Source organism: Mixophyes fleayi, chromosome 1 (assembly GCF_038048845.1).
Source record: "Mixophyes fleayi isolate aMixFle1 chromosome 1, aMixFle1.hap1, whole genome shotgun sequence".
Classification (NCBI taxonomy): domain Eukaryota; kingdom Metazoa; phylum Chordata; class Amphibia; order Anura; family Limnodynastidae; genus Mixophyes; species Mixophyes fleayi.
The window spans coordinates 441,619,308-441,691,396 of NC_134402.1; the positions used below are offsets into that span (position 1 = coordinate 441,619,308).

General features: G+C 41.8%; 1 protein-coding gene across 1 annotated transcript; it reads left to right on the forward strand.

Moving 5' to 3' along the window:
* The first annotated feature begins 3,069 nt into the window (after positions 1–3,069).
* On the forward strand, positions 3,070–40,109 carry MBD2 (methyl-CpG binding domain protein 2). Its single transcript, XM_075185477.1, has 6 exons — positions 3,070–3,445; positions 16,000–16,159; positions 24,977–25,114; positions 29,340–29,430; positions 33,604–33,781; positions 39,669–40,109. The coding sequence occupies exons 1-6, from the start codon at positions 3,336–3,338 to the stop codon at positions 39,784–39,786; spliced, it is 795 nt and encodes a 264-aa protein (XP_075041578.1). The 5' UTR covers positions 3,070–3,335; the 3' UTR covers positions 39,787–40,109.
* The last annotated feature ends 31,980 nt before the right edge of the window (positions 40,110–72,089 follow it).

The following is a 72,089-nucleotide window of genomic DNA, read 5'->3' on the forward strand; positions in this document are numbered from 1 at the left end:
GGATCTGAAGATGCGTCTGTTGATGAATACGGCTCTAGGTCCACTCTATTCTAACGGACAGGACACTGCAGGATACGTCCAATACATATGTTGAATATAAAGTCACAAAAGAACGCACAGAAAAAAATAATAAAAACTATTCTATTCAATTAATGTCACCTGTTAATATTATAGTCATTAAAGACAAAACATAAAAAAGTGGGTCTTTTTATTTTTTTTCCCATAAAATATATTTATTATTTTGTAATTAATGTCTGCAGTATATAAAATATATTTTTAAAGTTGCTCCTGATTACAAACATGTCCTAGCATGCATACTCAGCCGTCATCACTAGTAATCGGCGCTTAGATTAGACCTGGAGCAAGTGATACGACTGAAAATCACGTACCATAGAGATGCCCAAAGCTTGAATCGGACGCTTCTGCATGCACTAAAGCTAGGCACGCTCTACATTAATTACATGCATCCAGCCATACCACACCACATGCTCAGAAAAATTAAACAATCTGGGGTTGGGTTCACAAGCAAATGATCAGAATCAGGAACAAACTCAGTATCAGGTAAGCAAGACTGATACTTAAACACAAGGAACATAAGATAAACACACCTAGGGGTATATTTACTAAACTGCGGGTTTGAAAAAGTGGAGATGTTTCCTATAGCAACCAATCAGAATCTAGCTATCATTTTGTAGAATGCACTAAATAAATGACAGCTAGAATCTGATTGGTCGCTATAGGCAACATCCCACTTTTTCAAACACGCAGTTTAGTAAATATACCATACTTACCTACTTTCTTCAGCTCCCTTCCGGGAGCCAGCCAGTGGAGGGGGGCGTGAAGGGGCAGGGTGGCCGAAATCGCGTCATTTCGGCCCCGCCCCCTGTGACGTCATGACGCAAATTGCGTCATTTGACAGCGGGGGCGGGGCCAAACGCCGCGATTCACCGGGAATCGCGGCGTTTGGGATCTAATTCTGCCCACTTCACTAGGAAGTGGGGCACTTCCTAGTGAAGTGGGCAGAATTCGGGAGATTGCCACACTCGCCCGGGAGTCCGGGAGACTCTCACAAAATGCGGGAGTCTCCCGGACATTCCGGGAGAGTTGGCAAGTATGAAATATACCCCTAGTTTCTAAAGTACCAGACCCTAATCTGAGTGGGTTCAAAAAGAAAGTGCTTGTACTCACAGGCATGCCCCTGAACGCATTCTCTCCAGTCAGTGGGAGCACCTAGTCGGGTGAGACTTTATAAAATACCGGGCACATGTGCTTGTGAAAGAAAATGACGACTGTACCTGAGCTGTTTGGAATTCAAGATTTGTTTTACCAAAAAGTTTTGTGCAGCGAGTGGTTTGTGCAATGTGTTATGTGGCTGCTTGCAGCTGAGCTGTGAAATGTAGCTGTCAATAAAGCCTGTGAAATTACACTGCTGTTAGTCTAGCATTCACCGTGGAGGGGGATCAACAATATTTTCTGCCCAGGGCCAATTTTATTGAAAAGCTGTCCTGGTTCAGAATGTTTCTTTTCCCAGAATCCCTTGTTCCTGATACTTTTGTATTGACAGTATTGGTGGGAATAAATACCCATAAACCTGTATACACATGGACTCTCACATGACCGAAGTCCATTCTGCCTAAAGGTGAATGCCACATGAACATCATTTGTAACATAGTGTTTACAGTGATCGCTTGAAAGGACAATGATCACAATGATCACGTCTTGCTCTGTTTTTGAGACCATTCCTGCATTCACTAAAAACACTGCCTATACTATGGATGTGTTACCCATAAAGATCAATGATCCCCATTCAAAAATATGTTATGCTGTGTTCTCTACATGGCTGAATGCAGCTCAGGTATAACAGACAATAAACACATGGCAGTGCTCCAATCCTCCAAAATATATTTTTTTTCTAACGATTTTAGAAAATCTATTGATAGCTAGTATTTTACTGACACGTCATTATTCTTATCTCTAAAATACACAGTTGAAGCAGCAGATTTCGTGTGTATATAGCCTCTTCTATGTCTGCCATCCATTTTATTTCTGTCATATTCTGCTCTCTCCTTTCCCCCGTATATTCCTATAACAATTTTAAGGCTTTTTACCATTCCTTCCTGACTCCTGACATGCACGAGTCACCATAATTGATTTATTTATTTATTTATATAGCGCCACTAATTCCGCAGTGCTGTACAGAGAACACACTCATATTAATCTCTGCCCCAATAGAGCTTACAGTCTAAATTCCCTAACACACACACACAGACAGACTAGGGTCAATTTGATAGCAGCCAGTTAACCTACCAGTATGTTTTTGGATTGTGGGAGGAAACCGGAGCACCCGGAGGAAACCCACGCAAAAACGGGGAGGACATACAAACTCCACACAATAAGGCCATGGTCGGGAATTTAACTCATGACCCCACACGGTATGTGTCAGGGACGCCTGGGGAGCTGTGCTTTTCTATGGCAGGAAACACATGGGGCACTGCGCCACTTGCAGGGGAGACCATAGGGCACATTGCTACTCTGTGGCAGTTGAGAGCTGGGGAGCCGTGTCTGCGGTAAAATTATATATATATATATATATATATATATATATATAAAAACAATGAATATTATTTTATCTTGTGATAAAATTCATACGTTTGCGATTTTTATTAAATATGCCAAGTGCATTGGAGCACTGTTTATGATGCATGCTACAATGTGCCATTTGACTCAACTCAGCAGCCTATTGGGAACATTTTAAAGGGAAAAAAATGCAGGTAGCCCAGTGACCCAGCCCACGGTAGCCCACTATGGAACCAGCCAGGGGGGGGGCAATGCCCTCCTGCCCCTGTAAAGATATAATAGCAGACACATTTTCTCAACACAGTGTATGATATCTAATATCTACCACCCACTACACCACTATACAGCGGAGGGAGCCAGCAGCGTGTCAGCTGTTGCCACTAGCAGAACTTCCATAAGTATCACACAGTTCAGCGAACAGCAAAGGCTCATGGGAGTTGTAGTTCAGCCACGACTAGAACGTTGACAGTTGCTTGATGATTCCATTGCATTGTGACACAGAGTCCTGTGTACTCACCACACAACTGTCCGCTCTCCAGTGATTCCTGGAGCCGGCACCAGTGTGCGTCTCTGAGCCTCAGCGGGGACCTCACGTACCCGCTGCTCACTGGATACCTGAGAGATTTTTGGTTTAGTGTATCCCTCCGCCAGTCACGCCGGGACTAGTTTGCGGAAGGGTTTTGTGTTGCTAGGGGGCGCTGGGGCGCTCAGTGCGGGGTGGGAGGCAGAGGGCTATGGTGTAGGACACCAGCCGGTGTATGGAGAAGCGGAGGATGGACTGTCCGGCGCTGCCACCGGGCTGGAAGAAGGAGGAGGTCATTAGGAAGTCCGGGCTGAGCGCAGGGAAGAGCGATGTCTACTACTTCAGGTAATGAGGGGTCACTGACTGGGAGTCGCTGGCTGGGGACTGAGCTGTCAGGGAAGTTGTGCTGCTGTGTCTTGCTGGAGTTTTTGGGACTTTGTTTTTCTTGCAGTGAGGTTGCTTGTGCTTCTGTCTGGTAGTGGTAGATATTAGGTGATATAGGTGTCCATAGAGGGCAGGGTGCCTGTGGTTGGTAGGAGGAGGCTCTGGGTGCTGTGCCTGTGGGTGGCAGGGGGGCTGGGTGACTGTGCTGCTGGGTGACTGTGCTGCTGGGTGACTGTGCTGCTGGGTGGCAGAGGGGGGCTTTTCTGCTGTGGTGTGTTTTGGGTTAGCTGTGGGGGGTGTTGTCCACCTGTGGCGGGGGAGGGCTGGGGAGGCGTTGTCGCCCTGTGGCGGGGGAGGGCTGGGGAGGCGTTGTCGCCCTGTGGCGGGGGAGGGCTGGGGAGGCGTTGTCGCCCTGTGGCGGGGGAGGGCTGGGGAGGCGTTGTCGCCCTGTGGCGAGGGAGGGCTGGGGAGGCGTTGTCGCCCTGTGGCGAGGGAGGGCTGGGGAGGCGTTGTCGCCCTGTGGCGAGGGAGGGCTGGGGAGGCGTTGTCGCCCTGTGGCGAGGGAGGGCTGGGGAGGCGTTGTCGCCCTGTGGAGGGGGGTGCTGGGTGGGTCATTGTTGCCCTGGGTTGGGGCCTGGGGGACATTGTTGCCCCATGTTGAGGTGGGGGGGGCATTGCTGCCCTGTGACGGGGGCTGGGAGCCATCGTTGCCCTGTGTCGGGGGAGGGTGTGTGGGGGGGAGATCATTGCCCTGTGTCGGGGGAGGGCTGGGGGGTTATTGTCATGCTGTGTTGGGGGTGGCTGTTGGGCATTGTTGCCTTGTAATGGGGGAGGGCATTGTTGCCCTGTGGTGGTGGGGGCATCACCACCATGTGATGGGGGGCATTGTCGCCCTTAGATTGGGGAGGGCATTGCTGCTGTGTGAGGTGGGAGCTTTGGTGGACATTGCCGCCCCGTGTCCAGGGAGAACGCCACTTTACACAAGGGAGGGCTGAATAGCTGGTCTACTTCACTGTATGGCAGGGGGGGGGGGGTGGGGGGTACAGGTGGCCTGGCTGGGGGCCTGTGCTGCTGTATGGAAGGGGGGAGTGCTGGGGGCCTGTGCTGCTGTATGGCAGGGGGAGTGCAGGGGGCCTGTGCTGCTGTATGGCAGGGGGAGGGCTCGGGCAGAGTGTCACAACGTGTATAATACGGTAAACCACAGAGTATAAAGACTTAAGAATAAAATGGTGCATTAGTAAGTTGACTGACTACAGCAAGCGTCGTCACATTTATATAGAAGGTATACTGTCAAGCACAAAAGCAAGCTAACTGATAAACGGATGCGTTTCCTGATTTTGTTTGGCTAGAGCATGGTAGCCTATGTTTGTAGCCAAAGAATGTTCAAAGGGTACGGTTGGGGCATTCAGTGTATGCTAGAGGAGTTACGTGTTGTATGAGGGGAGCATAGTAGAGCTGCCCACACACTGGTTGAACCGGCTGCTCCGCCCGAATATTGGAGGACTGGTTCTCTTATCTGTCATACTTAGTCATGTAGGTACATAGCCGTGTATGGCTGAATCTTAAGCCTTGGATCTGATTGAGCTACATTAGTGCGATCAGACAATTGCCTCAGACACGGTCAGATGCAGCAATTGACCAACTATAGCTACCATCTTGGATATCTGAGGGGTCCACATTAGATGTAAATCTGTATTGGCTGCCTTTGTCCTCATACCAGCGTCTGTTTTCATCTTATTAGGTCTAAAGTGGCTTTATTGGCCGTTCAAATCGCCACATTTTGAGAAGTGACAGCTTTACATTAACATTGTGCACTTTCCTGGTAGACATAACACAAAGCTGTGGGTGCGTAACTATGCAGGGGAGTGTCCTGTGTTTATTATAGTGGAACGACCGTGTATATTAAACAGAGTTGTGCTGATCTAGATATTTTAAAAAGCATTAATGATGTGGGACAATGTGTAACATGTAGTTGACAGAAATCAATGGGCTCAACAAAGGCATCAATTGTTTAGCTGAACCAATATTCATGCCACTGGTGCTTATCAATTCACAAATAAGATATAATTGAGGCACAAATTGGCACTGGCGCCTATTGTGTTATTATGGAGACTTGTTCAGCCTACAAAGCGGCTGCTTGCTCCCACTGCAGACAGTAGACGCACTATTAGAAATGTAATATATTTGCGCAGAGAGGAATGAGATGACAGGACTGGAACAGCCACAATACACAGTTCAAAACAAGTGGTTTGGAACTGATATCTAACTTTCTACTTAATTTGAAATGAATGCATTGACTAGGTGGGCATACCCCATCAGATGATGCCCAATTTGGTAAATAACGCAGTATTGTAGCACGTATGACCAGTCTGTCGATCGCGTCCAATCTGATTTGAATCCACTAGACAGAGAATCTGGTCAGATGTTGAATCCCAACTGTAAGTGTATTGTTGTGGGCCAGTCAGGCAGTCCTGTGCGACTGTGTTGCATATATTTTTTGTTGTGCCTTCACCCTTGAATGCTGTGTCTGTGTTTAGACCAGGGGAAGCATTTTTTTAAACTTTAATATATATATATATATATATATATATATATATATATATATATATATATAAATTTGACCATTAAGTACTGTGCCAGGCCTGTGGCTCACCAGGTGTTGTGGAACTACAAGCATGCCCTGGCAGCTATCGGCTGGCTAATATACTGTCAAAGCATGCTGGCGCTTGTGGTTCCACAACACCTGGAGAGCCACAGGTTGACCAGAGCTGCATTACGCTCTCTGCAAGCAGAAAGTGTACTGTGGCGTGAAAACGATAATGCTTGTCAACATGGATAACACGGTTTCTTAATCATCTAGAGGTGGTTTTACTATGTTTGTGACTTAACAGCTGCTATTAGGTGAGTATTGGTAATGATGTTATCCCCCAGACACTTGTGCAACAAAGACTGTACATTGCAGCATGTGCTAGGATAATTGTATGCTAAAATCATAGTCCCATCATGGGGTGAGGGGTGTATGTCTCATCCGCACCTGCTACTCCATGCTATAGAAAATAAACCTCCAGGCAATGTATATTATATGTGTTTTGGGTCAAAAGAAATCTCAGTGGTTTTGGTAACCGCTGTAAAATGATGGCTATAGTGGAAATGTGTAGCGACACTTGGCAAACACTTAGTTTAACATGTATTAAACCAGTGATGGGCAACAGGCGGCCCATTGAGCCTTCAGCTTCGGCCCCCAGCTCCTTCCTGCTTCGTTGACCGATTTGTTTGTTATAGCTTGTAACACTTGTTTAAACTGCTGATATGTTATTACAGACAGGTGCCTCGTTCTTTGTATATAGGTATTTGTTTTAATTTATTACTGAGTTTAAGGATATTTTGTGATCCTTTTGGAGATTAAAGGGCTGCTCATGTGGCCCGTGAGGTGTATTGGGTTGCCTGTCGCTGATCTAAGCTTCTTTGTAAATGGATGCTATGAGTTTCTGGTCATTTGTGAATGGTTGCTATGGGTTCTGGTCATTTGTGAATGGTTGCTATGGGTTCTGATCATTTGTGAATGGTTGCTATGGGTTTTGGTCATTTGTGAATGGTTGCTATGGGTTCTGGTCATTTGTGAATGGTTGCTATGGGTTCTGGTCATTTGTGAATGGTTGCTATGGGTTTTGGTCATTTGTGAATGGTTGCTATGGGTTTTGGTCATCTGTGAATGGTTGCTATGGGTTCTGGTCATTTGTGAATGGTTGCTATGGGTTTTGGTCATCTGTGAATGGTTGCTATGGGTTCTGGTCATTTGTGAATGGTTGCTATGGGTTTTGGTCATTTGTGAATGGTTGCTATGGGTTCTGGTCATTTGTGAATGGTTGCTATGGGTTCTGGTCATTTGTGAATGGTTGCTATGGGTTTTGGTCATTTGTGAATGGTTGCTATGGGTTTTGGTCATCTGTGAATGGTTGCTATGGGTTCTGGTCATTTGTGAATGGTTGCTATGGGTTCTGGTCATTTGTGAATGGTTGCTATGGGTTCTGGTCATTTGTGAATGGTTGCTATGGGTTTTGGTCATTTGTGAATGGTTGCTATGGGTTTTGGTCATCTGTGAATGGTTGCTATGGGTTCTGGTCATTTGTGAATGGTTGCTATGGGTTCTGGTCATTTGTGAATGGTTGCTATGGGTTCTGATCATTTGTGAATGGTTGCTATGGGTTTTGGTCATTTGTGAATGGTTGCTATGGGTTCTGGTCATTTGTGAATGGTTGCTATGGGTTCTGGTCATTTGTGAATGGTTGCTATGGGTTTTGGTCATTTGTGAATGGTTGCTATGGGTTTTGGTCATCTGTGAATGGTTGCTATGGGTTCTGGTCATTTGTGAATGGTTGCTATGGGTCCTGGTCATTTGTGAATGGTTGCTATGGGTTCTGGTCATTTGTGAATGGTTGCTATGGCTTTTGGTCATTTGTGAATGGTTGCTATGGGTTCTGGTCATTTGTGAATGGTTGCCATGGGTTCTGGTCATTTGTGAATGGTTGCCATGGGTTCTGGTCATTTGTGAATGGTTGCCATGGGTTCTGGTCATTTGTGAATGGTTGCTATGGGTTCTGGTCATTTGTGAATGGTTGCTATGGATTTTGGTCATTTGTGAATGGTTGCTATGGGTTTTGGTCATTTGTGAATGGTTGCTATGGGTTCTGGTCATTTGTGAATGGTTGCCATGGGTTCTGGTCATTTGTGAATGGTTGCCATGGGTTCTGGTCATTTGTGAATGGTTGCTATGGATTTTGGTCATTTGTGAATGGTTGCTATGGGTTTTGGTCATTTGTGAATGGTTGCTATGGGTTCTGGTCATTTGTGAATGGTTGCTATGGGTTCTGGTCATTTGTGAATGGTTGCTATGGGTTCTGGTCATTTGTGAATGGTTGCTATGGGTTCTGGTCATTTGTGAATGGTTGCTATGGGTTCTGGTCATTTGTGAATGGTTGCTATGGGTTCTGGTCATTTGTGAATGGTTGCTATGGGTTCTGGTCATTTGTGAATGGTTGCTATGGATTTTGGTCATTTGTGAATGATTGCTATGGATTTTGGTCATTTGTGAATGGTTGCTATGGGTTTTGGTCATTTGTGAATTGTTGCCATGGGTTTTGGTCATTTGTGAATGGTTGCCATGGGTTTTGGTCATTTGTGAATGGTTGCCATGGGTTCTGGTCATTTGTGAATGGTTGCCATGGGTTCTGGTCATTTGTGAATGGTTGCCATGGGTTCTGGTCATTTGTGAATGGTTGCCATGGGTTTTGGTCATTTGTGAATGGTTGCCATGGGTTCTGGTCATTTGTGAATGGTTGCCATGGGTTCTGGTCATTTGTGAATGGTTGCCATGGGTTCTGGTCATTTGTGAATGGTTGCTATGGATTTTGGTCATTTGTGAATGGTTGCTATGGGTTCTGGTCATTTGTGAATGGTTGCTATGGGTTTTGGTCATTTGTGAATGGTTGCCATGGGTTTTGGTCATTTGTGAATGGTTGCCATGGGTTCTGGTCATTTGTGAATGGTTGCCATGGGTTTTGGTCATTTGTGAATGGTTGCCATGGGTTCTGGTCATTTGTGAATGGTTGCTATGGGTTCTGGTCATTTGTGAATGGTTGCTATGGGTTCTGGTCATTTGTGAATGGTTGCTATGGGTTCTGGTCATTTGTGAATGGTTGCTATGGGTTTTGGTCATTTGTGAATGGTTGCTATGGGTTTTGGTCATCTGTGAATGGTTGCTATGGGTTCTGGTCATTTGTGAATGGTTGCTATGGGTCCTGGTCATTTGTGAATGGTTGCTATGGGTTCTGGTCATTTGTGAATGGTTGCTATGGCTTTTGGTCATTTGTGAATGGTTGCTATGGGTTCTGGTCATTTGTGAATGGTTGCCATGGGTTCTGGTCATTTGTGAATGGTTGCCATGGGTTCTGGTCATTTGTGAATGGTTGCCATGGGTTCTGGTCATTTGTGAATGGTTGCTATGGGTTCTGGTCATTTGTGAATGGTTGCTATGGATTTTGGTCATTTGTGAATGGTTGCTATGGGTTTTGGTCATTTGTGAATGGTTGCTATGGGTTCTGGTCATTTGTGAATGGTTGCCATGGGTTCTGGTCATTTGTGAATGGTTGCCATGGGTTCTGGTCATTTGTGAATGGTTGCTATGGATTTTGGTCATTTGTGAATGGTTGCTATGGGTTTTGGTCATTTGTGAATGGTTGCTATGGGTTCTGGTCATTTGTGAATGGTTGCTATGGGTTCTGGTCATTTGTGAATGGTTGCTATGGGTTCTGGTCATTTGTGAATGGTTGCTATGGGTTCTGGTCATTTGTGAATGGTTGCTATGGGTTCTGGTCATTTGTGAATGGTTGCTATGGATTTTGGTCATTTGTGAATGATTGCTATGGATTTTGGTCATTTGTGAATGGTTGCTATGGGTTTTGGTCATTTGTGAATTGTTGCCATGGGTTTTGGTCATTTGTGAATGGTTGCCATGGGTTTTGGTCATTTGTGAATGGTTGCCATGGGTTCTGGTCATTTGTGAATGGTTGCCATGGGTTCTGGTCATTTGTGAATGGTTGCCATGGGTTCTGGTCATTTGTGAATGGTTGCCATGGGTTTTGGTCATTTGTGAATGGTTGCCATGGGTTCTGGTCATTTGTGAATGGTTGCCATGGGTTCTGGTCATTTGTGAATGGTTGCCATGGGTTCTGGTCATTTGTGAATGGTTGCTATGGATTTTGGTCATTTGTGAATGGTTGCTATGGGTTCTGGTCATTTGTGAATGGTTGCTATGGGTTTTGGTCATTTGTGAATGGTTGCTATGGGTTTTGGTCATTTGTGAATGGTTGCTATGGGTTCTGGTCATTTGTGAATGGTTGCTATGGGTTCTGGTCATTTGTGAATGGTTGCTATGGGTTCTGGTCATTTGTGAATGGTTGCCATGGGTTTTGGTCATTTGTGAATGGTTGCTATGGATTTTGGTCATTTGTGAATGGTTGCTATGGATTTTGGTCATTTGTGAATGGTTGCTATGGGTTTTGGTCATTTGTGAATGGTTGCCATGGGTTTTGGTCATTTGTGAATGGTTGCCATGGGTTCTGGTCATTTGTGAATGGTTGCCATGGGTTCTGGTCATTTGTGAATGGTTGCCATGGGTTCTGGTCATTTGTGAATGGTTGCCATGGGTTCTGGTCATTTGTGAATGGTTGCCATGGGTTCTGGTCATTTGTGAATGGTTGCCATGGGTTCTGGTCATTTGTGAATGGTTGCCATGGGTTCTGGTCATTTGTGAATGGTTGCCATGGGTTCTGGTCATTTGTGAATGGTTGCCATGGGTTCTGGTCATTTGTGAATGGTTGCCATGGGTTTTGGTCATTTGTGAATGGTTGCCATGGGTTTTGGTCATTTGTGAATGGTTGCCATGGGTTTTGGTCATTTGTGAATGGTTGCCATGGGTTCTGGTCATTTGTGAATGGTTGCCATGGGTTCTGGTCATTTGTGAATGGTTGCCATGGGTTCTGGTCATTTGTGAATGGTTGATATGGGTTCTGGTCATTTGTGAATGGTTGCCATGGGTTCTGGTCACTTGTGAATGGTTGATATAGGCTACTGCACATTTGTGCATTGTGATCCAGGTAATGTTTTCTCTCCCTCCCTTAAATGAGACATTAATATAGATAATAAAGCAAAATTCAGTTTTTTTACACATGAGTATCTTTGGGTGTGGGGGGCATATTTTGTTTTTTCCCCTTCTCTCTCCTCATTGTTTGTCCAGGAGAGGGTCCAGTAAGGTGTGCCCAGTATGCTAATCTGCGCTCTATCCAGCAGAACCCCCCACGCAAACACACTGGCAGTTCTGGCACCAGAATAGTGAGCTGCTGGCTAGTGAAGAGGCCGGTGCCAGAGTGGCTGAGCTCTACCCAACGCAACATTCATATGATAATTGCACAACAGTTGGACTGAGGGGAGCAGTATCTTTACAGCATCCGTCTCCCCGCCCCACATCATTGCTCTTTGGCGTTTTTTATTTTAAGCTTTGCTTGCTGCAAAGTTTTCAGTTTGGTTTGGGGCTTAGTGTGTCAGTGTTGCTCTGCCAGGTATTGTGAGAAAATGCAGCTAAAGTTTAACGTCGTTCCCCTTTTTGGCAGCTGCACACTTAAACATTAAGCAAGAGCTTGCAGCTTCCTATTGGTCCGTTGGGTTACACCCCCTTTCTTGCAGACATTTTTAGCTGGTTAATACTTTTTTACCAGCCAAAGTTAGCCAGGACCTTTTTTTGCAAAATCTGAGAAGCCCAAGGAAGAACTGAATGCTGTTCACAGGGCTTCACGAAGGGGAAGGAGCAGCTCGGTTAATCTTAACTTTGAGGGCTGCATGAAATATCAAAACCACTGTAGACTTTATCCTCGGGTTTCAAAACATATTTTTCTTTTATTGCTTTGTTAGTAATGCAATAGCCCCAGTCCGTTCCCAGCCAGCGGTCATATCCTCGCGGGCTCTGCACTTTTAACCCTTTCAGTCCTTCGTCTGGCTGTAGTTTTAGTTTGGTGGCCACCATCTAACTGAAGAACAAGGTTGTTTGATGGTGTGGCATCATACGACGATGTTATTCAATAAGGGATGAAGTGACGAGAGCCCATTAATGGCTGGAAAACAGGATGATCTGATCCATCCAGATGAAGGAGTTAGCCAGCATTCCAGTGCGTTATACTTTACAGGATGACTATTATAATGATATTGTGTAGAAACAAATAGAATCGAACGCTCTTGTTTTATTCCTTTAGAAAAATGATCACAGGCTTCATTTTAAATAAAGTTTGCCCTAAAGTCTATGGATTAATGGAATCTTAATATGGCGGTACACTAGGAAATTTAATTGCAGAGATGTTGCCAGATATTGTGTTTATCGAGGCCTTTGTTGGTGATCGGTGTGTTGTATCGTTTCATTAGCTGTACACTTTGAAACAAAGTGTGTCACTTCCTATCTTTCATAAACAACCTATTGTCTTCCATGGCAGGCCGTGCGGTTGCATAGACATACATTCAAATTAGTGGCTAGCTAGATTCCATATTGGATTTTTGTTTGTGGGTACTACACAGTTCTATGCAAGTATGGAAGGTTTGTCAAGCCATGTGTTTGCATCTTAGAAACAAATACATTGATTTTATGTTCCTCTGGAAACCTCTTGTTGCATCCTCGCAAAACACGTGACTGCAGCCATTTTGTTTGACCTCATGTAAAGTCTTACACAAACTGGAAGAAGTTAATGTATAATCAATCATAAAACGGTAACGTGTTGCATGCAATGTTCTAATAAAGTACACCTGTCACCTACATAGGTCGTAAAGTTGAAGAAACATTGTTCTATACAGTTCAACGTTTTTTTAAATTCTAACTGCGTCGATTCACAGCGGAGGCAGCTGTTTTATGGGCTTAACCAATCTTCAGGAGAATGCAGCCTATCCATTCACTAGGATTTGTTGACATCACGGAGGCAGTTTGTGGTAGTATTATATATGACTAGCTCCCAACATCTTCCCGGATAAAATCGGATCAAAGTAAGCCTGATCCGTGCAAGACCCTCCCCATTTCTCACAAAACACGCCCCAGTGCGCCCAAGCACTTCCATTTTCACTGGCCCTCTCAGGGTTTGCATATCAGGACTGTTCTGCTTAAATTGGCTGCAGTGGTAATAATCAAATGCCATTCACAGATGCCACTAGAGCAGCACCACCTAGTGGTCACAAAACGGTAAGTGGCGAATAATGGCCGCTTCTCACCATGGATTAGTCGTCCCCCCATTGTGCTGATGGTTCCTTGTGTGGTCTGTCCTGTACGCCTGATCTTTAAGGCCCTAAATTATATTTTAAAGTAAGCAAAACTTGTGTACGGGGGAAGAGTTGCTGTAATGTTTGGCACTTGCAGGAGATGTTACCATGAGCTGTCAGTACTGTGCTTTAGGTATCTGCCAGACCACAGTGTCAGTACTGTGTGTGACGCGCCTCTGAGTAATACTGTGGTTTGGCTAATGCAAGTGTTTGCCTGAAAAAGATGAGAAAATGCAGTAGTGCAAATGTGGCACTTTGCAAATCGATTGTGAAACCCTCTTCCTTGTAACAGAGCTACGTCCTGTCTCTGGGAAACACCTCACTGACAGCTGAACACTAATGAGTCATCCTCGTAGAAGCACAATGAGTACCGGAAACGTCAGCTATATGTGGCAGCTCCGTCTGAGGGAACTGAATAAAATGTAGAGCGTAGGATTGCAGTGTGCTAAGTGGAAGTATGCTTTATAGATCTACTGTCCCTCAGAGGTGAAGGCACGACATTGTGAAATCCATACAGATCTTTTGCCAGCTACATAATTGTAGTAATGCTGGGAGGGGTGTTCTTTAGAGGGTGGCACTGTGCCCTCTGGTAGACAGCAGAATGTCTGAGATGCCAGTCTCTGCTGGGATCCTTATTCCTGCGTCATTGCAGAGGCCAGTGTAGTGGCTCAAGTAGCAGCATGGGGTGTGTGCAGGAATGAGCTCTATTGGGGCCAGTAAACTAGTGAGAGACAGAACCACTGCACAACCAGATCAGTGAGCAACTGTGGTATCGGGTTGTACTGAAGAGCCAGATTACAGTGGGGGATGTCTACCTGCTCGTGCCTCCAATATTGGGTCCGTTTAGGGTGGGCGGTGGGCGTCTTTCTTGCTTTCCATCATAATGTGTTAAATACAATTAAATAGGATTGAGTTTTCATCCAGTCTGAGGGACCAATTGGTGTGTATTGGTTGGGTCGGTTTGGTTCTCTCCAAGTTCTTAGTGGATTTATAGATATTCACAAGAATATCGGGTAGGCCCATAAGGAAAAACAATGCAGATTAGAACTGTTATTAAAAATAATTGATACAGGTCTACAGAGCTGCACAGTATACTCAGCTATCCAACTTCTGCCCCCACCCCAGACCAGCACTAAAGCCATCTACAGTATCGCGGTGCCCCAAACACACCCACGCTGTATAATATCTTCTACAGTACATTATTATTATTTTATTATTATTACCATTTATTTATATAGCACCACTAATTCCGCAGCGCTGTACAGAGAACTCGCTCACATCAGTCCCTGCCCCATTGGGGCTTACAGTCTAAACACACACACACACACACACACACACACACACACACACACGTCAATTTGATAGCAGCCAATTAACCTACCAGTATGTTTTTGGAGTGTGGGAGGAAACCGGAGCACCCAGAGGAAACCCACGCAAACACGGGGAGAACATACAAACTCCACACAGATAAGGCCATGGACAGGAATTGAACTCCTTTACGCAAGTGGTCATACAGCAATGGGGTCTAGGACAATCGTGTACATTTCAATGTCTAAATGTCACAGACAGATACAAAGTGTTTTTGTGCGTAAAAACAGGGCACAATTAAGTGCCGTTTTAAATGTTCTGGAAACTAGACATTAACTAAGCTGGAAGACAATTGTTAAATTGTGGGCAGCACGGTGGCTAAGTGGTTAGCACTTCTGCCTTACAGCACTGGGGTCATGAGTTCAATTCCCGACCATGGCCTTATCTGTGTGGAGTTTGTATGTTCTCCCCGTGTTTGAATTGAACTCAAGACCCCAGCGCTGTGAGGCAGAAGTGCTAACCACTGAGCCACAATGCTACCCCAATTAGCCATTCCCTTCCCCCAGCACAGTATAGCAGCCAATATCCCTCCTCCCCGAAACAGTATGACAGCTGGTATACCTGCTCATTACTGGTGCAGCGATACCATCTTTAATCTAATCAGCCGCCACTTGTAGATGCTGCTGGCACTGAACAGCACCGATGGATCACCGGTAGCGTCAGATCGTTGCACAACACTATTAACTTTATCCGTTTGTCCCACCGATTCCTGACTTTTACTAGGGCTTCGGCTCCAGTGTGTCTGTTTGCCTCCACGCCCCCAGCGGTGGTTGCCAGGATGCACCGTCCTGGTGATCAATATTATATCCATTATTTTCAGCACCCAAGTGTCTGCTTGGTGGTCTTACTGGCTCATTAAGGACTGGTTGGGTGGGCAAGACCGTAGACCCTGGTATAAATCTAGTTCTGACCTTACTGGCTGCAGTTTTAATATAACTAGTAAATATGGAGCCTTTGGCAGACGTTCATATTACATAAAGTTTCTTTGTGCTTCGCTGTCTGTTCCCAGTGTATCTAATAGAATGCGACTTGATAAATTATATAGCCAAGTAAATAAAAACTTTGTAAGCGGTGTAGATTATTAAACAGTAATGTCAGGATGCGTGGCCTTAAATTTGAGGATTGAAGGTCCTGGGCTGCTTCCAGTAGAGAACAAGCAGACGCATCATAAAGAATATTATGTTTGTGGCTGTAAATTTTAACGTATACGTAAAGATGGTTACAGTTGCAGGACTCGTCCTGAAGATAAGTCCCCCCTATCTTTAAAGTACTATACTAAAGTATTTTCTTCCTTCTAGTCCAAGCGGTAAGAAGTTCAGAAGCAAGCCTCAGTTGGCCAGGTACCTGGGGAACTCTGTTGACCTCAGCAGTTTTGACTTCAGAACGGGAAAGATGATGCCCAGTAAATTGCAGAAGAACAAACAGAGACTAAGAAATGACCCTCTCAATCAATCAAAGGTTTGTTAGAAGAACTTCAGTGACCTTTTAGTTCTACAAAGCACTTTCTAGCCTGAAAAAAAATGATCTCCAATGTTCTCAGTAAATGAAGGACCCTCTTGGTGGTACCTATGTAACCACATGGGTTTATAATAAATAATAAGACTAATACTCAGTAAATGATCAAATTAATGGGTTGATTTTCCAGGAAATACTGATATCTCCTTCCAAGCCACTTTGGAGTTGGCCCCCAGCTCTGTTGAAGGCTGTCCATCGTAGCTGACCGTTGTATGTTGCTGGTGAAACTTTCATCGGAAAACAAGTCCACTCTGTTTTAGATTAAAGGTGATGTCAACCTGATATGTTTCTTTAATGTTCCTCAATCCAAAGAGTAGAGCATTGAGGTTCCCACATAGGAGCGTTCAGATGTGAGTGGAAGGCGGCAGCAGTGTCTATGGGTTCCTCTGACTTGGGTTATAACTCTGAACCAGTTCTTGGGGAAGGGGCCAGTCTGGACAGCTGGTCAATGATGATGAGAGAAGGGTGGGGGATAGGTGGATATTCTCTTTAATATCAAATAGTTTTTATAGATTTTTTTAATTATTTTTTTATAGTGCTTTTAGTCACTAAAACCGGAATCTAGAACAATAAGTAGTGGTAGGGACTCGGGATACTTTTATGCAAAGCTCCCTGGGGGAAAAAAAACATTCAAAGGAGCCTCAGTAGACAGCTGCTCATGCTGCTGTGCAGGGCGAGATACTCTGCGTGATGAGGCCGAAGCAGATCTGTCTAGGGGTGGATGTTCTGCGTCGGCATAAGCCTGCGTTTTAGAAGTAACATTTCATTTTGGAGAGGCGTATTTAAAGTGGGAATGAATTTGTCAGTGATTTTTCCAGTAAGAACACAGTGTCTAAGTTATAGATTCAATATTTACAATTTGATTCGTAAAAGGATCCATAAATAACCGCATTCATTTACTAGTGCCTGACCTTGGGCAGTGTTCTGCTGACCTTGTAAGCTGTGCCTTTAGAGACTGTCATTTAATAGCATGGGTGACATAATCTGTCTCTTCCTACTGGTGTGCTGTTGTTTTCTCCTTCTGAGTGGTGGTGTCTAATTATGTGGCTTTTATACCAAGCAGATTAGACTAAAGTGTGCTGGACTTGTGAAGCCTGTTCCTCAGACTGGTTATGGTGCTAGTTCTGTAGATGGCTTCTACATTAAGGGCTAGATGCGGGTTTGAAAAAGTGGGGATGTTGCCTATAGCAACCAATCAGATTCTAGCTGTCATTTTGTAGAAGGTACTAAATAAATGAAAGCTAGAATCTGGTTGGTTACTATAGGCAACATCCCCACTTTTTCAAACCCGCAGCTTAGTAAATCTAGTCCTAAGTCCTTTCCAAGTAAACCGTTTTTTAATATCTCCTCTAACACAATCTGTGGTCTTTCCAGCAAATTTAGTACCATCCATGAAGATTGGTTACTTCTGGAGAAATTGTCTGTAAACCTTCGCCCCATAGTGTAGCACCCAAGATATATCTGTTTGTGAATATTCCTTCACTCTTTTGTTTGGTGTTAAGTCAGAAGTGTTTCCAGAATTAATAAGCGGTTGTCTTACTGCAGTACCATATCGCATCTGGCAGGTGGCGATATGTGTTGTGGTGTCAACGCATTTGTCTAGATTGTAGTTGGCACAAAAAATATGAACTTCTACCAATTTGAATAACCCCTGTACGAAATCTCCTCCATTCCCAACAATAGTATTGAGATCTGACGTAACGGCTATAATCGGAAGCTTTGGAGCCGATGTGTCTGGTCTCTTTAAATAAATTGGAAACCCAAACTCTTTATTATAAAGTGTGGGGAAGGGGTAAGTCGAGGGATCGTTGCACTTGCCCCACTTCTTTTTCCGACTCTTTCCGAGCCTACTTGGTAACACTGGAAGGTTGCCTGTGGCATGTTCCAGTCTGTTAGCAGGTTGTAGCAGTCTGACGCTGCTAATAGACTACCAGGACGTGTCACAGGTGAGCGATTGTCAGGTTATTATGCTGACTTACCTGCAAAGTCACCAGGGCACCAGTCAACTACGGCCGGCTAGGAATCTTCCGTAGTCTGTTCCTTGGCTTTTATGGTTGATTATCCCCCCCCCCCCCCCCCCCCGTCACCCTGCTTGTCCGCCCTGCCCCTCTAGTTTGTAATCTCTTACAAGCAGGGTTCTCCTCCTTTGTATTATCATTTCATTACCTATGCCTAATCGGCTGTTCGTGTGTTGTGTTTTGCACTGTTTAGTATATATTTTATTGTCCTTTTATTGTACTGCTTTCAAGTATGCATTCTGTACAGCACTTCAGACTCTCTTTGTGGTGCCTTGTTAATAATATATAATGTATGTTACATATTATTAGTATAGGTAGTTCCTTTTGATGAAGGCACTTTCATTTTAGGTATAGAGGTTCTTTATTTAATTTTCACAGCTCCTTACACCACTGCCTACAGATTAGATTTGGGGATTTAGGAGCTGACCATACTGTCTCCAGGTTACAATCATGGGGGCACTTTTAATAAGTTTGCATTTTCAATGGACTCCTCTGCTTTCCCTGCTTGACTGAAGAATATATGTCATGGCACATTATAGTGTAGTCAGGCACCACAGTGTTATAAACTATAGCAGCTTATTACAAAAAGCCAGGATATGTCAGTGAAGAGGCCCGCAGACCCGTCAAACTGTATCCATGTTGCTGGAAGCTGGGCTTGCTGATAATCCACTGCCTTTATTTGTTGTCCCTCTCTGCTTATTCTGAGATGTCTGCAAATGATACAGAAGTGGAAGTTGCTCAATCAATTTATAGGCTCATAGCAGGTGCTTGAAAGGACGGGGTTCTCCTGAAGGGAACAAACACAGAGAAAATCCCCCAGAACACTGCTATAACCAGCAAAGGAGCTGCCATTTCTACTTGCACATAAAAATGCCATTTGGCATTTTTATGTAGCAATACAGCCACGCTGTATTGTCATTTGGAGGCTTCTGGGGTACCTCTTGGTAAGTTAGCTCTCAATTAAAAAACACATATATGTATGGCCCACATATATGGGACTCTCACGGTTTAGAGTTAGGACCAGAATCGCCGTGAGGTGGCGGGTGGCTTAACATACATTTGCAAATGTGTGCAGCTGAGACTCCTGCATCTTTATGTACAAGTAGAAATGGCAGCTTCTTTGCTGATTATAGCAATGTCTATAATTGAGCCAGACTTTCTGTGAAAGCCCAAAGGACAGCGAGTAGGCGGCATCTATTTGCTTTTGCCCTCCCGATCGCTCAACTCTTAATGCGATTGCTGTGCCCCAAACGCGGGGCCCGCCCAGCACCTCCACAGTAGGATTCCTTCAGATGTGAAGATCCTTTAGGTTGTGTTGGGGGATGTCTAGATGGTTTTTATACAGTTGCTGGACTGATACATATAATATCTGGTTAAACGTGTAGGTGCACCTACCTCGCTACCAATTGTTTTGGCACAGATTATAGTCCTCATTGGTTGTACCTATTATGGTTTTTTATATGTTAGAATAAACATTTTATAAATATATACTTTGTGCATGAGTGTTTTTGTGGCAGACTCGGACACACCACCGCATACCTTGGTTGTTGGATGTCTAGATGGACCTTGTATAAAGTGCACATATTTAGTATTTATTTACTTGGAAGAACTAGTTGATAATATTTTGAGATACGTATTTCTTGTAGCACAGGAAATATATCGTTATGATTCAAACGAGACTTACTAAGTTGTATATGCGGATTAGGGTAATAGAGGCAATTATGCTTCCAGGTAACAATATAATTCATACTTGCCAACTCTCCCGGACATTCCGGGAGACTCCTGAAATTCGGGTGCGGCTCCCGGGAGAGCAGGCAAATATCCCGCATATGGCGTCTTCATCCTCAAAATGATGCGATTCGTGGTGAATCGCGTCACTTTGGCCCTGCGACAAAACGGCATTTTGTCGTGGGGGGTGGAGCCAAAATGACGAGAATTACCACGCCCCGATAACCTCCCGCCCTCCAACCACGCCCCTCTGCCTGGGATCTCCCTGTATTAACTTACCAAAGGTTGGCAAGTATGATATAATTATACATTGAGCCAATGAGCTGATAGATTTGCGATATTAATGTATTTCATTTAGTTATATGTACAAATTAGGGGTATACAGGGTATGTATGTTAACATGATACAATGAAAAAAAGAAATGATAGAGCTCCTTACTACATTGTAATATATAGGTTTGCTGACAACTATCCAGACCATTGAGTACGCCTTAGACTCAATTGTAGTATTAATAATTTATTCCTATCACAAAGATTGTGAATGTAGTAGTCTCAGTTTTTACTTCATAATCAGGATCACAACATTATACCAGCTTAATAGAATTCTTCCCGCAGTTGTCCCTAATTAAGAGACTTATGATAACTCCTCTCAAGTCTAAGAATTGAATGCCAGAGAGAGACCTAATTACAGGATAGCCTTTTTAACTGACATTTTGAATTTTCAGTCATTTTTCATTTCTCTTTTTTTAATATTTCTCAAATATTTTTTTTAAAAATATTGATAATAAAGATTTACTATTTATAATGAAACAACTGAATCTTGGGTTATTAGAGTGCCCCAGAAACACAATTTCTTCTTTTTCTTTTTCATTGTTCAATGTGTGATACTAGACCAGTGTTGGCTAACCTGTGACACTCCAGCTGTTGTGAAACTACAAGTCCCAGCATCCTTTGCCAAAATATAGCAGCTTGTTGCTTGAAGGGTATGCTGGGACTTGTAGTTTCACAACACCTGGAGTGTCACAGGTTAGCCAACACTGTACCAGACCCTTAGTTGTGTGGGAGCACCTTCCCCTTCTCTAATGCATGTTTAGCATATTGATACTTTTATTTACATATGAGGGGTTTAACCTCAACTCTGTGCGGTATTTTCTGTTGACAAATTCACTCAGCTATTGTAATCTCTGTTAGCGGGTCGTTCCCTTTCCCTCTGCTTCTACCAGCGCCTGATTCCGTGCCCCTTACCGGTGTGTTGAAATGTTTTTTGTTGCTGTTATTCCCAAGCAGATTATCAAACTTCCAACTGGCTGGTTACGAACATCAGTTTCTATGTTAAATCTACTTTTTCGTCTTGTGAAGGTACCGGTGCCAGTATGTGGTCAGGACATCTGTAGTTGGCTGCATTCCTTCCGTGTTGTTGCAGACTTGGTTTAATTTATGTACCATCGTATTGTGTCTATGTTCCAGGCCACTGGGAAAGGATAGCTGAACGTAGGGGTTGTATCACGGCTGTGCATGTAGGATTCGTTGAAGCAAAATAAATAAAACTTATTCATGCGCCTCCCTGCATATCTGGGGAGGTTTAACACGTGGTGTTCAGAATATACCAGGCTGTATACACAAAATATTCATCTCCCACCTTTTTTTCATAGAATCTCACAGCCTTTTGTATGAGTCACACACTCATTTTCACAAGGCAATTAAAAATGTGAAAATTTATATTAATCACTCTTGGTCAATACTTGGTTGGTTGAATGACCTCTGACCGACTTGGTTGCTGGTGGATTTTACAGGGCGATAGTCGTTTTGACTCCAAGACTCTGACTCCTGTAGCTCGTTCGCCTCCACAGTTGTCCTTACTGGATCATCTTTGATAAGTGTCCCTCTTGTCCAGCAGCTAAGTGTGTGTGATGGACTGTTGGAGCGTTCAATGCCATTCCAGTGGTCTTTTATACTTTACAAGATTTGGTCCGCTCTATAATTTACTTCTTGTTTTGAAATGCTTCACTCGTTTTTTTTTTCCTTTTCTTTTTTATATATATATATATATATATAAGTTAACCCGTGCATGATACTCATGCATTCTAGTCAAATCAAGCTATTTTAAGGTGTTAAAAAGGTTCTTGTAATGCATTTGGGCCTAGCCCAGGCCTCCTCAGGGGAAGAGCATTACTTCCCGACGCAAGCAGCCTTTTTAATGTGTGTTCATGAGGTAAAATTACCTAACGAAAATGAGTTTGAGCCCTACCAAATTTCAGCCCTTTTTGAATTTTTTTCCTCACACACACTAAGAATTTAGTAGGTCAGTGTATAACTCCGCCCAGCAGGTGGCGCTGCAACTTGTTTTTTTTTTCCACACACACACAGACAGACAGACGCCACTAAGCATTTATATATTAGATATACAAGTTAACCTGTGCATGATACTCATGCATTGTAGTCAAATCAAGCTATTTTAAGGTGTTAAAAAGGTTCTTGTCATGCATTTGGGCCTAGCCCAGGCCTCCTCAGGGGAAGAGCGTTACTTCCCGACGCAAGCGCCCTTTTTTAACGTGGTTTTGTCCACATGTCACCACCTCATCATTTTTCTCCATCGCCTCATCCTTCATCTTCATCGCCACATCCTTCATCAAGCTACTTAAGGTGTTAAAAACTCCCCACTGTCACCCCCGGCAACCACCAACCACTCCCAACTGTCACTTCTCCTTCAAGAAATATATAGGTCAGTGTATAACTCTGCCCAGCAGGTGGTGCTGCAGCTTGCTTTTTTTCCCCCCACACACGCCACTAGGCATTTATATAGTATATATAAACAGTTGACCCACTACATTTTTTACACAAGTGGATTCAGTGAGCAAAGTGTGAGGCTTTTGAGCTCCTGTACCTGTGAGCTCACACCGGGCACAAGTCCACTATAAGTTGTATGAGTTGCTTTAGAAAGCAGTTTCTGCAGTTAAATTTTTGTCATTTGTGTAAAGGTTTCAGAATGGTTTTTACTTTGATTCTACCCGTCAATCTGTACTTTGTGCATCGATTGCCGAAAAAATTCTTCTTACGTCGCTTTCAAATTCAGAATCTACGGCGGCTAAATGCAAAAAAAAATGTGCTGGGGGCCTCATCCGATTCTCCAGCCGCTGTATTGTTAATATCGTGTGAGAAGTAGCTTACACAATGACAGATATTAGGTAAATTAGTGGGAGCTGAGCTGTACAATGTCACCATTTAAAGAGAATGTATTAACCGCTCGCAGGCGGATTACTCATTAGATTGCAACCTATTCACTTTTTTGGAACTAGTGATATTAATGAGGCATGAGGCTCACATGTTTTGTTCGTGCCTCGGTGATGGAACTATTAGTGATGGACTCACTGTACAGGTCATAGAATAGTTGCCTCCACTTTAATGTAAGGGACCGGTGTGTGTATATGTATATAATAGACGTTCATCCATAAGATATGAATGGGTCGCTCCCATGATATACCATTTGCCAGCTCTCCTCTGAACACGAATGTCCTCACCGCGCTAATGTTGGCAATGTACTCGGATAGCCTGAGATACGATGGTCACACGGGTGTAGGTTCTGGTTCCAGGGTGTGCGCCCACATTCATAGGGATCGCCGGTCGCTGGGATTACTGCAGCCGTCGCAGCTGCTACTGAGCAGAATCACTTTCGTTTCATGTTTTAGTGATCTGGGGACTTGCTTCATGCCGAACTGTTGTTGTATCACTTCCTCATTCTGAAAACGGCAAACAGCTTGAAGTCTATGAAGTGTGGAATAGAAACATCCACTTATGGTTACAAATGAATGTCTGCCAGTTATGTTGATTAGTTTTCAGTAACTTAGCGGTAGAAAACAAATAAGTGAAAGATATATGTGGAAATAGAAGTTATATACAGACTATGATGGGAGCTGGGTGATCAGCTGACTAGAATGAGTGGACCATTTGCGATGGGACCTTTTGCCAAATGACTCTGGGCCTGATTCATTAAGAATCTTAACTTGAGAAGCTTCTAATTTCAGTCTCCTGGACAAAACAATGTTACAATGCAAGGTGTGCAAATTAGTTTTCTGTTTTGCACATAAGTTAAATACTGACTGTTTTTTCATGTAGCACACACATACTTGATAGCTTATTTGTACACTGAAATTTAAAGTTGATATTTGTGTGCTACATGAAAAAACAGTCAGTATTTAACTTATGTGCAAAACAGAATACTAATTTGCACCCCTTGTATTGTAACATGGTTTTGTCCAGGAGACTGAAGTAAGACGTTTCTTAAGTTAAGATCCTTAATGAATCAGGGCCAAGATCCTTAATGAATCGGGCCCCCTGTCTGTGCAGGCGTGAGATTGACGACAGTTCCGGTTGTCTCACCACTGCTTGCTGTCATGATCCGATGCTTTAAGATGTGATCATGCAAAATGATGCTTGGTTCATATATATATATAATTATAATTTTATAGGCTTTATTGCAATACTTATCTTGCTCTTTTAGTTACGGTTTAAAGATGATGGGAGAGTTATCTGGGCAGTGTATTTTAATTTATTGGGGGGGGTTTTGGCTTCTTGTATAATGGGCCTTTACAATGCAGTAAAGAAACAGAAATCCATGCAGGCCCTAGTTGGTTGCCATGGTTATAACTGTTGCCGAACAATGTTAGTTCATCACAACCTATCTGTTAAATGGCAGCAACAGTGTTTTTCAGTTTTCAACAAGGTGATTTCAGTTAGAAGTTCTATTTCAAATATCAGGAGTTATTTCAGTAAATTGTACTATACCGCATCATGATTTTAATTAGATAAAATAATTTTTCTGTGGCGTTTTTAAGGCTATTCACTCCAGCAATGGACAACCGAGATATAGATATAGATAGATATAATTTATTTTCTGTAATATAGGAGTAAAGCAAGTAAGAAGTATGGTATTTGGTTTCATCAAAACAGTATATATATTATCCAGCATAATCATTTCTAACCTTGTCAACGTTTTTGTTTTTTCTTGTAATTATTAGAGTAAACCAGACTTGTATACGTCCTTGCCAATCCGTCAGACCGCTTCCATCTTCAAGCAACCCGTTACCAAAATAACCAACCATCCGAGTAATAAAGTGAAATCCGATCCCCAACGTGTCATAGAACAGCCGCGCCAGGTAAGGGGATTTTATAAAGTACCTGTTCGATTTAAAAAAAACCCAAAAACAAAAAAACAGCTCTGATTGGTTCTCCCACTGTTGGATACATTATAATTGTAATCTAACAGATATATAGGATCTCCTGTGTATGGAGAGAAAGATCTTTTCTAACTTCCATCTTCCTGCCTGAATATTGGGCTTCCCTAGAGGACGACCCAAAGATCTCGGTTTCCCGTCATCCCCAGTGTGGAAGTAGGAACTGTTGTATTGTTGGGTTTCTGGCCTATTGCATGTCGGTGCCAGCGCCTGGGTCTTCTGGCTCGTTGCAGGAAGCAGAGACTGGCATCGGAGTGTGCCGCTGCCATGTCCAAGGACGTGGATGTGTCGTCACTTGTCAGCAAATGTTTAAAGGAAAGCACTTCTCAAACGTGGTGCTGTATGTTAGTTTATATATATTCTCAGCCAGTAGGTGTCACTGTAGATGGCAATAACCACGAATTCTATAGCCAGTGACTTAATGCTTAATACAGCGTCCATGTTTTCCATTCTCCAATAACCCCACCCCCCACCTTTCCCTCAAAAAAATGTATGTAAGTATCTCAACAGCAAATATTTTAATTAAATAAATAATAGTTCATTTTATTTTTTATTTTACACAACTTTAAAAAACTATTGTGGTGGGGTTGAGTTTTTTTCTGTGACTTTTTTTTTTATTTTTAATAACTTTTGTTTTAGGCCATTTTCTTTTATTAGTTGTGCCTGACAGTGCAAATCCTGAGTATACAGTCCTTGTTTTTATCAGCATTCAAGAAAATCCTGTTTGTTTTTGTGTTTTTTTGGTAACCTATTTTGAATATCCTTGGGGCCTCAAGGTCTAACAAGGTGTAAGTCCAGGGAGTATATACATGGGCTTCACTGTACTCTTTCATCACTGTCCTCCATTGGGAAACATTCAGGGCCTGATTCATTAAGGATCTTAAATGAAGAGGTATCATTTTTCAGTCTCCTGGACAAAACCATGTTACAATGCAAGGGGTGCAAACTAGTATTCTGTTTTGCACATAAGTTAAATACTGACTGTTTTTTCATGTAGCACACAAATATCAACTTTAAATGTCAGTGTACAAATAAGCTATCAAGTATTTGTGTGCTACATGAAAAAACAGTCAGTATTTAACTTATGTGCAAAACAGAAGACTAGTTTGCACCCCTTGCATTGTAACATGGTTTTGTCCAGGAGACTGAAATAAGAAGTTTCTCAAGTTAAGATCCTTAATGAATCAGGGCCAAGATCCTTAATGAATCAGGCCCTCAGTTCTTAAATAGTCTTGGACCAATGATCTGTAGCCCATAGCAAACAATCATATCGTCTTTCGAATCATGTCTACTTTTCTCAGCCACCTGTAGTCCGGCTTCTAGTGGGTACTATCTGTTGTGATAGATATGGAAGCTGAATACAACAAACGATGTTGCCTAATTAAAATCATTATGTACTGAAAAACAGTTTTGTTTCTAAGAACCCAAAATTTCGCTTGCCATAAAAAAAAAAATTAAAACTAAAGTCCGTTGTCCTAAGGAGACTGCAAGGCTTGTTAACATAGAATTCCAGAAACAATTTAGGACTTTTTCTTTATTAAAAATTACCACATGTCTGTGATGAGTTCATAAACTCTAGATTTATTTATAAAACACACACACACATATATATATATAACTGCTTTGTAAGGAGTTGAGGTCTTGGTAGGAAACACTGTTGTCATCAATTGTCTGACGTGTTTCTTTGCACTTAGCGGCTTTATTAAAGGGTTCAATTAAGCAAAAAAAAAAAAAAAAAGTCTTGCTTCTATTTGACAGACTGTAAAGAGGTGACCATACTCATACTTGGCAGCATCTCTAAATATAGAAAGTTGGTTATCCACAGCCTAGCTGGCGTAGGACAGCAACAGTGTAGCTGAGTTTTCAACAATAAGCAGTTTCAGGCAACTGTACTATTTTGATCATCCGTAGTAATTCCAGGAAGCCGTAATACCCAGCATGCTGATTTCAATCTAGTGGAGTAACCTTCTTAGATGTCTTATCTGCTAGTTGAGCTCTAAGAGGAAGTCCAGAGCCAGTTATGTGTTAATGACATTGACTTGTGAATCTTGCGGCTTACCATAAAGACATGCAGGATGTAACGGAACTATAAACATGTTCTCTGATCTCTTCTTTTGTGGTCTGGAGATGAAATATCCGCCTCTGCCAAGAGGCTGTCCATTAGTTCTTTCACATTTAATCATTTGCCCTCCCAAAAAAGCCACTTAATTCAGACTAATGTTCCAATTTGGCAGCCCTTACACGCTACACTTTTAACAGACCATTTTAGATTGTGTTGTCCTGCAAATTACTTTTGTGTATGGGTCCGAAGAGACTACAGATCTGATCCAGGTCTATTACATATTGGTTGGGATGGATGGCGAATGCGGTCAGACGATGAAAACATCTGTCTGTATGCACCAGCCGACCGTTCTAGATGTATATTACACTCAGTCCCAGCGTTGAACACCTGGATTTTCCAGATTTGCGTGTGTGTGTCTGGAGAATTCTGACCGAGATCCAGCTGCTCAACGCTTGGATCGAGTGGCCTGATCTACCGGCATAAGGGCGTCAGAGCGGCACCAGAGCATAGTCATACCGTACGGCTTGCTTAGCGGTGGCCACTACCTTCAGCTTTGCTGTTTATCCGCTGATTACAATATAATATGGTCCCAGCATGTCGGATTAAGCAGCCATTCATTTCTAATATAGTATTTGGGGAGGTACAATTTGGGTGATCTTCCACCCCAAATGTCGCTTAACCTTAAATAAATAGGCTGCATTCTTATGAATATTGCCTCTGCAAATAAAATTATTTTAAAGAGTAATTTCATTGTTCAACACTGTTGCCATTCTTGTGTTCTGTATCATTCAAAATAAATGCAAATAAATCAAACTTGCAAAACACTGTTCTATAGCTGGTAGATGGCCACTGCTTGGGTATAAAGAGATCTAGCCCTCAGCCCAACTCTGTGTACACTCTGCTAATGTGACAGTGACATCTGGTGGCAGAAAGAATGCACTGCACTCCATGTCCAAAAATAATAGGGGAAGAATATGCATAATCATCGCTATCTATTTATAAAGCACCACTAATTCCGCAGCGATGTACAGAGAACTCACATCAATCCCTGCTCCATAGGAGCTTGCAGTCTATATTACATAACATACACACACAGACAGAGAGAGACTAGGGTCAGTTTGATAGCAGCCAATTAACCTACTAGTATGTGTTTGGAGTGTGGGAGGAAACTGGAGCACCTGGAGGAAATCCTCAAACACTGGGAGAACATAAGAACTCCACACAGATAAGGCCTTGGTCTGGCATTGAACTCATGACCCCAGTGCTGTGAGGCCGAAGTGCTGAAAACGAAGCCACCGTGCTGCCCAAGATAATAAGAAATAATTCCATTCTTTTGTAATAAATTGCATGCATTTAATTTTACACAACCTACTTAAAAATAAATTTATGCTACCACCTCTTAATACAGACGGGCAGGGTAAATTGCCTGTGCTAATTTTACTCTGAAGGGAAGTTATTCACTTGTACATTCTTGACTTTCTGTTAAGTGGAACACCTTGCCGTGTCTTTGTCTTCTAGTATGGAACTGTTACAATATTCTAATATGGAATGCTCGGATCAACCTGCAGTTTAGGATTACCGGGCCTTTACACCAGGGCTGAAAAAGGAGGGCCCAGGTAACCTTGGTGCATAAACTCATTCACTGCTAAAACCACATTTTTGGGGCATAATTATCTGTGTTCCCTGGATCCTTAGTATGTCCACGGTGTGCCGATTTTAAATCGGCTTGATCACATGAATGTATAAGCAGACCCTGCCACGTAACAAAGATGTTGCAGTGTGAGAATGTTATTACACATTCAGAAGACTGACCGGCATGATTGAATAGGAGATAATGGGATCACAAAAAACTGTGGCTTTGTAGTACATGTTAAACTGTACTAGCAGATTTAACACACTTATAGACCGTAAGTAAAGCTGTGCAATAGGAATATTATTAATGACACAAATTCAAGCAATTCTTATTTAAATGACTTTTTGGTTGTTCTGTAAGTTATTGTGATACTTTATCTATTCACCTAAACAAAAGAAAACCAGATCCTCCTTACAATTCTTGAAAATTAATCTCATTCTATTTCATTTTAGCTTTTCTGGGAGAAGAGACTAGAGGGTCTATGTGCATCAGATGTAACGGAACAAGTTATAAGATCAATGGAACTTCCTAAAGGCCTGCAAGGTATGACTCTAGCACAGCCAAGTATTGGGGTTACTTCATATATTGTTACACTATAATATATTATTCATAGCTTTTGCAATTACAGTAAATGCGTTAACTTTCTATATCGATGGCACTTGTATATCCGACTGTGCTGTTCAATTCGGGAGATAAACTGGCCATATAGTGATAATTATAAAGGAACATACGAGGTCTTTCTTAGAATCTACAGTACAGGCAGGGAATAATACACAATATAAAGCCACACACATGTAAAAGATACATACATAGTGATGCCAAAGCTGATCCAGGGAGACCCACCCCCGAGGGAGCACCCTGGCCAAGGAGCCCCACCCCCGAGGGAGCCCCCTGGCCAGGGAGCCCCACAATCTAAATTCTCTCTCAGATCCACTTATATGCATTCTCACACACACACACACACACACACACACACACACAATAGCGTACATTTTGTCATAAGCCGATTAGCCTATTACTATGTTTTTGGAGTGTGGGAGGAAACCCATGTGTACACGGGGAGAACATACCAGCTCCATAGGGCCCTGTCATAATTGAATTCCTGACCTCAACATTGTGAGGCAGCCAATATATTGTACAGCCGCTGTTCTCCGTTCCAGCGTATAATGCTACTTCATTGGTAAATCCGTTTAGAAAGATCATGTAGCATTCAGTAGTCACGCATGTTGGTAGAAGACACCCAAATTGCCTGAAATGAATCTTCACATGTGCCCCCAGCGTTACCCTTTCTTGCAGTGGTTTATATATAAGAGCTGAGATAAGGATAAGTTGTTTTGAGGTTGGTTTGATTGGTTTCCCATTGTTTTCTAGTTTTTGAACTCCATGAGCAACTAAATTGCCCATAAGATCCTGCCTGCCACATAGGCCACTCTAACTGAATTGGCCACAAATTTCAATGTAAAGCAAACTTGCCTACTTTTGAAGGCAGCTGTCCGGGAGGGGGTCTGTCGAAGGGGCGTGGCCACGCGAGGTGCGCCGTTAGGCCCTGCCCCTGTCAATCTTATGCAATTTCGAACAATCGCAGCAGGGGGCAGGTCCACAGTGCTGTGTTTAGTCCTGCTTCCCACCCATCTTCAACAACGGAGACAGCTGGATCCGGGACTTTTGCCTGCTCTTCTGTGAGTCCGGGAGAACTCACAAAAATTCGTGAGTCTCCCAGACATTCTGGGAGAGAAGGCAACTATGATGTACCGATATCAAACATCATCTGATCGGAATCTTTTAGTACTTGAGACAAGTGGTAAATCCAGTTGGACAATGACTGTATCTAACCTTGTGGCCATTGTTCAGCTATAACTGTGACCTGTAGAACCTTTATTCTGTGGTTGTGTGACTGAATTCAGCATAGATCAGTCTGCTCGTGTATGAGCAACATTACAGTAGAGCTCTTCCCCAGTTACATATTGACATTTTACTACTATATACTGCAGAGATTGAGGTGGGTAACATTATTTGGACATTATTTGTTATGCATTTGAGTGAAAGCTTTTCTGATATCCGTCCTCTCGGACTGGAAGAGGCCTTCTGTGTCCTCCCGTTACCACCATTGGAAATGGCTGTTCCACGCCTCGGGCGCCTATTGCATTAAATCTTATCCTCAGTTCAGCTACGGGATTTTATTTTTCTTAACCCCAGTCACTGGCTGACATTAAGGACTTTAGTGAGCCGACCGGCGTCCCGGATCACATACACGAATGGATCAGGGGGTAGATGTATCAAACCTTTTAAAAAGGAAAAGTGAAGCTGTTGCCCATAGCAACCAATCAGATTCTAGCTATCTTTTTGTAGAATTTACTAGATAAATGATAGCACAAATCTGATTGGTTGCTATGGGCAGCACCTTCGCTACATACAAAGGTACAAATCTGGTTGTCCAGCCTGCTTGACAAACTACAGGATCTATGGGACCTTCTCCAAACAGAAGGAGGGTCACGTTGCAGTGTTCCTGTGGTTCAGCGTTCAGGCCTTGGATTCATGCAGTGTGATCAGCTGATGAGAGGGTTGTGATTGGGCGCAGTGATCCCAGAGAAGGCAGCGGAACAGAACCCTGGATACTGTAACAAGGTACCAGGAAGCGGAATGAGCCGAGGGAACATTCTGCAGAATGGAATGATAATGACTTGTTGCTGTAACACTCTGAAACTGTGAAGTCAGATGTGTGTTCCTGGCTGTCTAATTATCCTTGTTGTAATGTGGGAGAAATAATTAGTTTGAGACACCGCTCTTTCCTCTGTTAATCTTCTGTTATTGGTGCGATACAGCTCAATTATTGAATAAGATTATTTAATCGTTCCTGGAAGTCTCCCCTTTGTGTGAATACACAACGGGTCTGTACTACATCTTCCCGTTATGTCCGCCCAGTACAGTATGCAGCCATAGGTCATATGTAAAGGTATGCTTGTATTGATTAATGTAAGTACTTGGCTATTTTACCTAGAAATAACATTAAGCTTGTATTTTTTTTTTTTTCATTCAAGTTATAAGTACATTTATTTTAATCATCAAAAATGAATCAACAGACCATATGTCTACACTCTTGATTTCAATGTAATGTCCTCTTTAAGATATATTTGTTTATAAATCAACAAAACGGCAATTTCCATGTGTATTTCTGTAGTCAAGTGATTGAATGCCGTAGACGTCTTGCAGGTTGGAACTTTTTATTTAAAGGATGATTTCACCCAAAGCTTTAAAACTTGGTTTTGGGTGGAATTGAGACTTTGTTCTATAGGAAAGTGTCACTTTGTACTAATCGGACTGGTTCCACAAGGCCTCCATTGGTCCAAGCATTCAATTCTGTCCCCTGCTAAGGTTGGCTTTATTGGAGACTGCTAGCTGAGTTGTCAAGGCTCCTCCCCCCATGATCACTTTCTTTTGGTTGAATGAGAAGTTACAGGGTTCTTGACAACACAACCGTTTAGCCTCCTTTGGGCAGGAGAGAGAATCCACTACGTGAACCGCCGGAAGAATTGTGGGACCTCTCGAATTGAATGTAAAATGACTCATTGAAAACAGATTTGTGTATTTCCTCATGCCAAGTAAAACCTGGGGGTAAATGTATCAAGCTGAGAGTTTTCTGGCGGGTTTGAAAAGTGGAGATGTTGCCTATAGCAACCAATCAGATTCTAGCTATCATTTTGTAGAATGTACTAAATAAATGACAGCTAGAATCTGATTGGTTTTTCAAACTCGCCGGAAAACTCTCAGCTTGATACATTTACCCCCTGGAATCCTTCATATCTGAGATGTTTTGTCTGAAATGCACACAGTACTTGCCAGTATTATTCAGTGTGTTTTAAAGTACTATAACTTAGCAGATTAGATGATCACTGTAGCTGCTGCTGGTCAATTACTCTTGAAAGGGGAAATTTTAATGAAGTTAAAAGCTGAAAAAAATAAAAGATATATATATATATATATATATATATATATGTATATATGTGTGTGAGAAATAGATATAAATCAGACTTTATCGCCTGTTATACTCGCACATACCGGCTATTATAATTTTTACTAGCAAGCTGCTGTTGTCAGCTTAATAATTGGATACCAGCGAATTTGTGATCCCCGTCCTCAACACAGGTATGCGGTACAATCACTGTCTAATTCAATACTGTGGTTTTGTTTTGTTTTTTCAATTTGTAATCTTACATAATCAAACTCAAATACATGCTTTGCTGTAGTAAAACTGTTTGTTCTTCAAGGTAAAGGTTACTTAAAACTAGATCTCATCAGTGTATGCTATTAAATAAACATTTAGCACAATGTATCTTTTTTCCTTTAGTATATTTTTCCCTGTGAGCTATCTCCATGTCTGCCATGCCTTACCCAATCAACTGTGCGCCCATTCGGTGCCCGCTGATTGCTTTCAGAATCACTTCTTGTGAACTTTGCCCTCTACCCTCACATGGTGACCCAGGACAACTTGTCAACAATTTTTCTCCTTTTTATATGTGCACAGTTATTTGTAGTATTTTATACGGATATTGGTATTTTACAGGGGGGGGGGGTAAACTACCGAAATAATCGTAAAAATATCTTGTTTGGGGTCTTGCACAAAATTGTAATTTTCCTATGATTGCCATCCCTTTCCTTGTGTCTTTATATCGTACAGCTTTCGGCTGAGTAGTAAACATTCGCATTGTCCCTCCGCAGGTGTTGGTCCTGGTAACAACGAGAACACTCTTCTTTCCGCCATTGCCAGCGCTCTGCACACGAGCTCTGCACCAATCACAGGACAGCTGTCTGCCGCTGTGGAGAAAAACCCGTCCGTTTGGTTGAACACATCGCAACCGCTCTGCAAAGCTTTTATAGTCACGGATGAGGATATCCGGTAAGTGCCTGCGGGTTCCGGTAGAGTGTACGCTCACGGTGTGATGCTAGCCGGTCTGTGCAGATATCGGCAGCCGCTTAATCACGAAGCTTAAATTTCCTCTGACGTTTCACATCTTCATAATACTTAAAGATCTCAAGGAGGCTTCTAGATCTGCCCGACTTGCTCCTAAAGCTCACCTAACAAATCCCAGTTCTGAAACTAATCGGGTTATTTAAGCGGAACGTTCAGTTTATTGGCCTAAAAACGATAACTTCATATTGCATGATAAGTATCTGAGCTTTACCTCCTGTTTAGTGCCTCAAACACCAAATCATCAGGAAACTAAGAAGTGTGGTTGTGGCTTCAGATCACCCCAAAAATATCTTTTAAATTAGACTAAAAAAAGGACTCTCAAAAATGTAAATTAAATACCACTTTTTAAACTCTTAAGGAGGGAAATCAATTGGCTGCGTTACTGTAAAAAGTAGCGCTACTTGCGCCCTTACCATTATTACAGTAATAGTGCACATAATTATTGTTTAATATGGTAATTTCAAGGGCGGCTTTTTGCTCCCTGAGCCGCAAGCTGAAATCTGTCTCAACGTTACCGTATTAACGGTAATAGGTTTACCGTGACGTTATTCTGGGGGGAATTTAATTACCCCCTAAGGGATATATTTACTAATCTGCAAGTTTGAAAGAGTGGAGATGTTGCCTATAGCAACCAATCATATTCTGTCTATCATTTTGAAGAATGTACTAAATAAATGATGACTAGAATCTGATTGGTTACTATAGACAACATCTCCACTTATTCAAGCCCACAGTTTAGTAAATATACCCCTGAATCTTTATCATTGTGGGGATTTTTACCCGTACAAAAATCACTTTCACAATCGTTGTCAATAGAAATATTTTAAAGCCGTTTTATGGAATAATTTATTCATCTGAAAAAATAAACAAAAAAGTGATGTGTTATTTTACTCCACATCTTTCCTACTTATTTTGTAGATCAATTCTGATATAAAGGACCTCGGTGTGGTAGAGAATTTAGACTGTAAGGGGCATATTCAATTGGGGTTCCGGAAAGTGCGCGTTATTGCCGATATTACGGTACTGCAATAACGCTGATTTTCGTACGCAACACTATGGGCTGCGAACGAAAATCCACGTTAATCCATGTTACCGCAATAAGTTTGCGGCCCGTTCCGGCGCGATCCCGCGGAATGGAATTGTAATTGAATATGCCCCTAAGCTTCAGTGGGGCAGGGAGTGATGTGAGTGACTGTTGTCTGTACAGCTCTGTGTAATATGAATTACTCTATAATAGAGGATACGTTTCTTGATTGTTTGCTGAAAGGGATCACACTGTAGTCTGACAGAAGTTGTTTCCTTCCTGGACCCTTGTTGATGAACATGGTGTCTGTATTTAATCCTGGCTGCCTCGGTCTGTTCTGTTTCTGCTATTTCAAAACCCTTTTATATATTAAAGTAATTTAAGTAGCACAGAAACCTTGAGATAGAAGGACCCGTTAGACATGTTTCAGCTGCTGCCTTCTGCCCATATTACATGTACTCAGCCCGTTCTCTCTCTGTCTGTACCTTTTAAATGACTGCTGTGCGCCATTATATTATACATAGAGTAACTACACGGTCACTGTATTATCCTTAAAATTCTATTGGGGCAGGGACTGATGTGAGTGAGTTCTCTGTACAGCGCTGCGTAGTTAGTGGCGCTATATAAATAGCTGATTATCTTTACGATCTTATTGGGTAGTACTATTTGCTACTGAAGATGTCCCTGCTTTCTGCAGTCAGGCCACTAGAGGGCATCTTTGACCAGTTCACTATAAAGCTAATGATTGGTTACATTTCATGTATTTGAAAATATTCCGGAACAATATTTTCAATCCTAAAATTTCACTAGAATGTGACGGTCATAGAATCCACCTGATTCACACTAATGTAATTTATTATTCCTGTGCTGCTTAAACACAACACAAAAAATAATTGATACATAATTTTGGTGCCGCTGTTCTTTATACTTTATTGTTACTTTATTGATTAATGACCCCACCTCTGTCTTTCTGCCTTGTATTCAGTTTGTATGGGTTTTCAATTGCCGTGGGCTAACGTTTTGTGTCCCTTTTATTAATACAGTTCACATTTTGTGTCGCAAAATAAAAACCAATAATGTATCCTAACGTTAGTAACATTGCACGTGTATAAAAAGAGAATGAACTTAAACCATCCTGGGGTAAGGGAGGAGAAACCAGAGAAAAGTAGACACTATGGGGGAGATTCGAGTGGCAGTGTTGAGGCGCGGACATCGCGCAAAGCACATTGCCGGCATCTACAGTAAAAATCTCCACCCATTTTCCCTCCCAAACGTTCCGGAGACTCCTCGCGGCTAATTGAATTCCCCCCATTGAAACAGAATTTGGTAAGTTTAGTAATAATAAGGGCCTACAGACAGTAGTGGGCACTGTTTTGTGTCTTGATCCAATACTCTCGATAAAGGCAGGCAACTGTCTACTACTAGATAAACCCTTTGTCTGCCAGAGGGCCGGGGCAATTTTGGACCTACCATTACTGGCCAATTTTTTTTATTTATTTTTTTAGCATTTAAACAACACTGCTGAAATTTTAGGTCAGATCTTTATTTTTTTAAATCTAAACCTCTGAGAAAATAATTAAAAAAATTAGTAATAATAAAAAATAAATAACAATATAAATAAATATTAATAATAATAATAATAAAAAAATATTTTCTTTATATTCTGTGCTGTGTCCTCCAGGGGCATGTGACTGACAGTGGTTTATAATACTTGCTCACTTTTAAATTACAAATTACAAATTGGTTGATCTACCGCTCAGCTTGAGCCGTAAGAGACCAAATCACATAGTTTTGCTGGACCTGAGGGTGCACGAATTGGGGAAGATTCGACGGATGAGAGACGGAAGCTCCTATAGATATGACTGATCCTTACAGAGAGGTGCTGGCGCAGTGCACATAGCGGGTGACAGAGCAGAGATAGAGGGATATAGAACATATTCTACTTTTCTCTATCACTCGCGTTGACGTGTCGCCTATGTATGGTGATTCTTGTCTTTCCATAGAGGACGTTGCCCCATCTGCGCTTCTCTCTCTCTCTCTCTCTCCTCCTTTCACTGCACGGAGGAGACACAGAATGATTTAAGGCCCATGCAGCCTTACATTGAGGTTGTTTTTCTCCGTTTTCTATGCAGTATTAAGCTTATACAACGCTGTTTGCTATCCTTGGCAGCAGATGTCTTTTATATCTTCTGTGCGTACTGTTATGTTAGTGATAAGTCTTCCGTAGCCAGGGCTTTGTGCAAGGAATCTCTAGGGTATTTATACAGTGGCTCCGTTAGTTGTTCTTGTATTCAAAACTTGGCAGATTTATAGCACTTGAACACAAAGAATCTGACTATATTGCATATAAACACCAGTGGAATCGAAGAGTTTTATGTCTGATGAGCTGAGAGGACAATAAAAAGGTTGTAAAAATGCTTTTGGGTTGCAGGTAAAAATCTCCCATGTGTCCTCTAAATATATATTTTCTGTGTCGGCCCAAAAGAATGCTGCGTGTTTATTAAGGAATAGGGAAATTTGCTGTAAAAGCGGATTTTGCATGTGTGGATGATTAGTAGAAGAGTCCAGGCTCCAAATATTATAGAAATGAATATTCTGCTTAGCTGATAACAATCGGTGAAACAAAGACTGGAAACAAAACTTCATGTTTGTTTGAAGATATTGGGCCTGATTCACTAAAAAAATGAGTATCTTTGCTCCTTGGCAAAACGATGTTGCATTGGAGGGAGAGCTAAATGTAAAATATGATGGCAGATTTATAGTTGGGGTAGGGCATGTCCTAGATCAACTTTAAATTTCAGTGTAAAAATAAAGCCATCAAGTATTTGTGTGCTACATGAAAAAACAGCCAGTATTTAACTTATGTGCTAAATAATAAACCCTTGCATTGTAACATGGTTTTGTCCAGGAGAAAACTTACCCATTTTTTTAGCCTTGCTTTGTTTAATGAATCGGGCCCATTGTGTTCTGAGTTGGTTTTTTCAGTTTAACAAAAGTGCCCATTCTTTGAGGCCTGATTGGTGCTTTGCGCTCCATTGTCAGAACTCTAACATTAAACATTTAGTAGATTTATAGCCCATAGTAACCAATCAGATTCTAGCCATCATTTATACAGTACATTGTAGAAAAGGTTAGCTAGGATCTGATTGGTTGCTATGGCTTTGGCAGTTTTATAACCAGAATAGTTTACAGCAGATCATTTACATCGGCATTTACCTGAATCCAGGCTGAAAAGTATTCCGCAAAATTCAGGACCGAATCCGAATCACGATTTGCATATTAAAGAGATCAGTTAAAAATAATTGCTGCCCCACAGAGACTAATTTGTCACCCCTTTTAATTGGAATCGTATTACTTCATCCACGCTCTGCACGCCGCTAATCTTGCTGCTCCCAGCTGCACTGTTATATATTTGACGGGTCTGCAGACCTGGGATTCCACAGAGATTTTCTTGCATAATACACAGTAATGGGATATATTTTATAGCACGTGATAATGCTAGGGTTTACTACAACAAATAAAGCACATTACAGCGTATTAGACAAGAGACAGAGCCACACAGGGAGAGGGAGGAGGGCAGACCACACGAGCTGGGAGCAGGATGATTGGCAATGAAGCCAATGTCATTTTCCTCTCTCTAAATTGGAAACCACCAACAGCTAAGCAGGAGTTAATTTCTAGAATTAACTTTATGATGCACAGTAAAGACAATTGAGTTGGTTACAGAAAAATGTTAGGTTTCAGGTTGGGCAAAATACTGATATTATGGTTGAACTCAAATATTGCTTAAAATGATAAATGCCCAAAAATTCTTGATTCAGCCAAATCGTTTGCCCCTGTATAAAGCCTTTTGGAAGTTTAAGTAAAGCCAGGATTTAACATGAATATTAATAGGTTAATATAATAGCTGCGTAGTACTGAAATATATCTATTTTACTTTTTAACTTTTTAATATTTTATAGATTTTTACATATTATTCAAGGCAAATGCAGCATCTAAATTGTCTTTAAACGTAACGCATAAGTACTTTGAAAGACTGTTGCAATAAATTTTACGTTTACTGCAGTGCAGCTTCTTTATTTTATAAACTCCTTTTCATTTATCTGAATGTTACCTGCGATCTGAAATCCGGCTTAGTATTACCGTAATAATGGTAATACTTAACGCCGCAGGATATTCAAACAATTGAATATGCCCCTTAGCATGTTGTTCTGTTTCAGCCGTGTAACGCGGTCTCCTTCCCAGTTTATGTAGAAGCGTGCGCTCATTAGTATGTACTGAGGGCGGGGCATTTAATCCATAATAAATGGATCCCGGGACAGAACTGCAAATCTCACTTGAAGATACTGTTTTCTGTCTTCTGTGCTGCCAATAACCCAGACTTGTCCCCAACGTTGCAGTCCAGGAGCTTTAAACTTTTGTGAGTGACTGGTCGTTGTGTATTAGTCTTGGCTGTTTGACCTGTATCCAATCACCGTTTTAAAGCTGATGGTGGGGCTGCAGCGTCTGTAGTAGATTGGGGGGGAGGGGGTACAGCTGCAGCGTCTGTAGTAGATTGGGGGGGAGGGGGTACAGCTGCAGCGTCTGTAGTAGATTGGGGGGGAGGGGGTACAGCTGCAGCGTCTGTAGTAGATTGGGGGGAGGGGGTACAGCTGCAGCGTCAGGTGACCACTGAACATTCTTCACGTCTCGAAAGGGCAATTTTAGGGTTCATCGGTCCTATAACTAAAAACAAACTGTTATGAGGACCACCTCTTATAATTCTGGTGTTTATTCTGTATATTTTAGAAAACAAGAGGAGAGAGTACAGCATGTTCGAAAGAAATTAGAAGAGGCTTTAATGGCTGATATCCTGGCACGTGCTGCTGAAACGGCAAATAACACACAAGTTGCTATGGAGACATAAATGTCTGTCTTGGGTAAGCATGTTTCCTGTGTAGCGCTCTAAGATGCATATATTTATTTAAATTTTTTGTTTTGTTTGATAATGTACTTCATACTGCGTCACCGACGAGTTCTATAAACAGTTTTTGAGGTGTTTTCCCCAAATATACTGAATTTACCCCCCAAACATATAGAAAGTGTGGAAACACACACAGACACACTATCACAGAGACACTCTGATAAAAACATCAGTGCATTCTGACCTATACTAAGTGTATTATATCTGTGATACCGGCTGTTCTGTTTTGTGCCCTGTAGTTGACATTGCTTGGAAGCCCCCAGCCGGTCAAAGTGACTACTGGGAATAAATATCATGTGTTCAAGTAGAGTTCTACTGAGTTCTACTGAGTTCTACTGAGTTCTACTGAGTTCTACTGAGTTCTACTGAGTTCTACTGAGTTCTACTGAGTTCTACTGAGTTCTACGTGTGGCTTCCCCCATCTGCAGCTCCCTCCTGGGCTCCAATGATCCAGCTCTGCTCTCCTAGAAAAAAAAAAGTCAAAATAGGAGACTTATGGGAGATATACTGAGGAAAATGTGATACTTCCCTGCAATAACGCATTCGCTCTAACAAAAAGGGGTGGGGGTGGGCAAGAGTTACATTTTTTGGACCGCTCTTATTCTTGAGAACCCCATTCCACTGGACTGCTTACTTGAGCGTATGGGACTGTGCATAATTATATATTAGATTATTTCAGTTATTTTAGTTATTTGTGTATGTAAATCAAATTTTATGCTTTTTGTTTTCATTATACCAGAGAATGTAATTTTCTACCTGCCCTTGTTTTTTTTTTCTAGGTATGGTGACCGTTTAACAACCAATTACCCAAAATTCCTTGGTCTTGCCTTACAATGACGACGTATGCACATTTTATATAGGATTTTTCTTCAATCGCAACGATCCAATGCCTTCCTAGAATTCTATTTTTGATGTACAGATCTATATTATTATGGAAATGAAAACGATCTTTATTTTGTCTGCGAAACGTCTGACTTTGTTTTTTTTGTTTTTTTTAAATGTAAAGCAATATTATTATTATTATTATTATTATTAATCAAATCTATGTTTTAAATATCAGGTAACAGTCAGCTGGTGTTTTGAGCACATATTTTTATTATTGGTGTAATGAACCAATGGTGTTTCTTGAATTTCTGATTGGCATTTTTAGTTATTTCAGTTTATTTAAATCCCTTTTTATACCTCAGCTGAGAGACTTATGTCCATTTATTGCCATCATTTATTTAAATAAAAAAAAATATAAAGACCTTTTTATATACGATCATTTACGTCTGTTCTGTGCGTTTTATAGGTTTAATATATTGGGTGTCTGAAGATGGAACGATGCCTGCTGCGTATACACATCGGAGGCGGACATTTTAAGGACTGAACCATTATTTGTGAGAACCAATTCACCAGGAGCTGGTCACATGACAGAGGCCAGGGGTACAATTTTTCTTAGAGACTTGATAGTCTCTGGTCTCATAAATATTGGCCTCGTCCTCACAAATGGCCGTCTCCACTAGGTGCAGGCGGTGGGTACGCTTGGACTATTGTAATATTTTATTATTATTATAATATATTTTATATAATACTTCAGAATGGAAGCAATAATTATGATTTGTTTTTTTTATTTTCGCACGAAAAAAAACAATAAAGCAAATTCAGTCGTAAATATCTGTAAATTAACTTTTTTTTATTTTTTACAGTGTTTAATATATAAGAGCTAATTTTGTAATAAAAAAAAGTGAAATATTTTATGTATTTTACAAAGTATCATTATTTTCTGCCTTGATGTGCACCTTTTTTATTACATGAAATCACATTGTGTCATGAACACATGAATACTTGGTAATCGTGGTACAGAATGGACTTGTGAAGATTGCCCTCTCCGTGGCTGCATTTGTGTAGAGCCACGTATGTTTGACACTAAGCTATGTAGTGTTGTTATCACAGAGCAGGATAGTAACTTTTATACAGAAAGACTTGAACAAAGTGGGAAACTGAATTGTGAAATTACAGGTGGGATTTTTTTTTAAAAAAACAACTTTTTATTATGCTTTAAAATCTCATTAAACATTTAATTAAGTGGAATAAAAAGTAACCACAATGGTAAATAAATTCTTACTTGCCACTAACTACAAAGTACGAAATTTCATATGGCGCATGTTACCAGCGTTTTATATGGTGGTTACCTCATTTCAAGGATAAAGTGAACAATTTACAATATTGTATGTGGGCTTTGAATCCTAGATATCTAAATCCTATTCAATTTGGAGTGGCGCCCAATATGGGTATACATAAAGTTTATTGAAAGTTTAATTCCTTACACCAGGGAATTCCATTGATTGCTGTGAGGTCGATATGGTCTATCCACTCGCATAAAACATTGCATACAGTAGTAGGAGATGTGAAAATGTTATTTCTGGATCTTTATTTAGTCAGTCCCAGAAGGCAGCCTAATAATCACCAGTTATCGCGTATGTACCTCTTCTATCTATATAGCACCACCAATTCAATAGCGCTGTGCAAATAAATAATTGTCATTCACAAAGAATGTTTGTCAATACAGTTTAAACTCCCTAACACACACACTAAGAATTTTGGCTGATGACAAAATTAACCCATCAGTATGTATTTTGGAGCGTAGGAGGAAACCCACACAGATGAGGCCATGGTCTGGAATCAAGCTCATGACCCCAGTGTTGTGAGGTAGAAGTGCTAACCACTGAGCCACCATGCTGCTTAATCCAATAGATTTGCCGTACATATTATATAAAAGCATCTACGTTCGTAGTTGAGGCGAATTACGCTTCATTTGGTGTAGTTGCCAGCTATAGTAAATTTTATGAATAGCTCTGTGTCAATTGTTTCCATTTGTCCCTACTCATGGGACCTGAATTGTCTGGTCACCTAACTAGGAAAAGTCATCTGTGTGGGGTGCAACAAGCCCACACAGGCAATAGAGTAGTGTAGTTTGACCCAAAAGCCAGTCTATCTACCATTCTAGATATAGTTGTACTGATTTTCAACGCTTGATAAAGTTGTGCATATTAAAACTTACCTGGCACAAAAACTTTGAGTTCCTTGTGGGTGTCCATCATACCCTCTTTTTTAATACATGTGCCGAAGTGGTAACATAACTCTTTCACCAAAGACAACTGGGAAGAGAAATTAATTAATTTTTTTTAAAAAATCTTCCTTGTCCCATAGTTGGGTGGTAGTAGAGTAATATGGGGGACCGCATTTTAAATTGAGCCCTTCTCCATGCTGTACAGACCGTCCTAGCTGTTGTAGTAAAGATGAGGACCACGTTATCCTAGTCCTAGTCAGGCATTGCAGCGTTCCTACAAACTCCCACAGCCTAGGCTCCTGATCAGCAGACGTGACCATTGCTATGTATGCTGAGGGTAGGAAGGTAATGGCAACCAAAATTAGGGAGTGTCAACCCTGCCATTGAAATGGTGTTTTGTAATAACTAAGGTATAGTTAAGATTCTCCTCTCGCAGACCAATTGTGTAATTAATAACTTTGCAATTGATTTATAAATTGTGATTGAGAAAAAAAATTGGGGAAGTAAACCCCCCCCACCCCCCCTCCGGTATATAATTCTGCTTCTCTAGGCAACACTGTACTTATTCCCAAATCTAGCTATCTCTTACAGGTAAGGGGGTATGAGTTAGTTTAATATAATCCACAGGGTTTAATCCAGTGTTGCCTACAAATTTTAAAGGTATTTAACTTGAAGGTGTTTAGTTATTTCTGATTTCCATGGTTATTAGGAACAGAATAGACATCCCAATTAATTACTAAATCTCAAAATTTTCCAAGTAAAAACCCGCCAAATATATTAGCATGTCCTCTGCTTAGATAGAGTAGTGCAATATGTTTCCAATAGGTTGGGTTGGCTGGTGCTAAACTTGCCTTGGGTTTGTTCTGGGGAACTTCTCATCGGCATCTTGATACCTGGTATCGTGACAACCGACTCTAGTCTCAACCAATAACCATAGGCAGAGAGTGATTTCTGATTAGGATGTATACTACATGGTCAAAATCAAGCATATAGCTATGCAACCTCCTTAGTCAAACATCGGTAACTTTCAGTATGGCAGTGTCATTGATTTGCCACTTTTCCAACAAGTCAGTTGGTCAAATGTCTGCTCCGCTAGAGCTTCCCTGGTCAACTGAAAGTCATTGGGAAGTTGAAATGTCTAGGAGCAACAGCCACAAAGAGATAGGCCGCACAGGCTCAGCCTTGGTGTTGGGTGTTGCAACCGAGAACAAACTGGCTCTGGAAGAAACATTGGCACAAGAACTGTTCATCGATAGCTTCATGGATTGGTTTTCCATGGCCAAGCACAGAAACCTCAGATCACCAAACGACTGGCGTGTGTGAAGCACACCACAATTGGCCTCTAGAGGAGTGGGGCGTTCTCGAATGATGAGTCATGCTTCTTCACCGTATGGCAGCAAAACAGACACATCTGAATTTGGTGGATGCTGGATGTTTCCTGCTGCCAACTAAAGTTTGGTGGAGGAGAAATAATGGTCTTGGAGTTTTTCAATTCCTGTGAAGGGAAATTCAAATGCTACAGGATACAATGACATTCTAGGAAATTGTGTGCTTCCAACTTTGTGGCAAGAGTTTGGGGAAGGCCTTTTCCTGTATCGGCATCACTGTGCCCCCTGCACAAAGCAAGATCCATCAAAATATGGTTTCCTGAGTTAGGTGTGGAAGAACCTACCTGGCCTGCACAGAGGACTAACCTCAACCACATTGAACTTCTTTAGGATGAATTGTGACGCCGACTGCGAGCCAGGCCTCATCACCCAATATCAGTGCCCAACCTCACTAATCCTCTGTTGGCTGGATGGATGTGGATCCCCGCATCCATGTTCCAAAATCTAGTGGAAAGCCTTCCAAGAAGAGTGCGGAGGTTGTTGGAGCAGCAAAGAGGGAGCCAACTTCATATTAATCACCATGTGTTTTGGAATAAAATGTTTAACAAACACATGGATGTGATGTTCGGATGTCCAGATACTTTTGGCCATGTAGGGCCTGCGTTGTTAAGGCAGGGAGAAGTAGAACTCAACCCAACTAGGCTCTGCTTGCACCCGTAGTCAACAAGGAACGGATCTCGATATGCGTTCCTTGTTTACTAGTGGTGTATCTTCCCTTTATGCTCTTCTACACAGGACGCTGTAGGATACGCACTTACCTGTCCGCTCCTGCAGCAGCCTGTGGGTCTGGCAACATTACAGACGCTGGACAATACAGTTTAAAAATAATTACATTTTTTAAAAAAAAGCAAGGGGTTGCCAGCAGTAGTACAAAAATTAAGGGGGAAAAAGGTGTGCCCCCCCCCCCCCTGGATTTTTATGATAACCAGCACTAGGCAAGCCAGCCAGGGCTGATAGGACTATAGCAGGGGACTCGCAGCTGCCACTGCCGTGGTGAAAAACCAGCACTGGGCTGGATTAAATAAAAACAGAGGGCGCTCTCACTGTAGATAAGAATGCTGTACTAATAAATAAATTATATATATATATATATATATATATATATATATATATATATATATATATATATATAATTTATCCAGCTACAAATAAGAAACATGTAAAGGGAAAGAGAATAAAAGAAATTGGACAATTAAGATGTGAATGAAATTATATAGAGCGGTAGCAAGGTGTATAAGTAAAGTAAATGAGTCCGGACGCGTGCAATGAATATAGCTCTTCTTGAGATAGTTTGCGTTACTGGAGTCACCTTTCAAAAAACAACTTCAGGAATAGAAATGGGCTTTTCTTACCCTATATGTCCCTACTGAGGTCTTCAGTCTTTTTTTCTAGATGAAAACGCTGATGCGTACAAACTTCTCCCAGCTGGCCCCCCGCCACTCCACAGCGCTTTTGCTAATAGGGTGGTCCTAACTCTAAAAAAAAAAAAAAAAGTCTATGAAGCAGAGATAATTTTTCCATCCTTGGTTTTCCAAATATTCCATTTTAAGCAGCAATGCTGGATGCTTCTGCTGGAAGCTGGTATCTGCTTTATTATACATATGACTGATTTCTACATGCGAATACGCTTTTTTTGTACATTTGTATTTCCGCAATATTCACCTGTAAGCGACCCTTTTTGTGTGTGTAAATATCAGAATATTGTACATACAGCTGATGCAGGTAGAAAACTAAATTTAAAAAGGTTTATATACAAGTGTAGAGTCCTTTGTAGCCACTGATATCGGTGCAGCACGGTGGCTTAGAGGTTAGCACTTTATGAGTTTGATTTCCGACCATGCCTTATCTGTGTGTTTTGCGTGGGTTTCCTCCCACACCCCAAAGACATACTAGTAGGTAAATTGGCTGCTATTAAATTGACCCCAATATCTCTAGCGCTCTGTCTGTGTATGTATATTAGGGAATTCAGACTGTAAGCTCCTAAGCTCCAATGGGGCAGGGACTGATGTGAGTGAGTTCTCTGTACAGCGCTGTGAATTAGAGGCGCCATATAAATAGAGGATTATGATGAGGATTTGGTTATAGATCCTCAATGTTCTTGGGCAGATTAATGGCAACTACAGGAATCTTGCTCCATGATTTTCCCATGTAAGGAAGATTTTACTGTCCCTGTTTCTCAAACAAAATTATCCTTTTGTATCTATGGCATTTATATACTAAAATATCTATACAAGCATCAATTGTGCTGTATTCTCTATATTTGGGTTTTACAATCAGAAAACTGTAGTTGGCAAAAACATGTAATAATGTTATAGTCTATACTCATCTTGCCCTAAAATAGTCTGCATTTTACTAGAGGTGTACAAGATTTAATAAATACTGGATGATTGACGACTCCATATGCGGAGACTACCAGGTAATAATTATCCCACCCCTAATACCGCCTGTGGATTTGGCAAGAGAAATAACACCATATACCTGTACTACTTTATCCCCCCAATTCCTCCCTTCACCCTTTTTTTTTTGGGAATCCCTTCCACTGTTTTGGGATAATGTAATTCTGTTTCTAAATTCTACGAAAACACCTTGATGAACAAGTCCTATGTATCTAAGCATTCCTCTTATTTATAGGTCATTCTAATTGTAATCCCGCCCACTTTTATTCATATTTCTGTTCCATATGCAAAAGCCACGCCAAGTTAGCAGTTACTCATATAACGCCTTACGCTATTTTCTATGAGTGTATTACAGGTTTTATCTAGCAAGATGAAGGGCTTTTAAATAAAGGAAGTTTAGTCCTATTTCGAAAAAAGTATGTACTAGGTCTATTCCCATTGATTAAAACAAGGGTACTTGCTTTGCTGTGTGACTTACCGACCACGAATAAAATAAATTGAACGTGTATTTATTATATGCCCTGCAGTGTTGGCGTTTCCATTACTGCCTATGGAGAGAGAGGTCTATCCAATGTCTAATGCTTTAAATAGATTACAATTGCTGCAGTAACAGCTGTAGGCTAGAGAAACAGTATTATGCTCTGTAAATATTAGGTCTTTCTTTATATTTGTGGTTAAAAAAATGCATTTGTATTATACGCTTAAAACCCGATTACTATAAGCAACCTGTGGCTCTCCAACTCTGAGAGCTACCGATCCTAGCACACCTTGCTGGGACTTGCAGTTCCACAAGCTGGAATAATACTTGTAAGAATTTAAATCAATCGATTAAACAACTACATTGTGAAACAAGGATTTGAAAAAGGGTGTCGTACATGAGAAAATGTAGCTAAATGTATTGCAGATCAATTCCTCCTGAAAGTGAAGAGGTTACATTGTTACTGAGCACACAATTGAGAGTTAATTAAATTTATTTAATCTTAATGTTGTTGCAAAATTCAGTCTGTGATTTTTATAATAAATTTTAATACTTTAATATATTTGTAACAGATATTTGTAATTCAAGTGCTCAGAAAAATCCCCCGTAATTAAATGTTAGCAGAAAAATTATTATGATCCATTAAGGGCCAGTTAATCTAAATTAAGTTGCCTTGTATAAAACAATTGATACCTTGTGGATTATTATCGGGTATGTTGGAAGATAACCGTTGTTGGGCGCGTTGTTGAGGTTAACTTCCGAACAGGTTCAGCCGAAGCCTCAAACTCTCTGACCTCCTCCAGTATGGCCTTGTGATACCAACCACCGACTACAAGAATAAGCCTCTAGAACCAGGCTAGTCATGACCTTCACCGAGGGTTTTGGTACAGGAGAAATGGGAGATACCACAACTGGCTGGAGTAGGAGGTATAACATACACTAAGAGTTGTGCGCATAAAATAATTCATAATACTTGTAAGGGAGTATCTGCACCATTGTGGATTATGAATGCCAAGAGTCAGGGCAGGCAGCAAGCAAAATTATCAGCTTCAAGCAGTGTTCACGGCAGGTGCGAAAACAAGAAATAGTCAAGGTCTAGGCAAAGGCAAATGCCTATACTAAACAAGGTCCAGGCAAAGTTCATGGAAGACAGATATACAATATAAGGTCCAGGCAAAGTTAATGGAAGACAGATATACAATATAAGGTCCAGGCAAAGGTCAGGGCAGGCAGCCATTCAAAACAAGGTCCAAGTAGAAGAATAATCTAGGGTCAGCAACCTAAAATTCACAAGACAATAACAGGCAGTGAGGCAAACAGTTATATTACAGCAATCACAAAGAAACTACCTCTGCAGTAACTGAGTGATAGGCGGGGGTACTAATACACTGCAGTGGTGCCTGCCTGCGCCCTCTGCTACTGGTCACGTGATCCTGGCAGTTGGCATGTCTGAATTGGTCTTTGTGTGTCCAGCATTCCTCTACAGTCACAGCTTCATCTGCAATATCTTATATTCCGATAAGCCCCGAAAACTCTTAACATATAGATTTATGAATGTTTTTAGTAGATCTTTATAATAAATCTAATCAATACACCCTCACTACAGTACCTCTGCCGTGCCCATTTCCTCCACAGTGTAAGTTCTCTAGCGAGCTGGACCCTTTGTTTTCACGCCTGCATTTATTTTGTCTACCTTACCCGTCTCTCGTTTATGTATGTTTTGTTTTTTCCAGTTATCCAATGCTGTGGTGCACAGTAGCCCTTTACAAATCAATAACAATCATTATAATATTCTGCAATGAGAAAGTGATATGACTTCGTTGGTCACTGTAAATTGGGAGTTAGCTAGTGGCTATGTTGAGGTATTGTATAACATTGACACTGTCTTCCGCTATACTCTTGTGTTCCTGAGCTCTTTTTATTCAATTTTTATGTTTCTTTTAGGGTTTCTTTATGTCTTTATCTTCAGCTGGAGATAAAAATGAAAATTCCCTTCAATTGACTCTATTTATTTATATGCCAGGCATTACATTACAGAAATGTGACAGTCAGGTTTGCTTTTAAATGAAAGTAAAGAATGTGTTAAATCTAGCAGTAACGTGTATTTTATTTTGCTGGGTTTAGATTCAAACGTTACATTTCTTTTTAGTGTTATTAGCTCATTTTGAGTTTCATTATAAAAGTGAACCTGTGATGCTATTTTTGGGAAATTGTAAAATTACGGCCCTCATGTAAAGATTGGAGTAAAGCTGGGTACACTCTATAGAAAATTACTGCAGATGCGATTTCTGTAACGATTTCACCAACGAAAGTCCCGATAAGCAGCCAATTCATGTGTACACACCTACAGGATCTACCTTCAGATCTGTGCCCTTCATCTCTCATAAGCATCTGCTGAACAGATCATAACTTTGGTGGTGAGTGCGTACACACTGCCATATTTACCCAACATCGTTCCATCGTTGATGGTGATTTATAGGAACCAAATCAACAGATACCATGTGCTTTGGTACGATAAAACGTGATCCTGGGAACATGCACACGAATGCGATATCTGACCAAACGGTCCTTTATAGTGGGATCTGCAATATAATGGCATCGGCGTGCACCCAATTTAATTCCAGGTACACAATGCAAAACCACGATGCACTCTACAGTATAATATGGAGCTGCACAAAAGTTTGCATTTGCATCCTTTGCACCGCAGCATGGCTTGTCCACATGCAAAGTCGCACTCCTTCGCTGGATTTTCTTATAACGATAAATTAAGCTCTAATAGTAAAAATAAAAAGTCTACTTACATGTACAATTATTAACACACACACATACACTCAAACCATTCTTGATGGGGGAAAGAGGTGCCCCCCGTTTCTGTCTTGTACCTCATGCTATATTGCTGTAGGCCTTATTTAAATTAGCTGCTGTTGTGGGCTGTTCTGTCGGCTGAAAATCCAGAGACAAAGATCTCAAAGATCATTCACGGCCAATGTCCTGAAAAGCAAACGTCTTGCAGAAGATGATTTTACAGAACGGTTCTTAGGAGGACAGTGGTCATTTATTTTCTGCCAGTGTTTATATCCTACAGAGGTCACAGGGTCAATGTAGAAGAACCTATAAGACTATAATCCATAGTAAATGTAATATGTTGATGGTATTTATTCAGGTATCTGTTTAATGTACAATTTTATATGGGTGACAACAAGTCTACTTTAAGTACAGATCAGTTCCAAAGCAGCTGAGCAGGAATATAAAGTTATGTCTACTAGATATGATATTGGAACATACAATATATATTCATAGCCAGGGACACCACATTCAGACACTCAATACTCCAGAGACATTTCTTTTCCTTCACTGTCCCACTGAGCTTACAATCTATATTCCCTAATACACACATGCACATCCATTTTGTCGGAAGCCAATTAACCCACCAGTATGTTTTTGGACTGTGGGAGGAACCCGCACACACTCCCCACAGATAGGGAATCATGACAGCACTGTGAGGCAGCAATGCTAACCACTGTGCGCCTGTGCCTAAACTTACCTCCTATACTTTTCTTGAATAAATTTTACACTCAGATTTTTCATTTCATCTCCGCAGTCTAATACTTTACTGGTCCATCTGTCCACAGCACTAAATATTCAGCGTTCCAGCAACAGAGGAAGACCAATCAAAGTGTCCTTCTCTCCTGCTATGCTTAAGCACCCAATCTAAGCCTTGCATCAAAGGAACAGCTTGCACGAAGTCTCTGCAATCAAACTGTAGAAAAGTGCATTTGAAAGTTTAGCAAGTCTGTAGCTGTAGGTCACTATCAAAGCAGACGTTTATAAAGAGCAGATGGCAACAGCAGAACCCGGAGTCTTTGCAAGTAAAACGTCTGTGCTTCAATGCTTGTAGCCTAATCTAACTGTGAATTTTAATCAGCGTATTGGACAGCGGTGAGAAAATATACTATATTCTACTCAGCTACCTCAAGTAGTGGTCACGAGAGAAAAAACTATAATTGTGGCACAGTTTGTTTGTGTATGTTGCCAGAAAAGAACTATGCTATTCTTTATATTTTTGAGGTTTACATTAAGTATTTTTTTTCTTTTTTTTAAGTAAAATCTGGCAATAATATTTGTGACCTCCAGATGGCAGCATAACCCAAGGATTTTAAAAGTGCCTAATTGTGACTGATGGGAAATGGTAACATTCAATCACACCACGTCCTTTGCAGGAGAGAGCAGCTTTCTCCCACAGACAAGAATCATTTCCTCTGCATAAGTCCCCCCCCCCCCAGTTTTATTAGATTGTATTGTTCTAGAGACTGTGTTAAGCACATCTCTCAAGTAAGAACATCTATTAACATTAAACATTATTATTCAATGGCAGCCTCCAGATTTTAAGTCTTTCATTTTGCAATCTAGAGTTTTGGATCTTGAATTTCTTTCCTTTTTCTGCTAAATCGGCCATACTTTGTCTCCAGCGGTTCTATAAAATCCCTTCCTGTAGTCTCTTGATTTATAATCCTTATCCCCTTTAATTTCTCTGATTGCTACATGTATTTTAAAAAACAGAAAAAAGAAATACACAAATTTCAGGGTTTGTTCAGCCTTTTTTTTTTTTTTTTTTTTTTTGTATTTGCCATCAGTCAAAGCTGATGTTTTTTCCTAAACCAGCAATCCTGGAAAAAAATCAGGTGTGTTTTTTTTAACATAAATCACTGTGGCAGGCTATAAGAAGAAGGGGGGTATTTACCATTTTCACTTGTTTTTCTCTTCAAGCTGCTATTAATAATTAATTATTCTGGACTACCATGGCAACCACAGTCACATGGCACATGATGTCATAAGCAGAGAAACTTTGGAACACTCTTCTGGGCTCTGTCTACACTGGGCCATCACATGACATACTGAGAGTTGTGAGGCTGTGTCTGTGTAGCAGATTAACTGTCTGTGTCTGGCAGCCATTTTTTTTTTGCCAACCAGAGTGCACTTGAAAAGCAGATAATGATTTGTAGGAGGAGAGCTAAGAAGCATGGCATGCAGATATATGCTTAAATTGTGCTTAATTTGCTATTTAATGAAAAAAAATAAGTTGCAAAGACAATAAGAGACATCAGTTTTGTGTATCCTTGCCTTTTTTCAACCCTAGTCACTGATCATGTGTGTATGACATTACCTTTCTTAGTGCTCCTCATAGTGACTGTAGGGGACACTCAGTGATCATGTGTGTATGACATCCCCTTCTTTAGTGCTCTTCACAGTGACTGGAGGGAGCACTCAGTGATCACGTGTGTATGACATTCCCTTCCTTAGTGCTCCTCACAGTGACTGCATGGGACACTTAATGATCATGTGTGTATGACATTCCCTTCCTTAGTGCTCTTCACAGTGACTGCAGGGGGCACTCAGTGATCATGCGTGTATGACATTCCCTTCCTTAGTGCTCCTCACGGTGACTGTAGGGGGCACTCAGTGACCATATGTGTATGACATTCCCTTCCTTGGTGCTCTTCACAGTGACTGTATGGGGCACTCAGTTATCATTTGTGTATGACATTCCCTTCCTTAGTGCTCCTCACAGTGACTGTAGGGGGCACTCAGTAATCATGTGTGTATGACATTCCCTTCCTTAATGCTCCTCACAGTGACTGTAGGGGGCACTCAGTAATCATGTGTGTATGACATTCCCTTCCTTAATGCTCCTCACAGTGACTGGAGGGGGCACGCAGTGATCATACTTGTGTGCTTGACATTCCCTCCCTTAAATTGTTTAGCAGCGCTCCACAAATTGACCTAGGGGCAAAACAATACACTATCGGGCCCCATAGCAAGACTTGGACAGGGGCCCGGAATTCCTCTGGAAAGATCAGAGTTTGGCCTCCTCTTAGCATGCACAGACTGACAGATGTGCCCACTTCTCATATGCCGGTTAGGAAGAGTACTCTGCTCTGCTTTGCTTGTTTGAAAGTAGAGTCAGCGAGAGACCCAGCATTACCTGGTTCCCCTGACAATTGGGCCCCGTATCTGCCCTTTTATCAGGGACTGACCTAGATGGAGAAAGGTGATCATGTCTGTCTGTATGGCATTCTCCTCCTCATGAAATTGTTTAGCAATGCTCCTCACAGTGACTGTTTTTTTTTTTCTTTTGGTGTTTGGAAGTTTCCTGTGTAGCAATAATTCGCTACCTGTGTGTGTTTATTGCTGCATTCCCACAAACTCTGGACAGAAATGAGAAGAAAATGTCCATAAATCATTAGCATTCTGCAGTGGAGACGGCCTGGTACTCGGCACCTCTCTCTGCGTACAGCTTAGTGTACTGCTCCGGGACATCTGGAAAATATCACAATAACCTTATTCGATCGCTGTGTATTTCATGAGCGCCCATAATCTTTACAACCGTCATCTGCGATCCTATAAACCGTCTCTGTTTTTCTATAGAGGCCTTTGGGAGATGCCAGAGGAAGCTAATCAGTGGCGCTTTCAAACCTAACGGCGGTTCAGTGACAACCGGCGTCTCACGTAATGTGTGATAATTCTACATCAGAATTTCAATCAAAGAAACAGCGCATCTACAGGTATATACATAACTGGCAAAGAGCAAGCAGTGCCCACATATGTCTGGGAAGAATTTCAGAGAATAAAGTGGATCTTGAAGAAGGAGAAGAGACGTAAGACAAATCGTAAAGAAACAGAAAAAGGAAAAATATTCCTATATATTTACCCTTATTTCCAAATATCAAATAAAAAAAATGTGGAATACATAAACAAATGTTTATGTTAAGTCAAGTTTATTTATGTGTTGTTGTTTTTTTGTGACAACAAACATACACTTTGTAGGTGTGAAGACCAGTAACATCTTTTTGGATTTGTGTCTCTTCAAATTGCAGTGCTGGAGGGGGGACGTGCAGCCAGCAGTGATATCTCAGCAGCGTACACCATGATTGTGGCCGGAAACTACATCTGTCATCGTGCACTGCAGTGGTGCGCCATGTTCATGGCAGGAAACTACATCTACCATCATGCACTGCAGTGGTGCTACATGTTCATGGCAGGAAACTACATCTACCATCATGCACTGCAGTGGTGCTACATGTTCATGGCAGGAAACTACATTTGCCATCATGCACTGCAGTGGTGCGCCATGTTCATGGCAGGAAACTACATCTGTCATCATGCACTGCAGTGGTGCTACATGTTCATGGTAGGAAACTACATCTGTCATCATGCACTGCAGTGGTGCTACATGTTTATGGCAAACAACTACATTTGCCATCATGCACTGCAGTGGTGCGCCATGTTCATGGCAGGAAACTACATCTGCCATCATGCACTGCAGTGACACCACAGCACTGTACACCATGTTTATGGCAGACAACTACATCTGCCTTCATGCACTGCATGTACTACAGAAGCAGTAAATCCTACTTGTCTCTCCCCCATGACATTATCTTCAAGCTATAGCCTGGCTAAAAAAGTTAGCGTATGAAGCCTGTCAACACAGAGCTAATAATTGCAGAGAAGATAACACAGAATGCAGTTTAATATAGGAGGGGGCAGCTTACAATGTGTTGGTGATTTCTTCGAGCAGCCAAACGAAGCAGGTTTTCTCTACAGTGAGCCAAGCAGTAATATAACGTCTAACGCTCACAGGAACCACTTTGTATTGGTAAATATGTATGGTGTAACCTACTAGATTTAATAAAAGTCACTTATCCTTTAATGTCGTCCTCTGTTATTTAAATCCACTGTGCAGTTTTCACTACTCACTTTTAAAATACTTTTTGGCATTTTGAGTGTAGCAGTTTTTGATTGTATTTAGTGGTAGGATACATTGTGTTTTTGGAATTTGATGTCATGAGGCTTTGTAGTAAGGGGTGAGAGATCCATGGGGTACATTCTAAAGTGTGAGGAGCAATGTGAAGTAGGTGGAGGCCCTCCAGCCTTCAGAGGGAGGAGGGAGAGTGTACTCCGCCCTCCTACGGGAAGACCATGTGACCTCCCTGCAGAAGAGGTCATGTGACGCAGAAGTTGGCTGCCCCCGTTCTCATAAGATTGAAATTGTCCTCTGGGGGGCCGCCAACAATAAATACAGGCAACATTTTACTTATAGGATAACATGGATCTTTATTGTATATTACTCAGTCTTGCTTGCATATAAATGCTGAGTCTGCAAACACTCCAGTAAGGGCCTATAACAAAGAATTTCGGGAATATTTTCAATCTGCCCTCTCACAATATTAGCAAACCTGTGGGCAGCACGGTGGCTAAGTGGTTAGCACTTCTGCCTCACAGTGCTGGGGTCATGAGTTCAATTCCCGACCATGGCCTTATCTGTGTGGAGTTTGTATGTTCTCCCCGTGTTTGCGTGGGTTTCCTCCGGGTGCTCCGGTTTCCTCCCACACTCCAAAAACATACTGGTAGGTTAATTGGTTGCTATCATATTAACCCTAGTCTGTGTCTGTGTATATGTTAGGGAATTTAGACTGTGAGCTTCAATGGGGCAGGGACTGATGTGCGGAATCAGTGGCGCTATATAAATAAATGATGAATATGACGATGAACCCTGCCATATATACGGGAAGCACTCACTCTTCTCTAATCACAATTTCACAAAACGGATATCGACACCAGCTCTGTAACGCCATGGTTTTCACAAAGATGGATTTCAACACTTTTGTAAGTTTTCCGTAATTCAGAGTTATGAATCTAAATCCTTCTCAGTTCAGTAACCTTAGGACTGAGAACAAATTGAAAATGAGGAATCCGTCCTGCCAAGAGTCTTAGGGGAATACGTATTGGGTTTTCCGCAACAAAAGTTTAATGAATGCGGCTATCTCCCGCTGAAATGACACAGAAACCTTAACGTTGTAGACCAAAAATAAATACAATGAAATCCAAAGCCTTAGTTTCAATTTCACAGAATGACGGACACAAAAACATTATTCCATTTTAAACCGTGAGATCGTCTTTCTTGAAGATTCAATTAATTTTTTTTTGTTGGACTTTAAGATACAGTATTTAAAATAAATTACCGTCATTGTCAATGTCTTTGGAACGAATGCCGATCTTGCAGCTTTGGGCAAAAATTCAGTGTAAAGTACAAATCTTCATGTGTTACAATATTCATTATTTTTCCATCCTAGTTGAAAAATGCGATTACACTGTAAATTTCCTGGATGCGAGCGGCAGTAGGTGGTCACATTGAAATGTAAACAAATAGATACAGATTCATGTGAGGACTGTACGTGTATCTGCATGGGGCTGGATTCTGCATCGTTCATTATTTAATGCATCAGACCATTATTTATTTTCATAGATGCTAAAGTATTCTTCAGGGAGATTCCACAGTCCAGTATACGTGATGCAAAATGCCGGAGGCGCCATTGTCTTTTTTCTTTTTTGCGATACTGTGGTTTATATTGTAGTCAGGTGATGTTAGTTTCCTATTTGTGTTGGTGTTGTGTTCAGAGAGTGTTTAACTATACACAAATGTGGACTACCCTTTTAATTAAACACCACTGCCCCACCTTTAAGTACCAGGGGCGCTCGCAGGAGGGAGGGTTTCTGGTTCTCTCCGTGAACGAACGGGCGCTAAACATTTCCCCTACACAGCAGCACTGTACTGTACAACAGCCGCGTCGCTGTCAAAGAAGCATCCGCGCCAACAATACAGCGCCGCGACTGTTGTACAAATCAGCATCGCCGAAATGGCGCTGCTGCGCATGCGCAGCAGCTCTCTCTCTCTCTCTCTCTCTATTTTTTTGGGGGAGGGGTGGGAAAAATACTACGTTTGCCACTGAGTACCTTAAGATACGATTTTATGTAAAACCTAAAATAATGACGAAGGACACGTGAATGAATTTGGTGAACTAAGGTCACAGTTTATTAATTGATACAACAAATGGTGGCAACGAATGTGGACACAGGCAAGCTACCAGTCAATACCAAATTACCTTATCAAAATACCTTATAAGGATGACCCATAAAACCCGGCGCTACTTTACGGTGTCAGAAAGCCTCCAACCCCTCTGGCCTCACGGCTAGGCTTCCGAAAACGATACCTGCACAGGTGACCCCCTAAAGAGACAGGATTGGAGGGAGGAAGATTCCTGCGGCCATCATAAACACCTGCGCCTTGTATTAACCGCTGCTTGCACAGCTTTACCACCAACGCAGCATGTCTCTATAAGACAGGCGGTCCGCCACCTGATGACTCTAGGAACTCCACCAAACTAGTATAAATTTGCTCAATAAACAAACCCAAACCCGTGACCATGAGGTGCACCCGTCCGGGCTATAAAGGTGAGACTGACAAAACTTAATCGCTGGATGCGGGATGGCCCAGCCACCAGCACCCTTCAAATATTTTGTAGCTCATCGATTCACTTGCCGTCTCATGTTATCCATAATTATACCTCTAGGGGCACCCCTCCAAGCTGAAGGAGAAAGTATATGTGACCAGCATATTTTCATAGAGGGGCAGCTAGAGACAAGTAGTTTCAAGTCATTAATAATGTGCCATTTAAGGCCGATTGTTTTGCCCTCACCCAAATCATGTCCCCCTATATCAAAATGTCAGGGGCGATATCCAAAATGATCTCTTTAAAGTTAGGCCAACCCAAACCTCTTCCACCAATCCATTGTAATGTCACCGGAATGGGGCACTTAGTATTATTATTATCCGCTGATCCGCAGCGACGTACAGTAGGGAAAACAGTACATACATAAAACAGGGACATACATGATAGACAAAATAAATGCAGACATGAAAACAAAGGGTAAGGAGGACCCTGCTCATTACAGAGCTTACATTCTAAGAGGAAGAGGGCACAGCTGAAACAAGAGGAGCGAGTGCGGCTCAGAGTGGAGATTGGGACAGTTTGTGGGTGTATTAGTGTGAATAGTGTTATCAGGGATAAGGTCACCTCTGAAAAAGAGATGGGTTTTCAAAGAGCATCTAAATATTTGAAGGTTGTGGGAAAGTCTGATTGAGCGTGGTAGGGAACTCCATAAGAGGGGAGCAGCACGGGAGAAGTCTTGTAGGTGGGAGTGAGAGATGGTTACAAGAGATGAGACAAGGTGCAGGTCAGAGGTAGATCTAAGAGGGCGGGAGGGAGAGTATTTTGATATGAGGTTTGAGATGTATGATATATATATATATATATTAGGGATGTGCACCGGCGACTTTTGGTGTCTCGTGTTTTGTGTTTTGGATCCGGATTTTCGCGATGTTTTGGGTTCGGATTTGTTTCGCAAAACACCTGCCGAACGGTTTTGGTTTGGATTTAAGGTTTTGGATTCAGATTTTTTTTGAAAAAAGCATAAAAAGTTCAAAAATCAAGTTTTTGGGCTTATTTTAACTCCTACGCTATTAGTAACCTCAATAACATTCAATAACAATCATTTCCATTAATTTACAGTGTATTCTGAACACCTCACAATATAGTTATTAGTCCAAAACGTTGCAACGAGGTATCTTTCTGGACTGCGTATTGGAGTTGTCTCCACAATATAATAAGAAAACCATCAACTGGTCTGAATCGCACAGAATAATGTACCTGGACTGCGTAGAGGAGTGGTCACCACAATATAAATTAAAAACCCTGAACTTGTATGATTCACACCAATAAATGTATCTGGACTGCGTAGAGGAGTGGTCACCACAATATAATAAGAAAACCATCAAGTGGTCTGAATCGCACAGAATAATGTACCTGGACTGCGTAGAGGAGTGGTCACCACAATATAAATTAAAAACCCTGAACTTGTATGATTCGCACCAATACCGGGGCCACAATAAAATAAATACACCCAACTACCCTCAACTGGTCAGAATACCACCAAACAAGTATCTGGACTGCGTAGTGGGGTGGCCCCGGTACCCAATTTGATACCGGGGCCACAATACCTCCTCCAAGTTCCAAGTCTAGTGTTTATAACATCTTAACACTAGCACGTCAAAACCTCTTGTTTTAAATAATGACAGGGCATTTAACTTTAGATTTAATTTCTGGAATTTGTTGGCATTTTCTTTTACTTTTTGAACATGGCAAATAACTGCTGAATGGTCACATAATGCCAAAAAAATAGTTGCAAGATGGAATTGTCCTTGGGCCCTCCCACCCACCCTTATGTTGTTGAAATAGGACATGCACACTTTAACAAACCAATAATTTCAGCGACAGGGCCTACCAAACAACTGTGGCTGAAATGATTGGTTTGTTTGGGCCCCCACACCAAGAAAGCTATTCATCTCTCCCTGTACAAACTAAACAGGCTCTACTGAGGCAAGATGTCGTCCTCATCCTCAACCTCTGATTCCTCTCCCCCTACAGTGTGTACTTCCTCCTCCTCACACATCAATTCGTCCCCGCTGGACTCCACAACCACAGGTCACTCTGTAGTATCTGGAGGGCAGTGCTGTACTTCATTGAGGAATTGATTATTCATTTTTATAAACATCATTTTTTCAACGTTGTGAGGAAGCAACCTCCTTCGCCGCTCACTGACCAGGTTCCCCGCTGCACTAAAAACTCTTTCCGAGTACACACTGGAGGGGGGACAACTCAGGTAAAATAGAGCCAGTTTGTACAGGGGCTTCCAAACTGCCTTTTTTTCCCGCCAGTAACAATATGGACTGTCTGACATGTCTATTTGGATGGTGTCAGCAAAATAATCCTCCACCATTTTTTCAATTTTGACAGCATCCAATGCAGCGACAGTAGACATGTCTGCAATGGTTGGCAGGTCCTTCAGTCCGGACCAGATGTTATCAGCATCCCCGCCAGTGCCTCTTTTAGGAAAACTGAGCTTTTTCCTCGCAGCCATAGATGTGGAAGAAAATGAGGGTGGAGCTGTTGGCATGTCACGGTCCTCTTCAGAGGACAATCTCCTGACCAGCAGGTCTTTGCACCGCTGTAGACTTGTGTCCGCCGGAAACAGAGACACAACATACGCTTTAAACCGAGGATCGAGCATGGTGGCCAGAATGTATTCCTCTGACTTTAAAAGAGTGACCACCCTCGGATCCTGGCAAAGCGTATGAAGGGCTACATCCACAAGAGCTACATGCTTGGTGTAATTGCAATGGTTTACCAGCTCCTCCCTCACTTTCTCCAGCTGATTCTGCAACAGCCTGATCAGGGGAATCACCTGACTCAAGCTGGCAGTGTCGGAACTGACTTCTCGTGTGGCAAGTTCAAACGGCTGGAGAACCTTGCACAACACGGAAATCAGTCTCCACTGCGCTTGACTCAGGCGCATCCCCACTCCTTTGCCTATGTCGTAGGTGGCTGTGTAGGCCTGAATGGCCTTTTGCTGCTCCTCCATCCTCTGCAGCATATAGAGGGTGGAGTTCCAGCGCGTCACAACCTCTTGTTTGAGGTGATGGCAGGACAGGTTCATGCTTTTTTGATGTGCCTCTAGTCTGCGGTAGGCACTGGCTGAATGCCGAAAGTGTCCAGCAATTTTGCGCGCCACCGCAAGCATCTCCTGCACACCCCTGTCACTCTTCAGGTAATGCTGCACCACAAATTAATGGTGTGGGCAAAACATGGGACGTGCTGGAAATTGCCCATATTTAATGCCCGCACAATGTTACTGGCATTGTCTGACACCACAAATCCCCATGAGAGTCTAAGTGGGGTAAGCCACTGGGAGATAATTTCCCTCAGTTTCTCTAATATGTTGTCAGCGTTGTGCCTCTTATTAAAGCCTGTAATACACAATGTTGCCTGCCTTTGCACGAGCAGACATTTTGTAGATGCTGCTACTGATGCAGCTGTTGCTGTTGCTGCGGAAGGGGATGCATCTACCCAGTGGGCTGTCACAGTCATATAGTCCTTCGTTTGCCCAGAACCACTTGTCCACATGTCCGTGGTTAAGTGGACAGTGGGTACAACCGCATTTTTTAGAGCACTGAGGACACTTGATCGTACTTCTCTGTACATCTTTGGTATCTCCTGCCTAGTGAAGTGGAATCTCGACGGGATTTGGTACCGGGGACACAATACCTCCATCAACCCTCTAAATCCCACTCCACTGATGGCGGACACCGGGCGCACGTCTAACACCAACATTGCAGTTACAGCCGCAGTTATACGCTTTGCAATAGGGTGACTACTATCGTATTTTGTGGTCATGGCAAACGACTGTTGGACGGTCAATTATTTTGTGAAAGACTTAGCGGTCTTACGACTTCCCCTCTGGGAAGATGACCGACTAACAGCAGCAACAGCAGCAGTGGCAGTAGTAGGCATACCGCTGCAGGATTCCTCGGATGAATCCCGTATTGAAGAGGACTCAGTCTGGCTGCTGACTTGGGCTGCAGGACTGAATCTGATGGAGATCGTGGAGGAAGTTGACGAGGAGGGTGTTGCTGGTGTGTATCCAACTGGACCACGGGATTTAGGTGTCCCTGTACCGATGACGGTCCTAACCCCAGTTCCTGAACTAACCACTGAACTATGAAGGTTATTTAGGTGATATATAAGGGAGGATGTCCCTTGGCGGGCAAGATCCTTACCCCTGCTTATTTGAGCTTTACATAAGCTACATATGGCCATACATTGTTTGTCTGGATTTGGATAAAAATAACTCCAGACCGAAGAGGTGCATTTTTTGGTCTTCTGACCAGGCATGACGATGGGCTTTTTCATCCCATGGACATCAACTGTTTCCCCCCCTGGTGCCTCATTTACAATAACCACATCACCATCCTCATCATCAAGTTCCTCCACAGCGCCAGCTACATCATCAATAGCCTCCTCCCGAGCCACCTCTTCCCGTACAGTGATGGGAAGGTCAGGCTTGACAACCACCAACACCCTTGGACTCGCCTTGGGGATTTGTGATAATTTCTCTTTAGAAGGCCGAGTTGTTTGCTGTTTTGTTGCTGACAGCATAACTCTCTTCAATTTTTTGTAGGGGGGGAGGAGGAGGAGGGCTAAGATCCGTGGGTGAAGCTAAACCACTAGTCATGAACATGGGCCAGGGCCTAAGCCGTTCCTTGCCACTCCGTGTCGTAAATGGCATATTGGCAACTTTACGTTTCTCCGCAGATGATTTTAAGTTTCTCTTTTTGCTACTTTTACTTAACTTGGGCTTTTTGGATTTTACATGCCCTGTACTAGGAGATTGGGCATCGGGCTTGGAAGACGACGTTGATGGCATTTCATCGTCTATGTCATGACTAGTGGCAGCAGCTTCAGCATTATGAGGAAGTGGGTCTTGATTTTTTCCTACTTTATCCTCCAAATTTTTGGTCTCCATTATATGTAGCACAAGATACTGCAGAATGTGTGAACTTGGTAATATTGCAGTACCAATGGACTTATACTGCTGAATTGGTTTTGCAAATTTTGTTATAATTACTTTTTTTTATAATTTTTTTTTTATATTTTTTTTTTATAACTTTTTTTTTGTTTTTTAAAAACTTGGGAATAATGGGGAAATAACTATGCCCTTAGAAGCACAGAGCACAGGACACAGCACCACTGGACTGAACAGGACACAGCACAGGACCCAGCAGCACCACTGAACTCAGAAGGACAGAGCACAGGACACAGGACCACTGGACTGAACAGGACACAGCACAGGACCCAGCAGCACCACTGAACTCAGCAGGACAGAGCACAGGACACAGCACCACTGGACTGATACTGCAGAATGTGTGAACTTTGTAATATTGCAGTACCACTTTTACTGCTGAATGTGTGAACTTGGTAATATTGCAGTACCAATGGGCTTATACTGCAGGATTGGTTGTGGAATTTTTGTTGTAATTAAAAAAAAATTAAATTAGTTTTTTGTATTTTTTTTTAATAACTTTTTTTTATTTTTTTAAACACTTGGGAATAATGGGGAAATAACTATGCCCTTAGAAGCACAGAGCACAGGACACAGGACCACTGGACTGAACAGGACACAGCACAGGACCCAGCAGCACCACTGAACTCAAAATTGACAGAGCACAGCACACAGCACCACTAGACTTTTACTGCTGAATGTGTGAACTTGGTAACATTGCAGTACCAATGGGCTTATACTGCAGGATTGATTTTGCAAATTTAGTTGTAATTAATTAATTTTTTTTGTATATTTTTTTATAACTTTTTTGTATTTTTTAAAACACTTGGGATTAATGGGGAAATAACTATGCCCTTAGAAGCACAGAGCACAGGACACAGCACCACTGGACTGTCACTGAACAGGACACAGCACAGGACCCAGCAGCACCACTGAACTCAGAAGGACAGAGCACAGGACACAGCACCACTGGATTTAGCAGAACACAGAGCACAGCACAGCACAGAACTGAACTGAACAGCACGAGATATAGCAGGACAGAGGACCACCTAACACACCCTCCCTCTACCCTGATCAATGCCTGAGTGAAGATGGCGGCGACTAGCGGGGAATTTATAGGATCCGAGTATCGCGAGATCCGACAGCGGGATTATGACGTCGAGCCTCGGATACAGATATAGATAGATAGAGAGATAGATATATATATATGATACGCACCCTAAACGCCTGTTGGTAATCCTGCTGGATGACCTGATGTGAGATTTCAACAAACATCTTAACCTACTGCACCCTCGCCCTGAGTGAGGAGTTCTCCCCCAAACTCAAACTATTAGATGTGCTTGAAGTAGTGTCTGCAATGTCCTGGTTCATATACTTACCAGACAATCTATTTCCAGACGCACCTGCTATTCTCTCTGCTTCATCCTGATCATCATTGCCCTGAGCAATCCCCGCTCTTTGCTCACTTGACCTTGAGAGGCCGTGGGAGTGGTGTGTGGCACAGGTGGGATAAAACTACCAAAAGAGGTCATGGGCAAATTCTGTCCTTGAAAGATCCGGCTTGTGAACCTATTTGTTGCTGCCAATACGCGACAGGCATTGTGCCCAGATAAGCCGGTACAGCACCTGGTGAATTATTAAATGAGGGGGGAAGAAGCCGAAAATAAATGTGGGCTCCGAGCATGAAAAAAATGTGTATTAAAACAAGGCCCTTGTATTGGGGGCGTATTGGGTGCAAATACTGCCGGGGTAAACGGATACTGAATAGAAGATGGAACTGAGAGAGGCTGAGACTACCAATTGTACTGCCCCGTATTAAATGCCCTCTGAAGTCCAGAAACAGATTGCGCTGGTGGGGATTGGGTAACCAACATTAGTTGAACAAATGACCCGGCAGGAGGGATAACATTTGTGTGACCATAATGCGTGACGTCTGAAGAAGGAGGAACGGAAGAACCAATCATTGCAGTGCTAGGTTGGTCAGACATATTTGAAAGAGGTTCAATGCTGGAGGAAGAAGGAGACGAGGACTGGGAAGGGAGTTGTTGTGATATAAGGGTCTTGTCACTGCCAATGGGCTCAGCTGAAAGCTGTTCAGTGTGATGGGAAGGATTGTCATTGAGGTTATTTAATGGAGAACTTGTATGTTGATGAGCAGTCTGTTGTGAGGATCTTGTCCTCTCTTAAACTAAATAATGACCATGAACCTGAGTATCACTGGAAGTTGAGGGGTTAAATGCAGCATTTTGATTCTGTGATGCTGTCTGTAAATATTTGCTGGTTATGCAAATTAAAGTTCATTGAGGATGAGGGAATAACTGCATAGACTTGTATATTGGAGTCTGGGGAGGGTGAGGGGTTAACTGAAATGTTAATGCTCCGAACAGCGCTGACTGAAGCACTTTGCTTTAAAATGTCTGCCGATCCTAAAGGGGCGGGGTCATCTCGTGCGGGAGTGACCGTTAAGCTACCGTTGGTGCTGCAGTGGAGGTGCTTTGTGTCACTACTGAAAGAGCCAGCTGGCTTGCTTCAGCATGCCCCGCACCCTGTCCCGCTCTACTATCAGAGCGAGGGATTCTGGATCCCCCCTCCGCCCATGTCCATCTATAAGCAGTGCGTTCGCATTGCCTAATTCTACTAGTAGGTGAAGGGTCATTCCCAAGGACATATAATTTGGTTTTCTATAGTTGGGTACACACTATAGAAAATAACCATAGATGCGATTTCTGTAACGATTTTACCAACGACTGACGATAATTGGTTCTGTAGTGTGCACCCAACTTAACTAATTATACTCCTTCTAAAACTACGTCCTTAGTTTTGTGGGCTGAGTTCTGTAAGTTTAACTTTGTGTAAAGTTTTTCTAGTATGTCAAAAGACAATTGCTGGCAAGTTAGGAGCAAAGCAAAAAAGAAAAAGAGCAAGTTGGCTCCTGGAGAAACCATGGGCCTGAGTCATTAAGGAAAGTAAGGCAAAAAAAAGTAGTAAATGTTCTCCGGGACAAACCATGTTACAATACAAGGGGTGCAAATGCATTTATTTAATTTTGCAGGCAGGGAAATACCGGCTGCTTTTGCACGTAACGCACAGATACCGGACAGGTTTATTTTTACACTACAATTCAGTGAGTTGAGCTCACCACCAACTGTCCGCCCATTTTAAATTTGCCCCCTTCCCCTGTTGCCAGTGTTGTCAAGGTACAAATTTGCTTCTTTTCTTGCTTTGCACCTAACTCTAAACGAAGTTGTCAACTCAGAGACCCATATTTTCCCAATGATGCCCAAAGTTGCGCCTTATTAGCTGCTCTTCCAAAATGTATGATATGTAAAGGCAAAAAGTTTTCCTGTTTTCTTCAATTGTACAATTGTACCGCTCATTTGAAAATTAAGGGGAAATCCGGCCTGTCTTATTTTAATTGTATTATTCAGGGGTGCAACATTTAGCATCCTGAAAGGGGCAAAAAATAAGCCCTTCCCCCAATCTAAATGTACATATTATGCAAAGCTTTGCCCACTTTTCTGTTAAAAGCCCTGCCCCTTTTCTGTGCTGCGAATCGGGATGTTCCACCAAAATCGGGACAGTTGGGAGGTTTGCCTGGAAAGGGGTGGATTCCAGGTGCTCAGAACCCCCCCATACACTTAAATCACAATTTTGTGGTTTAGAAGGAGGAATGATTTTCAGGAACCTCCTCCTCCTCCTGTCAGTATTGTCTCCTCCTCCTGTCTGTATTAAATAAAACTATACCAGTCTGCAGTCTAAGACCCATTTTTGTGGGGATCTGCCTATGTTTTGGCTTCAACAAAATGGCCACCATGATTGTTCTCACTTTTGGTTATAGTGTTTTTGTGACTTTAGGGAAAAGAAAAATGCAGTAAATGTAAGTTACTTGTGTTATTCTTCAGTTTCTTTGAGAGTGATGTGAAGCTCTAGGTGATTAACTGTAATACTAGTTGCAATGTTTTTTATTTCATTGGATGTGAGGGTGAGATTAGTATTCATTTTGTTTGGTGGGCTGAAGGTGATGGAACCACCTACTTTTTGCAGCTGGGCCAAAATGACGAGATTTACCACAAATCGCGTCATTTAGGCTCCCTACCGGGCGGGTTGTGGGAGAATTGCCTGCACTCCCAGGAATCCAGGAGACCTACCCGTAATTCGGGAGTCTAACTATGTTCTTTCCGAATATTTCGATAGCATCCCAATCAAAGTACTAAATAAGACCACCGCTATCATTTTTCCACGCTGCACTAGAAGTCCCAGCAGGCCATTGGATGCCACAACATTCTAGCGCCAGTTCTACAAGCACTAGCATAGCCAAGCAATTTAAGGCTGCCTTGGCATCCTGGGACCTGTAGTTCACAAATAAAACATGGGCTACTGTTTCACTGCTTTAATGCCACGGGCCTTGCCGGTAGTAGCCTGATGTTTTTTTGGGGGATCCCACACTGTTTGCCCCCGATTTCGTCGCTACCAGCCTAGGCTATGATCACTTTTAAATGTATCTTCATCCCATACACGCATTAAAGGTAATATGCTGAGTCGCAGGAAGCTCAGGATACACGCAGCTCTGCATAATGCGTAAAATATGTATTACTTTCATGCGCAATTTATGTCAGTGTTTTTTACGTAAATTGCGTCAAGCTTAGCATAAGCTCTTTTACGTATGCTCTGTCTGGGACGGCGGAGTACCGGGACACCTTATAAATCAACAACAATAATAAAAGCATATTATATTTATTTCAATTTGCTTTGAAAAGAAATCTCTATAGTATCTCTCCACTGAAAAAATAAAATAAACTTTACTTAATAAAAAAAAAGCAAAAATACACTTATTTCTAATAAAACGGATGTCCGCCCAAACTTTCAAATTTGAGTTGAATGTGAAGAGGGCGACTCTACAGCCATGAAATAATGAAATATATGTTTTTGATGTTACTAGTAATGTTTCCCCACTAATAAGAAAGGCACAGGACTACTACATCAAATGAACAAATCACCATGGAATTCCATGGTAAATTGATATACAGTATATGTAGTCTTTTTATCTTGTGAGAAGCTTTTTTATCACTGCCAGATTAAATCAAATATTCCAAAGGACGTCTTACTGTTTCCAGTCTCACCTATCATCCAAGAAGAGTGTGTTGTTATTGTGCAGAAAACTAGTTAAGAATGAAATCAGGCCAACGTATTGTGTACACTTGGTGTAATCACATCTTCATGATGTCTTTCAACAGTCTTTCAAATGTATTTCCTTCAGTTGCATTGTTGTTTTTTCCTGTAAAAATATGCTGTTTATTTCACTAAATGCAATCACACAACTAAATGTGGCACAGCAGACAAGAGAATGCAAAATAGGTATTACAGAAAGTTTAAGCTTATATACCACAAAATACACATACCTCTCGATTTTCATGGATGGGGATGGACAGGGAGACAGCACCTGCTTAGCAGAGGAGTAACTTCCTGTGGTAAGTACTTGCTTCCTCCCTAAGAGATACACAGTGCAGTAGCCACACACTCACTGCAGTAATGCACAGGTGTGCCGTAACACACACAAGCTGCAGTAATTCACCAATAGACATATATATACAGGGAGTACAGTTACACACACAAAAGCACAGTTAGTAATCGTATTGGCCTACTCTCCTGAAATGTCTGGCAGACTCAGGTATTTTGAGGAGAGAAGGCCACCCTCCTGCGGGGGTCATGTTTGTAAACCATTGCATTGAGCAGTAGGGGGTGGAGCCATGATGCTGCAAATCACATTACCACACCCCTGCACTTTCCAGCTCTCTCCTTCGGTAAGTATGACAGTAATACATCATCATCATCATCAACATTTATTTATATAGCACCAGCAAATTCCGTAGTGTTTTACAATTGGGAACAAACATTAATAAAACAATACTGGGTAATACATACAGACAGAGAGGTAAGAGAACCCTACTCGCAAGCTTACAATCTGTGGGACAATGGGAGTTTGAAACACAAGGTCATGTGCTACATCATATTGCACACTGGACCAGCTAGAATATAAAGGTAAAAGTATTGAGTGGGCTGTGTGATCAGTCACACAGCAATGTTGGTCAGAGGGTTGTTGTCTGTGTTAGCTGTGTAAAGGGTGGTAATAGGGTAACCTAGGGTGATTAAGATGGTGGTTGAGGAATATTATAAGCTTGTCTGAAGAGGTGGGTTTTCAGAGAACGCTTGAAGGTTTGAAGACCAGAGGAAAGTCTTACTGTGCGAGGGAGGGAATTCCACAAAATGGGTGCAGCACGAAAAAAGTCCTGTAACCGGGAATAGAAGGATGTGATGAGAGCGGAAGAGAGACGCAGATCTTGTGCAGAACGGAGGTGTCGAGTCGGGAGATATTTTGAGACAAGTGAGGAGATGTATGTCGGTGCAATTTTGTACATAGATATACACACAGGGTATGATTCATGTCCGAACGCATCTTGCACGTGAGCTACATTTTAAAAAAGTGCACGGAATTTGAGCATAGTTTCGATAGCATTAAAATCCAAGAGGAGAGATGATATCCAAAATATGAATGTGGGTGGTAGTACGCTCTGCCTAAACAGAACTTGGCGTACGCAGGCACACAAAACAGACTGCAGTACATGCACACAAAAAAATCACATCAAAACGCACAAAACTTTTATTTGACCATAAAATAACAACTGTAAGCAGTATAAGCATTTATATAAATATTCATTTTCAAATATAAATTATTATTTTTTTATAATTATTTTTTACATTAATTACATAAAGATGCTTTCAATGCGTATCGAACATACAATGCGTTTATATAGTCTATCTTAGCTGCAATCAGTTGTTCTGTGATAGGTACTGGCACGCATACCTGTAACATATATGTTATTAATTGTGATAGGGGTTAGAGTTCAGCGCTCCCTAAAAAATGATGGGGTCTCTAGATTGCAGTCACTGGGATTTAGGTGTAACAGGGATAGCTCAACCCTTAGTTGAATGTATAATAAATAAACTGCCTGGGCGCACGTGTGTTGTTATGGAAATAACCACAATGATAGAATGGATCAAATGCTGGGATTAAGTGAAACAGATGAATATTTGAACATTTAATAAAGAATCACAAAGATCCACTTGGTTTAACTTCCTAAAGAGTATAGATTGTGTGTTGTAGACCTCTGTATTGTAGGTGCCTCTGCCTTTTCTGAAACTATCAAATGCCCTCCTAGAATGATAGGATTTTTATGTGTGACAACGCTTTTTGAGAGTTCCCCAAGTTTATGGGGTTCAGTGGCTTATAAATCCTTTTCTGTGCGTCTGTTTTTGGAATGGTTTTGATGAGTAGTGACCTTAGGGGTCTAGCTCTATTAGGGTCACGGTCCCTTGTGTATTTGTTTCTTTGGGGGGTATAGGTCCCTTTGTTATTGTTGAGATATCTGGATGTCTGTGGTTTGATGGGTTTTGGTGGAGGATTGGTGGAGGGGTTCTCATAGTCCTTGATATCTCTTATAAATTTATTTTCTTTGTTTTTAATGATTTCCTCCTCTACCCCTTTAATTTTGTTAAAGGTGAGTGTTTGTAGGTTAATATAATCCTCAAGGTGCTGTAGTGGTTTAAGTCTGTTTTGTATAAGGGCTATTTCTTCCTCTATGTGTTTAAGTGATGCCTGTCTATCTGAAATGATTAGTTTCATTAGTGCAACTGAGCAGGACTCAAGAATCTCGTTCCATGCTTTAAGAAATTTGCCATTATTTTGGTGAAATATAGGTTTATTTGTAATCCTTAATCCTTTTGGGACAATCTTGTTCTCTAGGTATTTGGACAGAGTGGTTGCCTCCCACCACTGTTTAAGTTCTTGTGTGAGTAGATACTCATATCTGAGGAGGTTTTCACAGAAGGTATTCTCACTGTTGTGTGTTTCTAGAGCTCTTTCCTCCTTGTTCTTAGAGAACAGTCCATCTACCCTTGCTAATCTTTCCTTCCTCCAGGTATATATCATGCCTTTTTAGGTGTGTGCGTGACAGGGGTGCAGCTGAAACTAAGGAGCTTAATGTTAGACTTGTGATAGGGGTTATAGTTCAGCGCTCCCTAAAAAATGATGGGGTCTATAGATTGCAGTCACTGGGATTTAGGTGTAAAAGGGATAGCTCAACCCTTAGTTGAATGTATAGTAAATAAACTCCCTGCTGGGCGCACGTGTGTTGTTATGGAAAAAACCACATTGATAGAATGGATCAAATGCTAGGATTAAGTGAAACAGATGAATAACTCTGTCTGTGTGTGTGAGTGTGTGTCTATATTAGGGATTTTAGACTGTAAGCCCCAATGGGGCAGGGACAGATGTAAATGAGTTCTCTGTACAGCGCTTCGGAATCAGTGGCGCTATATAAATAAATGATGATGATGATGATGATGATGATATTTGAACATTTAATAAAGAATCACAAAGATCGATGGGTTGCAACCCTAGTATTACACATACATATACAGTGAAATGATCAAGTTAAACTACAAACATCCGTCACTCAGCTACATGGTGAAATAAATAAAGAGAGCCGGTATATATGTTGTAAAAATCCCAAAATGCGTGTGTTAAACGCTAGTAAATAAATTCATAAAAGTCCATCTGTTGCCTACTGTACATAACATTCATTTTTACATTTTGTCTCAATTGCAAAAACATGTTCTAGCATATATACTCGTCCGTCACCGCTGTCAGCCTTTACATCTGACTTCTGATGAAATCACCTCCAGGTGATGAAACGCGTCAGGTTAAGAGAGATCTCCCTGTGCCATTTGAATTTTATTCTGTGTGAGAACTTCGCTGTTCCTACTTCCAATTATACGTCTCTGATACAGTCATCGGGACTTCAAGCCTATGCCATCTATTCCAGTCCACTGATGCCCCTCGTAGCTAATCCTTGGCTCTGATTCATAAGAGCTCTACCATCAATTTTGGATCTACGGACCTACTACAATGTGTTTAATGCTGAGCTGTACGGAGGATCTTTATCTGTCCCTCATGTTCTTCAAGACCGTTGTACGGAACTGATTATTCTGACCAGGTCTGCATTGTGAAACCGCGGTTTGCGGCGAATGGGACATTTATCCTTCCAGCCGAGCTGTCTGTGGACTGAGGGTAATTATCTGTTCATTTACCCTTTGCCTGTATTGGAAGTAACCGTACGTGTCCGCACCGGAGTTAAGACTATTACCATCGTCAAGGGATTCAATTAGCTGTGCTTTTGGTGTGGCAACACCGTTACATTCTCTTTCTCTGGAGTATGGTCATCGGAGTCTGTTGAGACCATTATAGTTATTTTTATCATTGTGACCCGTGAATAATATTATACTACATCGTTTATGATCTTAGACTCTGTATGTTGAGTATGTAGTTACAGCGCATATATCTGTATTTGTTATACTGCCATTTTTTACTGTTTCACTGGCCAGTGATTGTTGTATGTATCGCTACATTTTATAAATAAATTGTTTATATTTACCTCACGGATCATCTAATGGGCATTGGGTGTACTTTCTGTCAGCGCTGATTTTGTGCTTTTTCAGCCTTTACATCTGACCTGTGGCTTGTGCAAATGAAAGGTCTTAAACCCAGGACCTGTCTCTTCCGATTTGAGTTTCCTGTCTTT

Bases quoted from the DNA above. Each gene is read 5' to 3' on its own strand.
- MBD2 (XM_075185477.1), top strand. From the start codon at position 3,336: ATGGAGAAGCGGAGGATGGACTGTCCGGCGCTGCCACCGGGCTGGAAG. The intron at 16,160-24,976 runs GTTTGTTAGAAG...TGTAATTATTAG, and splicing joins ACCCTCTCAATCAATCAAAG to AGTAAACCAGACTTGTATAC. The intron at 29,431-33,603 runs GTATGACTCTAG...GTCCCTCCGCAG, and splicing joins ACTTCCTAAAGGCCTGCAAG to GTGTTGGTCCTGGTAACAAC.